Consider the following 72,089-nt stretch of genomic DNA (forward strand, 5'->3'; position numbering starts at 1 on the left):
TTGTGTAAGAAAACTGCAAGCTCAATTTTCCCATCATTTCCTTTACACTGCCTAGTGACACAAGACACAAAAATCATTTGATGATTATTGAGTAACTGGTAACATAAAACATTTTCTACATCCATGAGTGAAAACATGTCAGCACCCTTAGCTACTTCTCATAATATTATTTTAAAAAACGGTTTATTAACACAGATTTTGGACATTTTTGAGAGATTGAGAGGGAGATGAAAGTAAAGGTAAGTGTAAGTTACGGGACAGGGAGAAAAGAGAGAGAGGGGGTAAGTCCAGGATAAGATGAGGATGACTTACTAAGGGTAACTCGCACTCAAACACACTCCCCACTCCCCAGGTAATTGGCGTCATGAAAACCTGCTTGCCAGTCTGACACAATGACCCTGCACCATAGTCCATCAGCCCCACGCGCTCCAGCTCATCCCTTAGGGGCAACACTGCTACACTTTTGGAGCTTGGACCCTCAACCCTTACACTGAACAACTGTGAGTAAGCAGTAATTATTGGATGAAGAAATCCTAAAAGAAAGAGAGGATTTTATATATAGTCCAAATAAAAACTTAAAAACCCAACTATTATTGCCATTCCTTTGAAGAATACCAGATAAAACATTCACTCACAGTCACTTAACTTGGTACATCTGTTCAACTGCTTGTTATGCTCATGCTGCATATCAACACCTAGAAGGTTAATTTGTCTGCAAATATGTTTGTAATATACTTTCTCCCACCATTGCCCAACTGTTAATTTTACCACCTCATAAAGTTGTTCATTAGCCAACATGTTTGTGATTAGCTTGTTTTATTGGTTTTGGATTTTTTTCCAAGACTGGTAAGATAAATTGAATCAGAAAGTTATGGCTCCTGAATTTATTGGATTGCCAGTAAACATCTTTCCTCTCCACAGGTGCTGCCCCCTAACTGTGTTAACGTAACACCGTGTAACTGTGTAAACATTCTTGGTTCTCTCAGATGTGTTTTCTGCTAAGGTGGTGGTGCAAATCACTCATTGCTGCAATTATTACCACAGTTATGTCTTCAGCTAAGCCCTTAGCATGTGTGACCCTAACCCACGTTTCCTTTACGGAAATTTTAAATCATAAAATAGTATTATAATATATATATAATAACTCGATAGAACGCTTATTTCCACATCATCAGCTAACCAGGCCATCATATGCATCAAATCAAATAAATGCATAGGTATGTAGACATGTTGGAGATGACCTGCTGAATTAGAATCAAGCTTCAAAAGGGGAATGAAAAGGTTATTTAAGTGACTTTGAACGTGGCATGGTTGTTGGTGCTCGATGGACAGGACTTAGGATTTCAGAAAATGCTGATCTACAGGGATAACGTTTAAAATGGTCCACTTAAGTCTCTCAAACACATACGCTTTCCCTTCTCAGTCCAAGAGAGTCCTAATAGGGCTGGCCATGACTCATGCCACATAACAACAATTAACAGAGCATTTCATTTGTCTGCATTAATGCCTGTAATGCCCAGCCAGCAATTTGATTTCAATAATAAGGCAATAGCAATTGTATTACCTTAATTTATTGGTAGAATTAAATTCGGAAACACAAACCAATGTGAAATATAAACATAGAAACTTTATGGTGCTATGTTTATAAGGTTACTGTGAAAGACAGAAGCATGATTCCCGTGTGTGAACTCTATAGATGAAACCATATGACGAAAGGTCAGCAGACTCTCAGATGTGCATTCCTACTCAAGAGAGTTAAAGGTAAACTCTACAGTGCCCACAACAAAAAGCCTGCTGTGCACTTTTAAAATAGCAAAGAGATGCCTGTTGTCTTGGCAACAAAGTAATGCTTCATGAAGGAACCACCATGAGTCCGCCATAAAAGGATACCGCAAACAATACTGCTTTGGTTCTGGCCAAGAGTCAACATTGAAAAAGCAATTAGGCAAATCCATCGAATTTCCCTGCTCGTGACTGCATTAATGTCACAATTACAAACAGTTGGTCTTAGATTTTATTCATCTTCATGTCCATTAGTAGTGTATCCTTACAATAAGTAGCCTGAATATATTCTCTCCCTCCATTGGCGAACTAATCTGATCAACTATTCGCTGAATATTTTCTCTACAGAGCAGGGTCTCCCTAAAATAGGCACTGATTGGACAAAGCAACACCACCACAAATTGTGTAAAAAGTCCCTCACTTGAACAACAAATATAGAGCAAATACATGCAAATAACAATGTTATTCAGTGTTTGTTTCCACATCATGGTCTAGAGCAGTGATTATTGAGCCCATTGACCTACAGTGAAGTTGCCAGAGTAGCTCCATGAATTATCGAGTGGTGCAAAACTAAATGTTTTTAAAAAGTACAGGTACAGTTCCAATACTTCCATCTTACCCATGTGTGCCCTCTCCATAGGTTGAAAAACAGTAGAAATGTCATTATTTTTAAAAGCATTTACTTACAGTGAAATTCCAGAGAGTAGAAAATACGGTGGCAGTACAGTTTCCACAGATATCCCTTTTGGTGCTGATGATAGTTGTAGTGGGAAGAGTGTCCTGTCTGAGACTAAAGCTATATATAACCTAAACAGCTTGTAGCAGTAGCAGACAGCGAGCCGGATCTGGCTTTTCCATGTCGCATTGACAGATTTGCCATAAGAAATCTCATTCTGGATGGCTGTAAAGCTTCACAGCACAGGAAAGTACAAGAACAAGAAGCCTCACTCTAGGGCTCTGTCCCTAGAACAAATGAAGGGGAGGGGGTGAGCAGCGAGGGAAAGATGGAGGAAGTGAGAGAGGGAGGCAAGGAGGGAGCAAGGTGGTGTCCTGTGCATACTACATAGGACCTGCTAGCATCAAGTCATCAAGCCAGGATACATGAGGGGGTTACATCAGTGTAAAAATCTAGAGTTTTCAACAGCCACATAAACTAAGGAAATATAAAGTGTAAGCTAATTGTGAGAGAACAGCCTAATAACCAAGCTGAAAATAAGGTAACGTATGCTAGATTATTAGAATATAGCAATGTACTTTCATAATGAAACATTCCTCTAATAAGTCAAATAAAGGTTTATTTCTTTTACTTCAGTTAGATTTTTTCTCTAAAGATTATAATGAATCACTCTCAGTGGCAGGGAAAGAATTTTGCTCTCTGAATAAAGCTGCTGTAGGTTGAGCCACAAGGAAAATTAAAACTTGTTGGACAATTCCCCAGGAACAACTGAGTGTGCATGGATATGCAGGAGTGTCTTGTTGTGTCGCTTGTGCACTGCACTCTATTGTTAGTAATCTTGACAACACACACACACACACATACAGTACATGCAACAGAAAAGGATGATACACAAGGAAGTGGCGGTCTTCCCATGCCCTCCTGCCCTTTTTGCTAGATTTGGAAATCTCCCACAGACCGAGCTGTAAATAGACAATACCCACAAACCACACACACACAGAGTGTATCCAGTGGCTGGAGAGGACATTACATTTACATTTCCAAGACACTTTAACCTTCACCAAAACTACTACTATATTGAACCTAACGTTAAAACCTGTCTTCCTAACACCTGATAGGACATTAAGGGGCACTGAAGAAATCTCTACTACTACTAAGAAGTCTCTACTCTACTTGTACGTATGTTACAGTAAACATCTGCCATAAAGATGATATAGAGACACACCTCAATAGAGAGCTCAGTTAAAATATTTAGAAAAATACTTTAAATTCTTATATACAACTGGGAGAGAATACACAGGCTTATTTCTACAGTGTGTGCTATATTATTTGTGAGGAACATCATTGATAGCTAATTGATTAAGAGTGGTGCAAACAAGGGAAAAAACAACAGAAATGGAGAATAAAGACTCAAGGGAAGTGTGATTTAATGTTTGATTCGCAACTCCCTTTCACCCAGCATGCTTTTTTTGCAAAAGATTTTCTTTTTTTTAAAAGCTACAAAACAGAATGTTAAAATGTAATGGCTTCATGCTGTGTGCTTAAGAACAGCTCAGTTTGAGCAACAAAAGATACAAAACAACTCCAATGCCACAACTATTCCATAAAATAACAAATGACTGTGGCCAGCTGAATGGCCAGGCTGTTGTATTTTACTGTGAAAGCCAATGCACACCCATATACTACAACGTTGTTTCAATCTAGATTCTTTACCTCTGCAAGAGATCAAGGTTCTTCATACCTCCATTTCGACTTAATGGGCTTGATGGTAACCCCATGACCTGCAGTGGGACACTGACCTAAAGCCATTTCATATCCTACTGTATATATCTTTATGACCCACATGTATCAGTCAAAGGCACATAAAAATCCAACCCAGTCCACATTGGAGACATAAATGACCTCAGCATCTAGCTACCAGAGAACAACATAACCAGCCCTTGATAACATGAGCCTTAGGTGAAGATTAATTACTTTTATATATAACATACTGCACAACAGACACCAAACCCTGTCTGTTGTCCACACATTTATAACATTAAAAATGTTGATTTTTCTTTTGCACCTAGCATTGCGTTCCATCCTACAACCACAAATAATCAAAAAATGTTAAAGGACAGGAGTCATATCATATCATTCCTTATTTCAGTGGTTTCTTTTTCATAAAAATAACCAAAAAAGTCTCAACCTTACTATGTAAAGTGCCTTGAGATAACGCAAGTTGTGATTTGCAATATAAATGTATTTGATTTGTAGATGCTCTAAATTCAGCTATTCAATTTGTTTCTATCATGGACAATTTATCAATTAGCTTTCCTTTTCACAAACCACACGTTCAGTCCCAACATACATCTTGAAAAAAACTCCCTCACTCCCTTGTCTAAAGCCACACAACCACGCACAGTGTAACATGAACAGTAAGTCAGCAGGAAAGAACTTAGGTGACCACTCAGGGGGCACCTGCTGTGCCTCATAGGTGACAGGAATTTTAAGCCTTAGAGGTTGAATTATGAAAGTAAAAATGTCCAAAAACAATGAATGTATAAAATATACACAGAAGGGTCCTTTAGGTCTGCTTACATGGAAACACTCGTTTTTCCCCCTAAAAATACCCTGTGATTTTGATGTTTCCAACTGTAAATGCAGCAATTTCACTGCCCATATCCTGCCATGGGTACGACAGATGCTCCATCTAACACACCAAATCAAAGGCAACCCACACAGAGAAGTTCCTCGACTATTTTGTACAGTAATGATGGTGTTGGCTTGGAAATAATAACCTTGGACTTTTTTTTTTCTTAAACATCTATTTAAATTCATATATGCAGGGTTTGTTGGTTGCTGTTCAGTAATAGAGAAATCTTTTCAACATCATCAGCACAGGAGAACACATCATCACAGGCAAGGAGGCATGATTGCATGTTAAATGTAACTGTGAGCAACAAGCCAGTTGCAGATTTACATATTAACAGGTGTGTGTCATGGTGCTTATCTCGTGTGTTGATGCTCACAGGTTTTGGCTCTTGGCTTGGCATGCTTGACATAATTTGGCCCTTGGGGGAAACTAAATGAGGACTCCTGATATAAACTTCATGTTAAGCTGCATTCTCGCCACAAGTAGGGGAAACTTTAAGTACCACTAACCCTTTTTAAGAAACTGAGACCCAATCCAGATTATCCACTTTTGCTCTGCTCTACTCTGTAGAGAAAGCCTGCACAGCTTTATAATGGTGTAAATGGTATTTTGTAACGACACAACAGACATAAACACCTAACACACGTTGAGATCAGATCTATCTGCATTAGACAAACTCATCAAAAAACATTATTTTGCTAGCAAAGACCAGTGAAGATTTACAGGCAGCAATGCAAGTTTTTCACTTACACTGTTGTAATGAATAATTCCTCAAAATATAAATAGGTTTGACCTGAATGCTCCACATACAAACAGCCCACTGAAGTTTTAGATTATTTAACTATAAGTGCTGGAAGTCCAATTTTGCCAAGACTCACAAGTCAGGCAGGTTGGCACAGCGTAGCTTACAACAACATAATAAACCTTTGCTGCTTTTTTTTAAGGGTAAAGTGCAATCTGGGAGCTACGTTTGGCACACTTAGACACAAGGCATCTATATATTAAGAGGGCACTACTGGCAAGCTGTAGCTACCACCTGTGCCCATGGCTATTGCTGTTATCGGCAGTATAACAGCAATATATATATGCTGTCTACAGACGGCTATTGCAAAACAACAGATGGGCAGCCAAATGTTGTGCAGCAACACAATAATACAGTAATACTGTTAAAATTACTAACTAAAATTATTAACTAGTGAAACAAACATATAACAGGTGTTTCAATTTGGGTGTGTTGTTCATTACATTACATTTTTGCCCACATTTATCAGTTTGTCAGTGAGCAAGATACGTGTAGGCAATAAAACCTAATTATTGTAAGCTTATTTTGCCTTAGTATGTGTTGGTGATGACTAATTGATCTAAATTGATTAAATTTTCCCTCTTCCTTTCATTTCGCCTCACTTTATTTTAGAATCGTGCCACAATATCAACACACATCCAACAGAGAAAAGAAATGCACATTTTACTCAGCGCCCACTTTTATGAAACTGGAAAACACAAATTACTCTGAGCTCAAATTTTGATTAGCACATTTTGACAGCCAAGACCACCCATCACTTTTATCACTGTGAGATTACACCATGGACAACTTTGCGTTTGATCAAGCTGCCGAGTGAGACAGGCCGAGGGGAGGGAAGAGATGAGAGAACAGAGAGACACTGACAAGAAACATAATAAGAGACTAGTTTTTATCCATCTGTCCAAACATTCTGAGAGGACCATGCTGCCTATTGCCCACAATAGTATTTCAGATTGCTGCAGTGAGAATTAGACATGGTTAAATTAATTCTAAAGGACTCAATGTGCAGCAGTAATTAACAGTCTAAAAGCTCATTAAAATTCATTTCATTAACTAATAGCACATTCTTTGTGCAGATGCTTGTGTAAACAACAAACATAATGGTATATTTTCTTTTAGGGTTTTGCCAAGAAACTGAATTGATTGTATTTTCTGTTCACGCTGTTTTGCTTTAATCCCTCAACCAGCATTCGTTCACTACACTACCTCTCAGACTTTACACGGTAGCCAATGCCCAGCATGACCTGATCTCCAATACCACACACTGACATGTTATACAGCAAACATGTCAGCTGCTAGATGTACTGAAAAAGAACCAATGTAATTATGTATGCATTATTCAGTGTCAGAGGAGCAGTAATAAACAAGCTACTGTTTGTGAGGAAGACTAATGATGAAAGCAATCTGCCATATCAAACTTTGATTTTTATTTATGTACCATTCACACAATAGAGGGCCATTAATGTAACTAACAGGGGCTTTTATTTATATCTATTGGTCATTATTGTCCAGGGTGTACCCCGCCTATTGTAGATGATGGATGGATGGATGGATGGATGGTGATTATATAACTTTACTGAGACAGAAAAGGAAACACTGGTATTCCACAGGTTTATAAGTGCAGTCCAAAAGGGGAAGGCAAAATATCCAATGAGTTTAAATTCACTGGGCAAAAACACCCTGTTGATAGCAGAGGTCAGAGGATAATAGGGGTGGGTCAAAATATTAATTTGGTGATATATCATCGTCCTTCCTCATGCAATACAATAATGGATAAGCCAAGGCAAATATCGATATTTCATGTCTCCTCGACGGCGGCGCAACAGTTACCTGGCCGAATAAGAGGGAGTTTACAGCGGTATAATGGCGAGGAAAGCTACATTAAGAGATGACCTTTCCATGTTCAACACATAGACTTTATGAACTTTGTTCTCTACGTTGTGAATAAATAGAAAAACCCTACACTTTCACAGATGTTTTGTTTCCTTCAGTTATACAGATATTGTGATGTATGATTACCTTGCAGTATATCGATTATCACATAATCGATGCATGGGATATTATTGTGAGGTACCTTGCGATTCCCACCTCCAGAGGGGTAGGACAGACTGGACTGAGCTGATAGACACACAACAGTAATTCACAGAACCACTTCTTACAACCAAGGCATGCAAAAGACCATCACCTAGAGCGTTACAGTAAATGGGCAAAAGCAGCAGAAGACCATATCAGGTGCCACTCCTGCCACTTTATTATGTGTCCTGGGTAGCTCATAAAGTGGCCAGTGAGTGCATATCATCAGTGAGTCACGATGTCTTTAAACTGTGCAATATAAATAACGAATGTGCAGCATACATAATCAAAAAATAGAAGTGGAAAAGATACTAATTTGTTGCATCCACCCCCTCTGTTGTACAGCACCTGCGGCAGATTGCACGTCTCTGTGGCAACGACAGCAGACTGAATGGGTAGCAACAGTGTCATTCTGTCGACGCATCTCACTACGGATGCCACAGTATCTCTCCCCTTATCACTCAGCCCACGGTGACAGCGCTCTCCCAACAACCGCGACACACACAGACACGCAAAATCGACACTAAAATCACGATTATTCCACTTCCATTCCCCACACTAACAATCAACGTGTTGAGTTGTTGGGTGTTTTTATTTTTTCAAATCGGATGATTGTCTTACCTGTTTCTGCTGATCCTGGAGGGAGTGGACGGGGGTGAGGGTAATGAAGAGGAGGCAGGCGCATCAGGATGAAGATAGATGCTGCTCTGTGGCTCAGTCACGACGCAGTCCCAAATGCGTTCATCCACTTTGCGCTGTGTGGTGGTGCAGTTAATTCGGCCACAGCTTCCTTTAACTACAGGCGAATAAGGAGCTCAATTGTTGCGTAACATTTAACAGAATCTACGGTTTAGTGTACCATGTATTTATTTGGCTGTGTAGAGAAGTCAATTAAAGCAGGCGTTTAACGTGAGGTTGAAGCGACGTAAACTTAGACTGGCAATCAATTTACCCTCAATCATTAACGAGTGTGAAAGGAAGAAAACCTTCACACATGACTATTTCTAATAAACAATGTATTATTAATAATGATAATAATGTGCTGTACAAATATAGATGTAAGGACATCAATGCCTTTTCTTTTGTATCCGTATTGTACGTTTTAAATACAGTTAGACGCTAAGAGGCTAAGCTAAAATAGAAGCTAGGAAAGGTTTCCCCAACAAAAAACACATTCTTGTCATTTCACACAGTTTCCATGACAGTAACAGCTTACCTTTCCCATTAGTTTTTCTTATAGGTGACCTTCACTGCCTTAGCTTTCGCCCAAAATGTAACTCTAATTTCAACACCCGTTTACCCGCTGCACCTGTGGGCTACATGCTGCGTTTAAATGGCTATTTTACGTTCACAAATTCAAACTCGGACATTTCAGGAACGTTTGACCGAAACGACTACACAAATGACCATAAAATGTTAACATGTTCGTAGAGAGCCACCAATAACCTTGGAAATGTGAGAAAGTTGTCGCCAAGTCGAAATATTACACGATTTCTCCCGTTATTTACTGCGCGTGCTTACTGCTAATGACGCAGTTAAATGGCTGTTTTACGTTCACAAATTCAAACTCGGACGTTTGACCGAAACGACTATAGAAATGACAATAAAATGTTAACACGTTCGTAGAGAGCCACCAATAACTTTGGAAATGTGAGAAAGTTGTCGCTAAGTCGAAATATTACACGATTTCTCCCGTTATTTACTGCGCATACTTACTGCTAATGACGCAGTTAGCCTAAGCTAGCTTGGAGTCCCATTAATGGCCGACCTTCAAAAACAGAGTCCTTTTGTAAGACAGTTTGAAAGTGTATATTCACCGACTCTAGTGAAATTAGAGTATTATTCCCTCAAACGAAATTCAGAGTGATTAAAGTATCCACGACACATATTAAATCTATTTTCCCTCCACAAAATCCCTTCCCTTCATTAGTTTTTGAGCAATTATAATGTTCATGTACTTCAAATCTAACTATATAAAAGTATAATGTGTACATAGTGGCTTCACAAGCTGAGGGAAATGACATTTTTCAAAGATTGTTGACTTGGGTGTTCAAACAGGAGCTGCAAAAATATTCATTTTGATTCAAAATAGAGATGGTATGACACATATCAGGGTAATGGAAGCATTAATGAACGTTATATTTATATACATACCAATACTTATTATTCATCCAGTTGATGGACCACCACACTGGCTGGTCGGTCCTTTTCATCCATGTAGTCTTGAAAACGCACTTCTTTGTCTCCATTAATGACGTCACTGCAGCACAACATCATGAGACTTCTTGAACATCAACTGACCTGGTGCTTCATTTGTAAAACTGTGTGTAATTACGTGTGAAAACATGATAGTTGTACAAAACACAAAGTGCTTCGGCACATAAATGTTCAGATTTATAAAACCATAAGAGAAACCTTATATGGTTCCACTTAGCACTTTTATTTCTAAGAGTGTACAGTTCCCTCCAAACACATGCAGAGGTGAAAAATGGTCTTTTGGGATGTGGCAGATGCTGCGAATGCAGCTGCTTCATTAGGCCAAAAGTGAGCTCCACAACAGCACACAGTAGAGTTTCCGCTCCTCTGCGCACAGTGGGATGATGGGGGGGGGGGGGGGGGAGGCACTGCTTAAGTCAACATCCATGGTTGCCTGCAAGGTTAAAGAATGAGTTAGTGTAAGGGGATTGTTAGTAAAAAAAATAGGATTTGTACGTACAGTAATCGCCGTACCTAGAAGCCCTGGATCCAGTGTGGCACAGAGATCCAACAAGACAGCGCGTGGATGTTGGAACCGACTCACAATCCATTCATTCATCTCTCTCTGAAGCTTTCATTTCCCTCATCCTCTAGCAGTGCCAAATAAGCCATTTTGCACCAGCGCACATTCTGTTTACATTTCTTTTAATTCCCTGTTAAGTACTACTCACAGTTTGAGGTGGTACTTTTAAGTGCCATATTGGTTCAGTGGGAAATAAAGTGCTCAAGTAAGTATTCAGCAAAGTGTGCAAATCTTTAAAAAGGAGTTATTTTGGCTCAGTGATGGTACTTTTAAAAGTTTGTCTTCTTTTTCAACTCAGAGAGCTTCAGAGTTTTTAGGGTAGAGGCATTTCAATATACTGTGTTAATAATGTAGTAGTCTGCAAAGAGCAAATGTTTATGAACACAACTATTTTAAGTCCAACAATATGTCAAAAGGGGAAAAAAAAAGAAACCGAGGGTTTGCTCAACTGCTAATTAACAGTTTTTCACTAACACCATGCCTGTGGATGTCAGTATAAACCCGGAAATTCAAATCACCTTAAAACACAATTTTAATGATCAATGTAATGTGTGGTTTACAGTGTAATGTTCAACATCAAGTCTTAAACAACCATTGTGCTTCAATGTTTCCAACAAGATAACACATGGATTGGCCATCAGAGTCCAGACCTTGCATCCAACTGAGAATCTTTGGTTCTGTGCTGGAGAAGACATAAGATAGTATAACACATTGCATCATATATACAAGATCATACAAAGATAGTGCAACCATGTATTGAAATTGTGTTGACATTACATAAGCTTATCAAAGGGATGTGGTGCCATGGCGAATGTACTGTCATTTGTTCTGAGTTTTTTTTCCCCCCTCCACATTAGTTTCAGACTTCTATAAAGTGAAGCATTAAGAATTTAACAAAAGGCATTTCTTGACCTTTGAATTTTTCAGTTGTAAAAAAAAAAAAAAAAGGTCATATTGACCTTGGGCAGTGACCACCAAACTATCATCAGAGAGTCTCGAGTCAGAGTGAATGTTTGTAACAAATGTACATGACATTCACAAGAATGAGACAACGGACAGACAAAGAATAACCTGAAAACTTCACTCTGGCCATGACTGCTGCTGGTGCGATGGCATAGAAACTAGGACGTTCTCGTAACAATGAAGCTCATGGAATGACCTAGTGGAGGATTAATGGATATTTCCATGATATGACAGCTAGTTACTGGGTCATCTGTAATCAGGACAAATGAGATACAATATTCTCACCGATAGTATAATTTGTGAAAATAGTACCATTGTATTGTAAAACTAGAAAGCCACCAGGTGTGTTCAGATTATATCGTTTCTGTGTAAAGATAAGCAGTCCCTAGTTGCAGCAACTGAACAGATATCAGGGTATCAATATTCATGCTAATTAAAGGGATAGTTATGTTTTGTACAGAATAGCACTCACCGAATCAAATCTACAGTACACCTGCGACATTTTAAGATAACTTCACCAACAGACAGACTTTTCATACAGGAAACTGAAGTTTGCCTCTAAATCTCAGAGAAAAATTGTTTGTGCTTGCAGAAGCATGAGAGCTGTTGGTCTATTGTTGCCTCATTTGGTAAGCTCGTCTCCCTTTGGAAAATAGAAAATGTTACGTTTCAAGCAAATATACAATATTTGATACAGATTGTGTTGCTCTATCTTCAACTTTCTTTCTTGGTTTTCCAATGTGTGCAGGATCTCAAAAAAAACCATCAATTTTGAATCTCAGTCACCTTTTATTTACTCCATTAGTCACCCAAAATAGTACATTGTCCGTTTTGTTGCCATTTGTTTCATTACAGATTGCCTTTATCCCAAAGGCACAGCAGCCTGAAAGTCCATTTCATTATTTGAAAGCCTTTTCATTTGTCAAAGGATTCATATGTAACAGAAGAATGAGTTTGTGTGTGAAATTAAAAATGGTTAGACACACACCAATTAGAAAAACCGAGCGCATGAGCAGTGGGCAGTACTTATCTGCACCATGGGGGAAATGGGGGGGGGGGGGTGGGTGTTATTTGGGCGGCTTGTTCAGGAGCCCTTGAATAATCCCTGGATTTGAATCGACAACCCTCCAGTTACAAGCACAATTCCATTCCTCTTGGCCACGGCCTGCCCCAAGGACAATACGCTAAATTGGGACCCATTCATGAGCCACAGCAATAATTACTCTGGACCAGTGATCCCCCAAACTGGAGTACTTGTACCACCAGGGGTACGTGCAGTGACGTACGTGGGACGGAAAGACAAAAAACATGATTTGCAAACAGCCTGATTACATTTTTGAAAGTGGCATATAAATAGACAAACAGTGCAGTAGATTTCTTGACGGGAAGTAGTTTGCATAATTCTTCATAACTGCTTCAATAAAAAAAGCATTGGTTGTATTGACAAGATAGACGGTTCCCAGGAATCTTAATTAGCGTCTGATTCATACTCACATTCCTGCATCTGTCCAGTAACTTTGTTCAGATGCTGTGAATAAAAGATATAGAAGTACGGCAACTTTTATGTCCAGGATAAATACAGTCCAATTACACTTTGTGCTGTCTAAGAAGACTGTCACTGACAACTGGTGACAAAAGAAAGGAAATATGAATTTAAGAGAGAGATGATAAGTTATCAGGTCTCATAATAACTGTCATAATTTTATCAACATGTATTCTTATGAGTGGCTGCTGGCATCAGTGGGTAAAAAAACTTAAATGTATGACATTTCTGATGTATCCAAGACAAATGTTGACAGTGAGATCCCAGGATGTTATGGTCTTTTTTTTTTATCGAATTATGCTTCAGCAGTTGTTGGAAGAACTCTCACAAACAAAGTTTTGGTGTCTAGAGATTTTGCTGATGCATCAGCTGGCAGTTCTGAAAAACAGAAGAAGAAGAAGAAGAAAAAAGGGTTGCATTATGCTTGATATTAAGCAATCACAAAATATAAGGGGAAAACAACCTCAACACTAAGGGGATTTCAATTTAAGGCAATGAAAGAAAAATGAGTGGGCAAATCTATTAATGAGTAAATCAAGCAATTAAATAATGAAATATTCCAATTCTTATTTAATTTAATTTACTGGATGATTCAAATGATTGTTTTCAATCATCTAAATTTGCCCAATAATAATCACAATAAGATATTTAATTCATTAACAGCGTAAGTGAGTTAATGTACCAGTGTAATTAAGAATAACAGGTAACCTAAATTGCCCCTCATGGCTTTCTTATTCACACTTTCTCTGAAATGAAAAATGTCTACAGCAAAATCCCTACATACACAGGCTATGATAAGACATTTAAAACATTATAATGCCTTTCTTATCATTTTCTCAAAACTACTTTTGTTATAAGCTGTTGGAGGTAAAATCTATGAGTCTAAATGTGCTGTCACTGTATATGGGTCTAGCATTTTCCAACGTTATATCAGTTAAAAACCTCATTTGGACCTGATTCTCTGGGGCAATCTCATGCCAGGCTAAATCCAGTTTGGAACATGTATTTATATAATTTTTAATTACGATTAAAATGACGTACACTACACGTGAACTTGCTGCTTCTCCATAAATTTAAATCCAACAAAGTAGGTTCTTATTATTTCCTTCTGCAGCCAGGGAATATAAGATAGTCTCCAACTAAATGTCAGTCAAAGCCTCAATGGGTGTTACGTCTACAGCATGGAAGTAAATGAGTAAAAATACCAACTACTCCATCTTACCCTGGGTGAGGTCCTGGTCCAGGTAGAGTTTAAGCCGTCTGCTGCGAAGGCCGAAAACCTTGGCCGTTTCAGATAGAAGAGCTGAGTAGTCGAGCCCATTCTGGCCCACTGGGTTCACCAGGAGAAGGGTGCCAACGTCTCCTGTTTGGCATTCTTAAGGAGATGGATTGAGTATTTAAGACAAGTTTATCAGACATATTTCACATTCTGTATGAAGAAAAAAGGATCAGCTTGTCCTTCGGGTTAGTTCACAAGCCTTGGTATATAAGAGGGGACGACAAGGAGAGAGGATGAGAGACGAGGTCCGGCTGATTAGTGAATGGAGGTAGATCCAAGACGAATATTCAATTCAATCCGACTCACAAGAAAAAAGTATATAGACAAGAATGAATCGGTTGTGAATGAAAAGGACATTTTCTTTACTCCACTCCGATAGTGCAGAGTCATTCTGTTGATAACATTGATTCATTTTTAATTTAACCTTAGAAAGCACTGACGGAGTGAGCAGTGCACTCCAATGAAACTGCCACAGCTTTTACTCAGAAAGCAACTCGACTAGAGTCAAGTGTGCTACTAACACCTAATGCAGCATCAAGTTGACGGCCTTAATCAGAGCCGAGGAGCGGCAAACGAGATCTGACAAGCTCACTTCTTCTCAACTACTGCTGATTTTGTGCCTTCAGGGGATCATCGTTGATGATAAAAATATGATCAAGTAAGGTCAGTTTGATCGATAAAAGTGAGAGAAACAACTTATTAGTTGTGATATACTGTATGTGCGTGTGTGTGTTTCTCACCAGCTGGCCGTGCGTCGCAGAGCAGCAGGTTCACATATGGACACAGGAGGGCGTCGGAGGAGGAGGGGACAGGGCCAGGGGGCGTGGAGCCTGAAGTCACCGACAACATCTTACCACTCAGAGCCTGGAGGTCCATCTTACTGGTCAATTCTGTGATTTGTAAACACACAAAGGCATACATCAATGGAAAACAGACTAAATCATCAGATGAGGTTGTTGAAATAGTCAAAATATACGTAAAAATAATTAAAATGAAAATAAAAACTGAAACAAGTTTTTCTTCCCAGTTAAGAATGATGGCCAGTCCAACTACAAACACACATACACAGGCAGATCAGTTCTCACCAGTTCCTCCACTGAAGAATCTGAGCTGCTGGGTGTTATTTGTTCCAAAGATGCTGCTGCACACTCTCTTCAGCTTGTCCACATTGAGCCTGTTATCTCCTTTGGGGTTTTCCAGCAGCACCACACCATCTGACCAAGAGATCATTCAGAGAGAAATGCCAATGTAGTCAAACGTTGACAGCATGTATATTTTTCTTCAGAATTATACAGTATACACTTCGGGCTGGAAAAAACAGGTTTTCCCCTTTCCCCTGCTTCATGTGATACCTTGTTCTTTGTTGTTGACCTTCACCCTAAGGTTCACGTAGTTGCAAGCCGGTCCATTCAGAGAGACCCGAGAACCTGAGGATCCCTTTACAATGATAAACTCCAAGTCTGAGCCCTTCAGCTGCAACAAAGAAAAACAAAAACAGCATGAACAATGTTTACATTTAACTACTATTTCATTTAATGAAGTGAGGACCCTTGTCCTTGTCTTCACTCTTAATAAATATTATGTGTATCATGTAGAGGACACAATATTCCTGGATGCCTGTTGGAATCTACTCATACCTGAGTCTTTTCCTGTATGATAACACTGGCAGTTTTGGGGACAGGGAAGGGCAGCAGTGGAGCCTTGATGGTCGCGAGGATGAAGTCTGTGTGAGCCTGGATGACAGAGTGCAAGTACTCCCTCTCTGGCTGGCAGTGGTAGTACACTGTTATCTCATCTGATGGCACCAAGTGGGCCTAAGGGAAAAGATGTAGAGATAAGAATATTTATTTTCAGAAACTGGGGGGGAAGGTCATTTTTCTCTTGTATTTTGCAATTTCTGTGTAGGGAAAAAAATTAGACATGAGTCAAAAGCGAATTAATATTCTAAAAGTACATCTTAAATAACTTTTTTAATTGCAATCCTTTTTTTTCTTTTTAACCAAACTTGTAATCTGATTAAAACTAATGATGGCATGTCACAATGTAGGAATTCTCTTGAAAGCTTCTTTCACCTTTCTGAGAACTTGAAATCTGGAAGTAATGATTACTGGAAAGGAAGGAGGCAAGGCGGTATGGGATAAATAAAATGGAAGGACAAACAAATCAAATGATGGCAGAAATAAAAAAAAAAAAACGGAAAAGTACAGGAACAAATAAAGGATAAATGGAACGGAGCAATTTTTTCATTGGCTGAAAGTCCATTTATTTTGGCAACTGCCAGCATCCTCTAACCTTGACACATTCAAACACATTGATCTCATCCTAATCTGCAGTCGTGCACATGTGCACAGTCACGCATATTTTCACTGTACAGCGCACACGGATTGTGGTATGTGGCTCAGTGGCACAAGAACAGTTAGCTAGATACACAGGAGCAGTCAATCAATGGAAGGTTTATAGGCTTTTCCTGCCAAGTCAAGGTACTGACCCTGCGTGTGTGTGTGTGTGTGTGTGTGTGTGTGTGTGTGTGTGTGTGTGTGTGTGTGTGTGTGTGTGTGTGTGTGTGTGTGTGTGTGTGTGTGTCACTTCAAACACAGCTACAGAAAACTCTAGATAGTGAGGAACCCATTAAAAAAAAGCAAACGCTGACCCCCATTTCTCAACAGTGCTTATGCTAAAAAAACAAAACAATAAACACTGGTAAATATATATAAGCACACCCACAAACTACTACCAAACACGTCAAAGAATTGTTAAAAATTAATTCCCATGCCCAGGGTGGAAAATTCCTAACAGATCTCAGTTTGAAATAACTAGAGGAATTTAGTTTGGCCAGGAGCCAGTACACACCACTGCTATAGGGGGATGGAAAAAACTGTTTGTTGCTTGTGAAAACAAGGGGCTGCTGGCTAATCCGTCTTTACTCCATAGACCACTTCAAAAGGTCCAACATTAGAATCTGAAAGGGGCCAGACTGTAATTAAGCTTCCATTAAGCCTGCCTTATGATGGAGAAACTTCTAACTGTGACGCTGCAGTGGAAAAGATTTAAAAACTGCCTCAACAAAATTAGCAAGGGACATAAAGGGGTAAAACAAGCGAGAGAGTCAAATACAGTTTCTCCAGTTTATTGTGCAAGTCTTTACGATTAGTTAGATTAGCAATGCTATAATGACCAGAAAGGAAATTATTTATTATTTATTATGAAGACATCGAGACGAGCAACACATATGCAGTAAAAATTAGTTAGGCTAGTTAGTTACCTAGCTGGGCACGTTAACGGCAGCAATGTTAACGCCTGACGCGTTTCCATGACGACTGACCAGAAAAAGATGTGCGGAACGTCATGTTTACATGACTCCCGATTGTTAAAATGAGTCTCTAAAGTAACGCTAAACTCTAAAAACAGAGGCACACATACGCAGTACACCGGTACACTGGTTATTTGTAGTGCTGCTCTTTTCGTTTAATAAACCGGCCGCTCCAGTTCGACTGTTGGTGTGCTAACTGCGCTAAAGGAGCTAATGCAGCTAGCAGAGCTAACTGGTAAATGGAGCCTGGACTCTGGTGGCGCGGCACGTAAACATGATGTCATGTGTGTCTTTCTCCGGTCAGTTATCATGGAAACGTGACATGCGTTGACGTGCGTCAGCGTTATGCGTGTGCCCAGCACTAGTAAAAATACAAAATTAAAACAAACAAGTTTCTACAGGTTAAAATATCAAGTGTTTAGTGTGACCTATGTTTACAATTGAATAGCACAACTCTCTTAAACTTGGAGTGGAATTTACAAAATTATTAGTAAAACCTGCGTTTTTCTCCTGCTATTGCTAAAAATAGCTGCTGTTGAAAAGGTGTATTGCCAGGTTTATTCAATTTAGTACATTCACCTGTGGCACCCTGAGACAACGCAAATTCTTTAAGAAATACAAATATGATAAAACATGAGATTTTTTAGACGAGTATTAAAATGTCCTGAACAGACCTGATGTTAATAATATTGCTAGTTAGATGAGTGAAAATGTGGTGTAAACAAAAGATTAATACGCTCAGTGCAATAGCAATCATAATTGACATTTTACTAAATAAATGGCTTCAGTACATATTGAGTTGGTGAGAAATCAACTTTCAGTGCTTCTATTTATAACACCATAAAGACTAAAGAGGCAGTTATTGTGCCTGCACTGGCAGGATGAGGGCGTTTAAGGCAGAAAAAACTGGCTTCAAATGTAGTGGTTTATTTGTTTTTTTTACAGATGCCAAACAAGGGAAACCTTGTATTTTGTAGTGGGTCTTTTATTTTTTTATTTTTTAAATAGATGCAATGTAGAACAAACCTGCCAACAGTGGATGTGCAGATTGCTGTCAATGTTATAAATACCACACACAGACATTGGGTTATTTTCTTTAGTTTCTTATTTTCTCATCCACTGCCTTTCTTCTGCTTAATTGTCATATTATATAATTGTATCTTCAAGTCAAGCATCCTTCCCCACTTGCTCAGTGGCATGTTTTGCTCGCTGTGGCGCCGCCCAGATTACATATATTGACAAACTGTTTCAAATATGTCAGATTGTATTCATTACACACTGGATTGTAGAATTCAGTGGTGGCCTGTTATATGTCACTCTCGCCCAGAGCTAATATTGCTCCTGAAATACTTTCCTCACCTTCTTGCGTAGTTTCTGAATGCGGTTGATGACTTCTCGGGCAACACCTTCATCCATCATGGACTGGTCTGGGGAGACGTCCAACAGCACCAAGACCTAGAGATGAGGAAGTCAGAGATTTAAGAATAATATGATTGGATAATATGCTACTGTTCAGATATGAATAATAAAAAAAACACAAAAGATTGTCTCATATTACAACCCTTAGCTTAAAAACAACTATACATACCGTCTACACATACTATAATGCAGTACATGCCAATCAGCCTCTTGTTTACTAGCTATGGGAGCCTCACTTGGAGTATCGATTCAATACCGACCCAAATCACCGCACTGAATGCTGGAAAATGGATATATCTGTTCAACCCTAAATATGATGAAAATGCATAACTCCGCACAGATAAATAACTAAGAGAGGTGTCCACCATCATCTTCATGTGACCAGGAAGCGAGTAAGGGCTGCACATAGATAGATTATATAGACAGACGGATAGATTTTGACCAACGGTTCACCATACACATACACCAATAATACTTCAATAATAACCCATGATGATCAGGGGATAATTAGAAACCTAATAACTAAAAACAACGTGGTATATGATGCTTTTGCTTGTCTCCTTGTTTCCCGTTATTAAGAACAAACACCTCATTGATACATTTTCATCGTGTCCCCACACATTTGTCACATAAAAAAAAAAAAAAACAACAACTAAGCAACAATAATGATAATATTGTAAAATGAATGTGGTGTCGTACAGGGCAGAGCTGCTGGAAGACGGGTATGAGGTGACAGGATAACAGAGAGCACACACACACACACACCAGTGATACAGAGAAAAAGAAGAGAACAGTGAGAACAGAGAGAACAGACAGATGGGAGCTACAGAGTCTGTGCACGAGCACAGTGAAAGTAACAGAATTAAAAAGCCAACTCAGTAAACTGGTATTAAGGTGCAGCCATGTGTTGTAAGAGCACTGATTAGAATGAGGTCTACGGGGAAATGCATGCAAGTTGGATTCCACTTAGACGTGAAATCATTCCATACATCACACTCACAGTTAAGACACGCATTCTTTTGCAGTATATGGCAGCTAAATTCTACTGTCCATAATATAATGTATGTGTCTGATGGGAAAACACCTGTGTACCTGTGCATCAGAGTGCGCTTCGTACTGTGCAGCCGAGTCCGAGCTCTGGTTGAAGGTGTACATCAGCCTCAGGTCCTCCTCGTGGAGCTCATGGCCATCTACCGTGATGGATCCTGAAAATTATTCACAGTAATAATAAAACATTAATACCCACAGTTCCAGCCATCAACATGTTAAACAAGAGTCATTTACAAGGGAAAAAAAAAATACATTTTTAAATATGAATATGCACCTGATGCACAGTTAAAGACTGCAATGCAGCGCCAACATTAACCTTTGAATAATCCACACATTTTGTGCCGTTTAATCATTGACTCCGTTAATTTGCAGAGGACTTAATTTGTCAACTAAAGATATTTGCATTCCAGTTAAAATCATGCTTCTTGGAAAAGAGAGATGTCTAAATCTGGGTAAATATTAAAGGCCATATTTCTAAAAACAAGGAAAAGTACAGGAGATGCTTTCTGATGGCCATTAAGATCAAACCAGTGGTGACTAAACAATTTTACCTCCTCCTAATTTAATCTGAATAAATAGATTGAGTAGGTTCCATCATTTGGATGCAGAGTGAGGCTTTGCCTTGAATTATCTGTGGTCTCGACTCATATTTACGGGCATTTAAAGATTCCTTACATCGCAGTCTTTCCAGTCTCATCCACAGATATCCAAGCTTTTAAACAATAAAGCAAACTAAATCTGGTCAGGTTTTTCCATTTTGCCGGTGGCGGCAATTACCCATGTCTGTGTTCTGACTTAAAACCCATGACAAAGTTCTGCTCCTCCTCCACTCCACACCCAGAGGCTGAGTCAAACAGTCACTTCTATTCCCTTTCAAACCAGATTTCCACGCTTTGATTTCCTGTGTTTCTCTGCTCATGTCCATCTCCTCTCTTTTACTCCATCAGAAGGATGGAAACAAAGATACAGGTATGGAATAAATGAGTAATAAAAACCAATAGCCAGCTAGCCATCTTGTCATCCTTCTAGTATAAACTGGAACAAGGACTCTGCAGCGGATATTTGTTCAAAAAGATGCTCTGCTAGCTTTTGTGGACATAATATTTCACTCACACTACTTCATAACAAGTCAGTAGCTTACAATAAGTGATCACCATCAGTTACCAGATGTCGAGGCCCCACAACAATGGATCTTGTGCACTTAGTTTTCAATTTCAATTGAAATACCAGGACCCTGGTACTGCTGTGCACATTTGTATCCCCCCCCCCCCCATGTATAACTTTTCCACCATCCTCTACCACATCTGTCCCATCACCCAACCTTTGGTTATTTCCTTCCAATTGGCAGGACTTCAAACATCCAAGTGATTGAAAATGTTAGGTTCCCACAGCCTCGCTGACCTTCACTGCTCCCTTCCCCAGAGACTCTGGGAGCTCTCCGAGTCTGTCTATAATTGGAGAGACAAGATACCTTGTAATGCTTTGATCGGTACTCAAGCTCTAACTCGGTTTCAGACGGGTCAGAGTGTGTATTGTGAAGATAAACTGGCTCTCTGTGTCTAGCAGGTTGAGTTAGATGAATCCATGAGTTAAAAGAATTTGACTTTTTCACAACACACAGCAACATTATCTACAAATGTGATTTTTAATTTCTGGCTATATACACTACTGTTCAAAAGTGTGGGGTCACTTAGAAATGTCCTTATTTGTTCAGGAAAAGAACTTTGTTTTCAATTAATCTAACACTAAATTAATCAAAAATACACCCTATACATTGTTAATGTGGTAAACGACTATTCTAGCTGCAAACGTCTGGTTTTTAATGGAATATGTACATAGGTGTATAGAGGCCCATTTCCAGTGTTCTAATGGTACATTGTGTTTGCTAATGGCGTTAGAAGACTATTGGATGATTAGAAAACCCTTGAAAACCCTTGTGCAATGATGTTAGCACAGCTGAAAACAGTTTTTGCTGGTTCTTTGACGAAAGGGCAAAATTATTCTTTTGAATTAAAAAAAAATCATTATTTCTTATCTTGTCAATGTCTTGACTATATTTTCTATTAATTTTGCAACTCTTTTTATGAATAAAAGTGTGACTTTTAATGGAAAACACACACAAAAATGTATCGGTGACACCAAACATTTGAACGGTAGTGTAAATGTGCTAATTTTCCCCACAGAACCATACCTGTCTTCTGAAAGGCCTCGAGCTGCTCGTTGGTGAGTTCCTTGATAGAAGCAGTGATCGCTTTGAAGGCTCCCTTTAGCCTCTTGCCCAAAACCATGTGATCAGGTTCAGCGCGTAGACTGATTCCATACTTGTCCTTGTCCGTTGACAGGGTTAACTGTCGCACGTTCAGCTCCTGCAGAATGGAAAATAGACAGTCTTGAAAAAGATAAAGTTACCAGCTTGTCATTTTAAGTGTACATAAAATTAGTGATTCTGACTAAAAGTCAAAAGTTAATTGCAGGCGGAGCACATGGATATAATCCCCATAAATACACCCTTTAAATTTAAATGCTCTCCTGTAACTATATAATATAATACTGAAACTCAAATTGAAAATTTAATACCAACCTAAAACTGGGAAAAAAAATAAAACTTTAATGACCACAGAGAGTTCCCATAAAAGGGAAAATCAAAAATTGATCACAGAATCAATCCTTGAAAGAGCAATGCAGTCAGCCATGAAATCAACCAGTCAGTAAGCCTATCATGCTTTAAATCTCCAATAAGCCATGGATCCTTCAGTTTCAGTACAAAGAACCCACTGAAAGAATGTTTCATTCCGGATTGAGAGAGAAATCCATGATTCAGTCCGTGTTAAAACAACAGAGAGAGGCTTCTTTCAGTCAATCACACTCAAGTCGAGGCTTGTGATTGAGAGTGAACTCCACTGCAGCATTATTGGCTCGGCCAGAGAAAGCATCAATGTGCTACTCCAGACAAGTGGGTAACAAAACTAAGGGCAGGGAAGGGATGAAAATAGCAGCTTTTTGGAGAGGAGCGTGGTTAATTTAGGTACCTGGATTGCTCTTGCCTTTAATTTGTAATAAACCTGTTTTGTGAAGTTAAACATTCTGCTATGGAACAGGGTTTTTGTCTGCATCTACACAGTTATATGTAACATAGAATACTTACTGTCTAGTTTGGCACAATAATACATGGCTGTTATTCCAGAAGCATATTCTACTACATCTACAGATAAGAATTATTGTATGAGTCGAGAGATGTGATACATTTTCGTACATATTTTTCCAGCTACTGCATTTCGGCTCATAGAAGTTTATGACCCGCTCTTGCAAAGGTGACAATGTTCTTGTTTAAAGCCTCAGCAAACCCGAAATCGACCCACACAAGTGTTTATTGATTAGGCCCGAGATCGCAACACCAACTGCGTGTGCCAAATAAGGAGGAATGGATGCGAGACAGAGAGAAAGATCAGCGCTTAATCAGATTTCAGTGTGGACACTGGGAACACATTAACGCTCGGTGGTAATCACTTGAAACCATATCAAGACACATTCTGACAAGTGGAGTCATTTTGAAAGCTCTAGTATTGCAACATCAATGTTCACTAACAGATTAGCAGGAGTAACTTGTTTCCTGTTGCCTTTCTGTCGTGTTTCCAGTTCTCTCCTCGTGTTGTTGATCCACACACCAGTTGGAGCCGCAGTTACACTGGTGCGTTCAGGGTCTTTTTCTAGCATGGGAATTTACATACACGTGCGCGGCGCATTCATCGTTTTTCCTTCGATTTTTTTATGATCGCGAGAAGCCAAAATTGTGGTCACTCTATGCATTACAGTGAAACGCAGTAACAACGGGTGCGGGGGTTGTGACGACGGTGCATGACAATAGGTGATAAGTGGCAACACTCCCCTGGAAGCAGTGGATGTGTGTTTACCTGGGTCCCATTCACATGTAAATGACCAGACACAAAACCGAGTGTTCTGAAAAAGGCTGTTTTGGCAGAGTTATTGAACTGCTTTTGTGCTTCATCCTTATGATTTTTTTGTCTAAAGCATGACACAGACATGTTTATTAGGGCACCAGGACCTAGTATAACTTGGGTTAATAGGGTATAATATGGGACCTTTAAAAATAATATCATGCACTCACCTGGTATCAAACCCATGAATGTGTAAAAAGACAAATTCACAACCGAGGGCAATTGTAGATATTAACAAATTACTGATTCACTAATAATAATAACGAAACAAACAACCAAATTACAACATAATAGTTGACTTACTTCCAGGATGTATTTCTGCAGGGCCTGGATGTTTTTCAGAGCCTCTGGATCCTGGTGAATAACTACAACCTCCTTCAGTGGGTACTAGAATACAGTATACATACATAGACACATTAATATGGCTGAATAAAATATAATTTATACACAAAACATATTTTTTATTTTTTTTAAATAAAAAATAAATATTGTGTCCTATTATTTTATGAGATGAAAATTAAAGTTAACAGTGCATAAGTGAATTAAGTGTGGTTACCTTGACAGGCAGGGTCTTCCGGTCTCTGATCACTCGGCCCAGTTCAATCACAGACTGCATCTGAGAGACAGCGCTCTCAATGCTCTTGTCAATTAAACTCTCCCTGAAAAGCAAAACAAAAAGGAATAAGAAAAAGAGAATCTCAGAATCACCACACCATAATCGGTGGTACTTTATTGACTACATCATTACAACATGACTACTCGTCTTTTTGGGATAATTGTGTGAAATTCTGCACATTTCCAATGCCACGGCTGAGGGTTGCAGGTGCATTTCACAGCAACTCAGATTTCACCACTCAACCAAAAGGATAATTATAGTATATAACATGTTTACCATCAAAAATCTGAATGGAGACTCAGTTCAGAACATCAGCACTAACTCTGAAACAATCAATAATAAAGGCACAGGGAGACTCCCACCTCTCAATTCAAATTAGAGTTACACCGCTACTGATAATCATCCATAGTGTGTGCTTAACACGGGTGCATATACACAATTTGTGTATGTTTATTGTGCATACATAATTGCACTAAAATGACAGAGAAGAGAACCTGAGGGACAGCCAATCATTTAATGAGCTGATTGAGGAGCAGCTGTTCCCCACTGCCACACTGGTGTCTGACCTTTGGGAGGAGAGTGAAGTCATCCCATTTGACAACAGAGGGTAGAAGCAGCTAATAACGGAGGCGACTTTGAGTGCAGCTCAAGTGACAGAAGAGATTATATGAACCATTAAAAACAACAACAAACTATTATCTCTCTGCTAAATCAAATGTGTATTTAATTATGCCATAACTTTTTCTTTTGGCATTACAGATGATGCAATTAAAAAAAGAAATTCTCCCAGGCGTCGGCAGCAGTGATTAGCCACCAAGGCACACGTTTGACTGCAGTAATTGAAGTGAAGGGGATGAAACGATCGTATTTTATGAGCGGCATCAATTTTCAAGGCTGACAATCAAGGCGAGGAGTATTTCTAGGTCGCTGGTAGAAGCAGAAACACACTGAGCTGTTTAGAAAAGTAAGATATTCTTTTTGTTAAAATATGCACAAGATTTGGTCGATTTTTTTAATATAAATATATATTTCTGGAAAAGATAGCAGCGAACTTGGAACAAGGATTTCTAACCCTTTCTCCATTTAAGATGACCTTGATTAGAAGTGACTTTGTGCCTGGGTGGAAAATGCATTATCTTCATTTTACCATGCACAATCAATGAGTTGTGAGCTGAATTTGACAGATCAATAGAGAGAGAAAAAATCCTGCTAAGAAACTCCTCACACCCAAGCTTTTATCTGGAGAATCCAGTCAATCTATTAAATTAACACATACTAATTATGTAAACCATCACCTTAACAATGAATCACAGTGGTTATTACATAACTAGGATCAGAGTGAGAGAAAAAAAAAGACAAGGAGGATGAGATGAAGCCAAGGAACAGCAGGAATGAAGAGAAGACACTGAATAAAAGCACACAGCACAGCTGCTGTAAAGCCTGACATGTCTAAAAACTACTGTGGACTCTCAAGCTTCAAAGGCATCTAACTCTGTGGAGTTCACAGTGTGACATAATTGGGGTAAAGTAAGGCCACACTCTGGGTGAACCTGATTATGCTCTGGATCAGTAATGGCTATTGTCTTAGTCATCCTGCAGCAGCAAAACCTAATTCTTCTATGAGGTAACAATGGCAGTTCTAGAAGCAAATGACCAATGCTATGTTTAAAATCCTCAGTAAGAACAAATCTCATTCTGCTCAAGCTCACTTTAATCTCATCCTACTACATCTAGGTCAAAAATGTCTTTCAATGTGTTAATGGGGGTTAAAATTACTGCTTATACAACCTCTGCTGCATAAAATACAAACCAATTTCCTGCCAAACTGTAGCATTACATTTAATTTTGTTGTACATTTACTCATCAGTGATTCCCATACATTGATTTATTTTATAATAGCCACTGTCTATAGTTTTTCTATGTTTTTGGAACATTTCATTGTAAAGCTTGCCCAACTCAACCAAATACGATAGCATATATGTGTCATAAAGTACTTTGGAATTAAATTATCTGCAGTCAAACCTCCAACTAATACAACAGTGCACCAGTGTCTTATTATTATTATATTATTCATATCGTACACGAGAAAATACAATGAAAAAGTAGAGCAGTATGGTGAGCGGGGGCTAGGTCAGGGCAGTGAAACAGTCCTTGGCTCTCATATTAAAGCATTAATGAAGAGGTTTTTTTTCTCAACCTGACTTGGGGCAGCATGAGATAGTGGATGCTGCTGGTGTCCTTGTCGTCAAAAGAGGTGGGGTCAATGAGGTGACTCAGATTTTGGTACATCATCTCTGTAATGAAGGGTGTGAATGGAGCCTGGAGTAAAGGAGGGAAGATTATTAGAAGCTCTGTTTTGTGGCTAATTTACATTTGCTGACATACAGGTCTTAAAGGTCAGGAGCCACAATACAATCAGAATAAAGAACACAAGCTTTCTCTTTCTCAGATGATGCAAAAGTTCAACCTTAATCATGCCACAGTGTGGTTTCTTTTAATGCAATACTGTGCTGTTTCAACCACTCGTACAGCTTACTGCTGATCTGTATTGATCTGGGTTACACTAACTGCCTCCAAGCATGCTTTGCGCCTCACATGCAAACATCTTTAATGTATTATAAATAAAAACTCCTACTGCTCATGCAATATTCATCACCATGCCAGCACACACATTTCCTCAGCTATTCTTCTTAGGACACTGTACTGACTTCCATTCATTTGGACAGCCTAAACAAAGCATTATGCCTAATGTTAATCATAACCAGTTAATGCCTAACCCTAACATTAACACAAATCAAATATTTTCCGAAGAAATTAGATTCTGCCTCTTTACGACCAGGTTTTGATCTCTTTGAGGACGACTGGTCCTGACAAGGTCAGTGTTTATACCAGCAAACGTCCTAAAGTACACACACATACAGATATAATTCATCTTGCACACACAAAAGCAAAACTGGCACCACAAGACATCTTTTCATGCTATCAATTTTCCCTCACTCACTCACACATACACAGGGACTCGCACACACAATATGACTCACCATCAGCCTGCACATGGAAAACAGAACGCTGAAGAGGGTTTCCAGCGCCCACAGGCAGTCCTCTGTGCCATTCTCTCCCTGCAAAGTTCACACACAAACATCAAAATATTCAGTCCTCTCAGAGGTGTCAAATGATGAGAACACTCAAGCAGAGGGCGGTGCATGGATCCCGAAACCATATCAGTCATGTGTTGACCAGGAGGGCCACAAACAGATTATCATTATTAGTACTGCTTTCATTAAATGTGGGAATTTATGAGCTGAACAAACACTGCTGAGAAACTCTGAGCGGCACAAATAAAGCACAAGCGTTATCTCACCTTCAGACGGCGCCTGTTGGTTCTCACGTACCAGTTGGTGAGCATGTCCACAAACTTGACCAGGCGAGGCACGACAGTGTAAAGCCGGTAAGCTGTGAAAACAAAATGAAACGTAAGAGTATATATACAGTACATGCCTGATGATCTAATCTACAACATTAAAATGTTGCCAGAGAGGATGAATTTTAAGATATTTGTCATGTTCTTGGTCTCAATCCTTAACAATCAGGGTTCCTGGAATAAAAGTGTGTGTGTGTTTGTATTTGTTACCACTTTACGACCAGTAGTCCAGATCTAGAAGACTAAAACCTGGTTGTAATGAAGTAGATCCTAATTTCTCAGGAGCAGGTTTAAGGCTAATAATTGAATTGTGATTAAGTTGAGGTCAGGTTTTGGACTGGTTGTGATTAACATTAGTGTTAATGCTTTATTGAGGTTGTCCAAGTGAATAGAACTCAATGCAGTGTCCTAAGAGGAGCAGTCCTAGGTGTATGTGTCGTACCATCCATCTCAGCCTTGAAGAACTGAATGAGGGACTGTGTGAAGGACTGAATCCATTTGTCCATGATGTTGTCGCTCTGCTTTGCCGTGCTCTCATTGTACAGAAACTGAATATCATCCTCCTGATCAAAGAAAAAAAAATACAAAACAATAAAAAACAGTTGGAGAAGGATGCAAAATGCCATGAATCTGGAACAATCCGCTCTTAAGAACACAAAACATTTACTAGTAATTTCCTACTTTGACATTTTTGCCACCTTGGGGATGAATGTGAGTTTTACTGAGCTGAAATTAGTTTTAATTATATATCTGTTTTTCTTATCATTAGCATAGTTCAGCTTAAACAGGTGATCATTTAACAGGCCCATTTATATGATGATCAATGGTCATATAGGAAATAAAAATGATAAGCTTGTTAACTATACACTACTATACAAGTTGAACTATAACTAAACTCGTTATACTCCAAGACTGAAAGGTGCAAATATTTCAAAACTGCAGCAGAAGCAGAAGTTTTTTGTCACTTCTCTATAGGTGGCATTTTCTTTTTGAGTGGAAGAATACATAAGGAGCAAATGCCTCCTCACTTCAAAAGACTGATGTCAAGAGCAAACCACTATAAAAATGAATGACTGTGTTAACAAATTACCTTCTGCAATCTCTGTACGTTCTGCACCAGAAAGCGATAGGCGTTATACCACGGCAGGAAGACGTCTTTCAACACATCGCGCACCCCGTCCTCTTTGAAACGCAGATTCTCTGCCCTCACTACAGGAGAGTTGATGAGGTAGAGTCTACAGAGACAAAGACAGTGGTGGAGTTTGTAAGTAATAAGCATGCAGTGGGAAGGATTATGAATGACAGCATACAGTGTGTGCACAGGTAAAAAGGGGTCCTGGTGTATGAGTGATGCTCAAGTAAAAGTGTTGTGCATACGTGTATATAAATGTTGAATTATTCCAGTCACACATTCATATCCCCAGTTACTGTAGATGTGTTTTATATGAATGTTCATTAACAGAGAGGACAGTAAAGTCGGTTTCACAGTTTGTTAAAACACCAAACAAGCATAACTCATTTTAGAAGATACATAACACTTAAATATTAGCAAACTGTTTTCCATAGTAGGACAAACACAAGTTTTACTCGTAAAAAGTACATTAATTAGGTTTCCACTTCAGGTTTAAGAGAGCTAGGGTCATGCTACTGTTCAAATGTCAGTCACACTAAATACTTGACACTTAACATGTAGAAGCTGTTTTTGTTTGCTGAAATATCTGTTCTTTTAAAAGCGCATTCATTCCCCCATATTTGACCTCCACCAAGAGGTATATGTTTTCGCTGGTGTTTTGATAACTCAAAAAGTCGAGGACGGATTTGGCTGAAAATTTCAGAAAATGTCCGCAATGGGACCCGAAACCAGTGATTACATTTTGGGCGTGATCTGTAGACACGATCACTATTTTTAATCACTATTTTGTGGGAGGCTGAGCTGCCCTGGCGGAGGTCTGCGCTCCCTGAGTGCGTCTAGTTTCTGGATGTGTTCCAACAAAGTGATGCTGCTAAAATCTAATGGGACTTTACTGTACATGGTGACTGTTTCATGTTAAGGCTGAAGAGTGGAAGGCAGTGAGAGATTAAGGCAAAGCAGTGGATCAATAAACTGTACAATTTGGTGTCACTGGTTGTTTTTATCTCTTTATCTCATTCTCAGCCAATAAACAAGATTGATATGCAGACAACTAAAGTGGATTAGAAGCTGTTGTAATGTACAAAGATAAACATACAAACCCCGATACCTTTTAATTTTATAAAATGTAACCGACCTGTGGTAAAAGGTACATCACTGTCAAAAATGCTCCACTAACCTCAGTTAAAAACAAACTATTTCCTTACAAAGTGTTTCAAGCAGCAGGCAAACCATGCAGAGTACTGCGAGTGAAACGTTGATTAAAAATGTATGTAGCCTCTCACTGGGTGCGGCTGTTTGAGATATTTCATCAGGGGAAAAAGGCAAGAAGAACTGCTTTGGGTAAAAATACTCTTTGCAACTATCTGACCAATGTTTTAGAGATGCAACATGCTTTGCTGTTGTAAAGCTTCTCTTGGATTTCTGTGATTTGTCGGTATACACAATGGAATGGAATGTCGAAAAAACATCAGACAAAACTCACCTCCTATATGGAAACTAAGACAGCACTATAAGAAAACTGCACTTCCCTGATGCAAAGCGATGGAGCCGTCAATCATACCTCAATTTGACAAGTTTTAAATGTAGGTTAAATGTCCTGCTATTTTGGGCCAAAGGGAAATTTTACAAACAGAAAGCTTTTTAGTGAAAATGAATCTCTTCTCTCCAATAAAAATAAACTGGATAATCAATATCACTTCAACGGTTAGTGGAAGGCATCCACACTGGGATGGACTGGAGGTTAGAAAAGGTTTGCTGTTTTTGGAGGCAAACAGACGTGATGCAACACACTGCAATAAGTGCATGAGTGATTAAATAGCAGCAAAATCAGAGTTAGATTTTTCATAAAATATAATACAGACGGTATCATCTACTGTAGAATGCATCTAACCTGCCCCTGGATGGTTGTCTTTGCAAATATCCAGGTTTGACAGAAAATAACTCTGTCTACCATTTGTTTTGTATTGTTTTCAAATAAATACATAAATTGAGTTCATGCTGTATAAAAAAATGATAAAGGATAAAAATGATAGTAGAGTACATGATAGCATAATACGTTTCAAGACTACAGAAAGAAAAGAGGGAGAGAGTCGATGAAGCTTTTTCCTCCTCTCTAAATCGTATCTTTCTCGGCGTATATGTGAGCATATGGTACAACTGCAGAGTGCTTTATTCATTAGGCCATATGGCTCGAGCACCCTTGCTGCTCAGGGCAAAAGGAAGAACGAAGAAAATGTGTGATATATATATAGATATATCTATGTAGATAGAGATAGATATATTTGTGTGTGTGTGTTAAGTTCCGAGTAAGGTGTAGATGGTGGTTCAAACCTTTTATAACTATGCCTACTATTAACATAAGGCAGTTTAACACACACACCCCTGCCACACACCCACCCACACACACACACACACACAGATTCAGAAGCACACATTTTGCTCACATCCAAGCACACAGCTGACCTGAGGGCATCAGCTCCATAGCTCTGCACGATCAGTCCTGGATCTGGGTAGTTCTTCTTACGCTTGCTCATCTTCTGTCCATCGCTGCAGGAAGGAGACAGGCAAAGACATTTTATGCACAGGCACACTCGTGCATGCACAAAACTGCATGTTAGAAGCCATGCACTTGGTATTCAAATACGTCCTTCCAGGTCAGCAGGCCTGTGAGTAAAGTGCTGCTTTTAGACCCCGGGGCTGAGGACAAGTAGCCACTGCTGTAAAACCTCTCTCAAAGTGTGGAATGTTACAACCATGTGTATAAACATTATATAAACAATGCAGTCTTCTGATTTAAGCCCAGTAAGTAGGAAAGAAGTAGCAATTAACCACCAGGTGGCGACTTCACTGGTGTGTTTGTAAAAAAAAAAAAAAAAAAAAAGGGTTAAATTTGAATGGAACCCTATGGGAAAATGAGCTGAGTTCTCACTTGTTTTACAATGTCAGTAAACGTATTCTTGAAGCTTTAATGGTCTCAATCACTAGTTTCAGGTGTGTAAATTATGTTCCCATTTAAAAGAAAATAGACGAGAAAGCTAGGCACATGAGTGGACACTTGACAGTAGAAAGTAGTAGAAAAAGTATATGGATAGGCAGAGGAATAACAACAGGGATTAATGAAAAATGGCTGTTGAAAGAAGGGGAAAAGACTTGAAGAGAGGAAGGGCCAGTCACTGTGTACAGATTTTTTTTCTTACCGCTACAATTTGTCAAACCAGTCATATTGCAGCGATATTAAAACATGCCACACAGTTGAGAAAAGCCGCACTTATATCATTGATATTCTGGTACTTCTCATGTGCAGTGTTAATGATAAATAATTAAATAAATAAACAAACACATAAAAAAGCCCAGTCTAAGTGACAGTACAAAACATAATCATTTCAACATAAGCTACATATCCTTCTGTAATCAGAGGTCTTATACACCTTATGGTTGCAGTGCAGAGAGACAGAAAACACATAAAACAAAGCAGGTAGGTTGCAAAAGGGCTGGCAATATTCTATTCATCCGTTATTATTTTAAGGCCACAACCAACAATAAACCTTTAAGCAAAATATGACTGAATGAATGAATGAATGAATGAATGAATGAATTAATATTTATTTGGACATGGACCATTAATACAGTATTAACAGCCACACTGTGAGCCATGGTTTTGTACTGTTGTACTTAATCATCAATACCAGTACTGCTACACCAGTATTTTTGAGCATATGCATGCGAATAGTATCCTTCTGGGTTCAATGGTCACAAACAACCAGCAGCAAAACATACAATTCCCTTGAGTTTGAGTAATGATTGCTGCTTTGAGAAGTTATATAAAAATAAATTTCTGATCTGACCATTTAACAAATCTATCATAGAAAATCCGTGGGTGTGAGCCTCATAAATTTAGGAAAGCTGGTAAATACAGCGAGAGATACAAACATGATGCTAACATTTGCCTTTGTTGCAACTGCAAGATCAAGAAAAAAATACACATTTTAAGAAGTCAGTGAACTGACCTGGCAAGGACCAAACCATTAACGATGACATTCTTGAAGGGTGGTTTGCCAAACAAGGCTGTGGAGAGCACCAACAAAGTGTAGAACCTGCAGGAGACAAAATACAGCAAGTGTGATGGAATATAATAATTACTTAATTTGAGGAAAGATTGAGAAAAAACAAAGTAATGTACCAAAATATTTTTTTTCAGACTTAATTTAGCTGTTCTGCATCATTTGATACGAATCCATCACATGAAGAGTCATGTGCTTGTTTTCTCTGTGTTTATCCACTCATTCACTCTGCTCTCATCACTTCCCCCATTGAACTCAGCAGGGAAAGTGTGTCTTCTGCTTCTCATCCGTCACCCTCTTCCCACAAATCACTCCATTAATTTCCTCCACCCTAGCTATCCATTAATCCACAGCTCACCATCCCCTTGTCTGGTCGATGCCTTCAGCGATGAAGTCTGCAGGGAAAGTGTCCTCAAAGTCCTTCCTGTTCTCAAAAGGGTAGTGGACCTGGGCGTACGGCATGCTGCCGCTCTCAAACCAGCAGTCAAACACCTCCGTGATCCTCCGCAGTGTGCCCTTACCGCACCGGGATGGGATTGTCAGACCGTCGATGCTGGGCAGCAAAAGTGTAGGAAAGAGAAAGGGAAAGAAAGTGCAATTGTTGAGAGAGATGGAGGCAATAACACTTTGACCAGTTATGTTCAAGTTTTATGAGTGCCATGGGGAACCATTTACACATCTGTACAGCATATAGATCAGCAGGCCTACAGTCGTACTGGCAGCAGTCCAGATCAACAATTTTATAGTCTTTCACAACTGGGAATGAGGTTTAAAAACAGAGGTGCTCGTGTTGCACTGAAACCCAACAAAATAAGGTCAGTTATTTCTTTGGGTCGTGTTTTTCAGACACAAGGATGTGGATTAATTTTCTCCAAACTTGCAGAAGGTTCAGGTTCAGTGTGGACAATTGTTTCTTCAAACAAATGACAAAAAAAGGAAATATAGATCAGCCTAGGTTTTGCAGTAATTAAAGATGTCAGTTTGTGTGAAATACTGGTTAAATGTGGGTCAAATGTGTATTCTGAACAAATAAATGTACTTTTTCCCCCTTATGCTCCAACCAACTACACATTCAAAGAACCGTAGGCACCCTGGTTTATAAACTGCAGATTACACCTTTGGTGATCTATAAGCCACTAAAGCTGCTTCATTTCAGAACTTTACCACTAAGAGCTCAGCAGCTGGGCCGATAGAGGTAAATGAAGAGTATCAAGCAGTGATTATTCAGAATGAAGGGCACTACTGAGTATATTTGGAGTAGTATAATGTGGTATTTTTAAATGTTCTAGATCTTAAAATGCATGCAGAGCTATTCATTTTAGTCGCTGGCCTCTTCACGTACAGTAATTATAAACAGGATTGATTGTAAACTATCCATTAAATCACATTAAACCAACCATGGTACTGTAAACACATTCAGCGATAATCTTAGTGGTTGATTAGTGACTTACTTCTCTCGATGAAGATCAGTTACTTTGACCCCAGTCAGTTCCTCCAGTTCAGCCATAGAGCCAACACACACCACCTGATGAATTCACACACACATGCAAACAGTAATTACAACACAAATATAGTAATCAATGTGACCAATCCAAGGAGCAAATAAGACAAAGAAAATACAAAACATATAATGCGCCTAAACATTCTGCATTTTCAGTTTCCAGCTGAGACTTTGCTTCTCATCTCAGAGGAATATTTTGGGATTTTTAACTCATGGTTGGGCGAAATTCTACTACAGTCCAGTTAACTGTAAAATTAAGAAAAAAAAGACAATGTAATTTGTATTATGCTGTGTTAGCAGGCTTTTCCATTCTACTGGACAAAAGCAATTTTCTTTGTGTCAGTGTAAAAATGGGAAAATCACTCCTCTCATTTATTTAAATAAAAAGCTTGACATTTTCCCCATTGTTTAATTAAAAGACACCCATTAACAAGTTGCTTTTTACATTTTCTATATTAAATAGTTGAGATTTAACATGTTATTAAATGAGCTATAGAGGTGCTGATGGGCAAATTGGCAGCCTTTTAGACAAAGACCTTCCAGACTGTGGAGTCTTTATCTTACAACCAATTCATTTATAAACATGTTTAATGAACTACAAAAGCAAAACACCTAAAAGTAGGCCTACTTCAACAAACTTCATGAGTAACTTTACCTTCGAAATTAGGGTAAAGTATGTTATCTGGCATCCTCAGAGAATTACCCTGTGTCTCTGCTCTAGTTTTACCACAGCAGCAGGTATAATGGCCCAGATACAGTGTGACACGTCACTACCAGACACACACACACACACAAAAAAGACAAAAGGAAAAGAACCCCAAAAAGACAGGGCAATGAGAGAGAGAGTGTGAGCAACAAGGAAATATAGTGAGAGAAGGAAATCAATCACACACACAAACTTCAGTATCACCACTCAGGGCTGTGTAAGGGAGACACCAGGGAGCACAAGTGTTCTGGAAACAGTCAGAAACGCTATTTCCAGCAAGCAGGTCACTCGTTGACCCCCTTTCTGCCAGGGGAGCAACACTTTTTTTGAAATGTGTTAAACAACCTAATTCAGATCAGTCAGCTTCACGTCGTAATCTAGATTTGACAACAACTACACATTCCAAGACACGTTTACAGTTTGGCTCTTTTCTACACAGCCTCTCTTTTCATTTTCCAATGATTTTCACTTAGCGCATTACTCCCTTTCTTATCTCATCATCGGCTAATTCATTCAACACCTCCTTCTCCTCCACACCCGTTTTATTCCCCATGTCTACTTTCCTCTTTCTCACCAATTGCTGTTTGTCTTCAGGAGCTTTGAAGTGAGACTGAATTGGCGTGAAGAGAACCAAACACATTTTGGTTCGTGTTTATCTGCTGTTTACATTAATTATTCATTCATGCGATGAGTTTATGGAAGCACTCGGTAATTGAGCCCGAGGCAAGCTGACTCCGACTGCAGTAAGGAGTCACGCTATACTGTCTTAGCTTGACACCATGGTCACCTCGTTCAACAAGGAAAGCCAGAACTTCTCCTACACAAGCCTCCACAAACAGAAAACAGCATGGTACATGCATAAATTATGCAATTGTCCAAAAACACCCTGCCAGTTTATGAGAAGAGCTGGATTTTGGTACCATCACAGCAGAGCAACCATCCTTTGGAGACACAAGACCTTCTCCACAAACTCACTTCTAATGTAAATAAAACAGAGAGTTACAGAGTTCAAATTTTCAATTACGCCAACTCACGCTTTGCCCACATTAATCTGCCAACACTGTGATTTGCTTCCTTAGATAAAGAACAACTATCTTGGTATTTGGACAGGACATAGACAAATGTGGGATCTCTCTATAGAGGATTAAAAATGGCCTATTTTGTGTTTTTTTCCCTGACCTCCTCTAAATCATCGCTGACCCACAGCGGGATTGGGGTCCCCCAGTAACGGTTCCTTGAAATCGCCCAGTCACGTGCGTCTCTCAGCCAATTCCCGAAACGCCTCTCACGAACAAACTCTGGAACCCTAAAGAAACAAGAGACATCATCACAAGTGTTAAGCTTTTAATTACTCCAAATATGAAAACACGCAGGGAACCATCAAGTCTGCATAAAGTACTCCCCTGAAAAGAAAACGACAGTTACATCGCTGTCATAGAACAGCAATTATATTAAATGTTGAATCGGCATCTGTCTATTATATTCAATTAGCTTCAAAGCTACAGTTTCCAACTATAGTCACAAAGTATGAGTATGATTAGACTGCTTTTGCTTTATTAAGTGGGCATTATTTTCCTTTTATTCACGTTAAGTCCTAAAAATAAACTGCACTACACTCTTTATGAAGCAGCACAAATGCAAAGGTATTCTGTGCACCTCTTTTCTGCTCTCTATCCCATTTTTCCAGCTTTAATCCACCATCTCTTCATCTTATCCCATTTCTCACTTTTTTCCCTCTCCCGCTTCTCTTGCTGAGCCAGGTTGCGTTGCTCAGATGAACTCAGGGGGAGTGGGAGGGTGGGGATAAATCGCTGTCAGGATCCACACGCCAAGCAACAAGTTCATCAATTCACATTTGTAGGAGGCATTTCTATTTAGGACCCTAATATATCAATTTAATGATTTTTTTTTCTTTTACTGCTGCACTCCAGCACCATCCGGGCCACTTCTCCAAGACATAGACATAGGCTCCCTTTACACCTGGCATTTTGTGATTCTATTGCAACCGGAAAGCGCCTGAAAACTCGTAAGTGCAGGTGTAAATACACCAGAGACGCATTGAGGACGGATTGTTATCCGATCTGTCAAATCACTTTGGGAGGTTGTCAGAGACACATTGTGAGTCTGAACTCCCTCAGTAGAGAGTCTGCTTTACCAGCTGTGTAGATAAAGATCACTAAGCATATGATTAGCAGAACTTTGCTTTTTGAGGGGGGCGTTTGAAAGCCTCTAATTGGCTAAATGAACTACATACAAAAGGTAGAGAATTCTGCAAGGATTTCACCGCTTTACAACAATGCTGATTAGTAAACAACTCTAACGACATATCATTTCCCTAGGACTAGAATAGAAGTATGAGAGTGGTTTTTAATCAAAAAGACAAACGTAAATAAGTAAATATTTTGACTACAATGTGGCAATGTGTGCATACATGTAATTCTTTAAGCAAAATGAAAGTGTGACAGCTAAGTTTTCAAACATTACAGTGAATATGTCGTCGTCGTAAAGGGAACAGAGGCACCAATTCTGCTCTGGATAATCTTGTCATTTACACTATTCTGAGGAAACTGAGAAGCTTAGAAACAATGATGCAGTTACTCAGGTTCATTTCCTGACTGGCTTAACATCCACAACTCAACTATCAGCTCTGAACCAAACACTCTATTAAATAATTGCAGTTTCACCTTGTTTTAAAACGATTCTACTTGTCACCTTTGTTGTTTCTCATTAGTAATGCTCTCTGATACTGGGCATCAAACTTCCTATTACATCTGCATGCACATTTTTCTGAATGTGTCATTTCATACCTTTGGTGTCAAAATCTTATTTAATACATGGTTGACCACACATAAATCATTAATAATAAACCTGAACAAAACCTAAAAGGTAGTTAATAGAGTATTGTACTGCATTATGTGAAGCTACGTGCTCTAAGACTGCTACCATTTATATAAGGAATTTAGCCTTTAAAGTAGTGTGTGTGCCTTTGGATTCTATGCAAGAGTGTGCGTCTTCACCTTCCTAGCGGCTAGTCATTCATCTCAGGTTGACAGTCCCATTACAAGAGGCAACTACTGTGGCTCAGAAAAGTGCACTGGGAGCACCAAGGGTAATACCACTTAGCAAAGCCATCATACTGATGGTTTCTTTTGCCCCATTCTTCCATTAGAATTAGCATCAGACTAATGTTTCCTATAAAAATGCCAGTACCGTGTGCATTACAATCATGCAGAGCTTAATAAAAAATTAAGAGGCCTTTGCAGCAACCTTTATTTTAAATGCAATAACTTCCCATTTCAAATGATTATACCCAGTATTGAGGGCCCTGCAGAGACTGCAGATCCATGACTTGATATAGTGGTGCACACCGAGGTCTATAACTGCACTGGGAATGTGACTTGTGTCTGTATTCACTTGACGTAATTCACAGCACAGAAAGTAGCTCATGCATCCACACAGGGTATCATGTATTATTGTCATCATCAAAAAAAATGGGTTACCAGTAGCATTGTCCATTGTTTTCCAGCAGTTTGTCCACCATGTGCTCCACTCTGACAAACCAGCTTGGGACAGCTTTGTAGATCAGGGGTGTGTCGGACCTGGAAGTATTTAAAACACATTTAATGAGATGTAAAGATGCAACAAATTCGGGGGAAAAAGAAGAAAATCTACACTCTGCTAATTGCATTTGTCACTGAATTTAAATAACTAACTATTAATTTTTGTCAAGGTACTTCATTACATCGGAATACTGGAGATGACAGAAAATGCACCTTAAGAAATACATTTAAGAGAAAAATCTGTTTTCATGTTCACTTGCATGATGACAACCCATCTATGACTTAGATTGTATACAAATGTTTCCCTCTAATCTACACATTGTGTTTTAAAGCTCCTAGAAAAACGATTTTTGTTAATCTGCCTCCTTCAAGGTTCATAGCACACAAGGTCCTACCTGCAGCTTTAATAATCTCATCTGACATGTCTGTGCTTGTGTCTCTGGGAGGTAGGGATTTATACTCTATGTTACAGAGATGTTGTGGTCACAAATTCAAGGTACTGATGCCGATTGAACTGTGAACACTACCCTACCTTAACATCAAGGGTTTTCTTAGGTATTCTTATTCTTAGAGTAAACACCCATATAATCCAAATGATGAGCTTTTTTTACCTGTTACACTCAATGGATTTTTAGTAATTTTATCATAATTTGCAGCATATGAAAAAGTGAAATGAAGAGGTCTTAATCATGTGTGAATGCACCGGGGTCTTGTAGTGGCTCAGAGAGCAAATCTCTGCATATTTACTGAGGTTAATTAATCCTTCTCAGGTCAGGCTGCAGCTGCTCCGAGAGAGAGTGGCACAGTCGACTGAATATGAGCGTGCGAAAATAGGTCTGCATGTCCTTGGGAGATGTATTTCAATAATGTGGTACCTTCAAACAAACCAAAATAATAATAACATTAACATAAAAGTTCATGATTAAAAGCAGACCTTGTTTGACCAGGTTTGTAATGACAATGTAGGCCAGATGCCACCATAACAGTGACGCTACAATTAAAATCTCAGCAAGCCAATTACCTGAAAGAAGCAAACCAATAACAACAATGGATATTACCATCTGGGACCACCAGGTCTGTTCATGTGCTAAGATATACGTTGATATTATTGGCCCAGTAATTTTGGCAGAAATGTTGCAATGTCAATTTATTTATTTATCTCTGATATACAGCACTTTGTTTCAGCTGTTGTTGTTTTTAAAGTGCTTTATAAATTAAGTTGGATTGGATTGGAAGGCTCATCTGGACCTGGATAAGGATGAGGATTATTTCCTTAATAACAAAAACTAATCAGCTGGAAGGCATATAAATGAAATACTACGGGGTACTACGAACATTTAGATGGGCATATGAGAAGATACCTTTATAACTACATCTGTGAGATCCAGCTCAAAGTAAAGGGAGATGGAGAAAACTTTTCAGCAAGTGTTGGGGGGGGTTTTGTAGGGCAGGTTAACCCAAATAATTTAACTAGAAAGATTCCTAAATTAAATAAGATTAGCAATCTAATATTTAATCCTCACCTACTGCATGTGAAGTTATCCTATGCTAATTTTGTAAGAATAAAGGGGCAGTTAAAATTGGACAGAGGTAAAACTATTCAGAATAAATTATGTATTTATCTCACCTCCAGCAGAAGGGGTAACTATGTTTGAAACTGCTGGCATTGACAAGACGGCCCTTCTCCTTTAGCCATTTGATGATGTTCTTGTCAGCGTCCTATAAAAACAAAGAAACAAATCACAAGATGCTGAAACTGCATTTAAAGTGTTGATGACAAATATCTTTGATGGTCAACCCACAGAAAAATGTGACACAAACCACCTTACCAAATTTCAAAGATTAAAATGCATGCATGCACCGGAGCCATATGCTAACTAAGGCTCCAGTGTGTCATCAAGCCATAATTTAGACGCTTTAAAAAAAGATCCTGAACGAAAGACTGGGGAGAAACTGAACACGCAAATTGCAGCTAAAACACAGAACAACCAAACAAGTCAGAATATTCCGTAAAATCATTGAAAAGCAGTCTTAAAAAGTGAGTTTTAAAGGGAGCTTTAATGACAACAGAACTTGAAGCTCTCATCTCCTTAGACAGGCTGCTCCACAGTCTCGGAGCCCTGGTTCAAAATCCTGTCAGCTACATATGGGAACAACCAGTATAGTTGCACTTGAGGATCACAGTGTACATGGATCATACTTTGCCATGTGGCCAAAATGAGGGTTACTCAATGTCACTAAATTCTCACACATTGTTGTGAATATTTTAGAATCTCTGCAATGAAGCATCATTTATCAGCAGAGTTATTGTTTCCACAACAGCAAATTTACTGTTATGTTAAATAGTGTAAATTACCCAAGCTGAAGAAAAGAAACTTGGAAAAGAAAATATGAAAAGAATTGGAAATTATTTAATGCTTTCCTGCACGAGGGCACAATATAGTTTAAGACGGATAGAAAAATAGTCAACAAGAAAGAGACGTAATAGAGACAAATAAGAAAAAAGAAACCTCAAGAAAGACAAGTCAGACAACCAAAAAAGAAAAAACATCACTGCATTATGTTGAATGCACTCACTTCAATCTTTATTAAGCACCAGTTGATCAACATTAGTGTGTATGGTCAATAGTTGCATGTTTTCAAAACATCTGGAATACAAATTGTTAAGTGTGAAGACCAGTCATAATATGATGATGGCAATTAGTTCTGCTCTGTTTGGGCTGAGATATGACACATCAAGGCAGAATAATGCTATTTTATTGTGATGGTGTTGGGATTCAAACATTTTATTATGTGGAGAAGCAGTAAAGGCAAAAGGGTGAACAACAGTGGCAAAGGGAGTTGATAGAGGTATAGGGGGGTAGTGTAGGAGCAGGAGTTAAGAAATGGAACAAAGACAGAGGTCGAAAACTGAAAGGGGTTACTGAATGTACTGAAAAGGAAATGGAAATGATGTAAAGTAAAAGGTCTGTAACACAAGCAAAGGCATATATTCTTAAGAATAATGGGGACAGGGTGTGACATGGTTACATTTAGGGCTAGGTAGTGAATCTTAACATAATTCTGTTAAAACTGTGCACAAAGCTGGCATCAAATGGGTGGTTGTTTCATCAGGTTACATTTAGGGCTAGGTAGTGAATCTTAACATAATTCTGTTAAAACTGTGCACAAAGCTGGCATCAAATGGGTGGTTGTTTCATCAGCTTTTTTTTGTTCTTTTGCATTTACCGTCTTTTGTCTACCTCTTTTTCCTGATTTAAATAAACATATTGGGGAAATCACAGACATAAATATTTCTTTGGTTTGTACAGGGTAAAGATGTCAGTTTTAGACTGCTGTGACTGAAAAGTACAGTATTTGTGTCATATGGAAAATTCTGAATAATACCCAACCATTGCTGTTGGGAGGGCAAATGACAGGGAATAATCTACAGTCTTTAACTTGACTGAGCTAGTCTCTTCACTCCACGATGCTGGGCTGCTGCTGCTGCTTAAGACCTCCTGCTCCTCTCACCCAGGATATTTAGGCATCTTTCGCAATTCCAAGCCTGTGCTCTTCTCCTTCCAGCAGCTTCCTGTATGTGGCAATCTCCGCATCCAGCTTGAGCTTAATGTGCAGCAGTTCCTGATAGTCTTGGAGATATTTGGTCATCTCCAGTTTGGTTTCGCAGAGCTGGGCTTCTAATTGAGCAATGACACCCTCTAGACCCCCCACCTTGTCAATGTGGGCCATCTCCATGTCCTCCAGCTGCTGCTCCAGGGCAGCGTTGCGTGCCCTCAGCCCATCAATCTGGTTCTGCAGGTCTGTCACCTGGTTATGGAAAGTAGAGATCTCGTCTTTCATGGTCTTCATATGTTCTTCATGTTTGCCAGCATGCTCCTTGAGTGTATCAAACTTGGTCTTGTACCACTTCTCAGCTTCCTGGACATTGCGGGCAGCAACGGCCTCTATCTCTGCGCGCATGTTGCGCAGGTAGGCAGCCAGATCAGGACGATCACCATCAAGTTCGGCAGTAACCTTTGAGTCCTCAATTTGCTTCATGATGTCAGCCACCTCTTCGTCATGCAGCTTCTTGAGAAACTCGATCTCAGCCACCAGTTGCTCAATGCGCTTCTCGAGCTCAGCCTTCTGCAGTGTTGCATTGTCAACATCTTGGCGAAACTCCCTCAGGATCATTTCTGCCTCCTCTTTAAGTGCCAGCTCCTCTTCCAGCTTTAGTCTCCACACTTCAACCTCCTCCTCAAGGTAGCCCCTTTCAATGTCAGCCGCTCCCTTCTCATTAGTCAGGGTCTCGATCAGCTCTCGCACCTCTTTGAACTTGAGCTCATACTCTTCACTGATGCCTGTTGGGCCACCCTTGTAGCGGCTCTGAAGAGACGCAAGCTCAGCTTGAAGAGCAGCATTCCTCTGCTCTAGCGCTTGAACCTTCTCAATGTATCCTGCGAACTTGACATTGAGTTCCTGCATTTCCTCTTTCTCGTTGGCATGGTGCTGATGTATCTCTGTGCCCAACTCAACGGCAGTGCCACGATAACCCGAACGTCCACGATTGTCGTACGAGGATCCACGGCACCGGGAAGGCGACGGGCTCTGAACCCTTACTCTGCTGCCAGAGCTGCTAACTTGCAAGCTCTTCTGAGTGTAAGATCCGGCTCTCATGTTGGGTAAGTACTCTTTCGTTGTTAAACTAAGGGAGAAACAACTGCTGTTTCAGCTTTTCGAAATGTAGCTCACGTCGCCTCTGATGCTCCCCGAGATCACTGCTGAGTTTTTATGCGGCAATTAGGAATGTCTCAGAGAGCCTTGAAATTCACACTTGGTTTTCACATATTTCAAAAGTGGATTATGACAATCTATCAGTGAGCTGTGGCCACAAACTTTTTATTAGCTAATGCTGTACTGTTAGTTGTCAGGCAGGTCAAGTCCACTCCCTTGCCTTTGTACTAGAATGTGAAATAGTGATCAGATAATGTATTGTTGCTATGTTTCACTCTATCTGTGGTGAGTGAAATTACAATGGTAATGAATTTGGGTGTGACACGGGGTAGAGCAGTAAACAGCAATGTGCTTTGGAAGCAAGTTTTCCTTTACAACGTAGTGAAGCAGCTCCGACTCGCGTTCCCTGAACTCCACACCACCAGGTCATGCAGTTAATAAATCATTCCATATTATATTTGAAAAATCATGATGAATATTGTGTAGTTAACTTCACTTAAAGCATAAAGAAAGGGTAGCTTGGAGAGAACAGAAACAGAGTAAATGGAGGGGAAACAGGAGAGCAAGTACCATGAATGTGCCAATTTAAATGATGAATTAAACTAGCAATCAAACCAGTATATCATACCAGAGGCTCCTAACATGGGTGGAATGCCTGGAAATACCAACTAACCTAATATATAATATGTAAATGTCATTTGTGTCACTCACTTTGACATACTGTCCAGCAAAGTCAGTGACCTCCGATGTGAAGCAGCCTGAGGCATCCACGGGGCAGATAGGGGCCTGGTCCCTCTGGATGATGTTGTATTCAGTGCAAACCCTGTGATCATCCTTAGAAAACAATACACAGTTTAGACACAGTTCTGATCATGTTTCTTGTACAAAGCCATGTGGCATGCTGTAACCTACTGCTCTAGTGTGTGTGTGTCTAATTTTGGTAACAGTGACCCGGTACATTTTGAGATTATTTCATTAATTTCAGTTATAAATTTGTGACGGTATATAGGCAAGCTGAACAAGTATTCAACACCGCTGAGAGTGACTCAATTAAAAATAGTTCATGACTTCATAGTGAATTCCCTCTTGAGCTGGACACTTTTTGCAATGTTGAACATGCGCCACTGGTATGTGACAGCTACGCATGAAAGACCAGAGTACTGTCCAGCTGTAAATTCATGTGGTAGTTAAGCAACCTGTCAAGGTCAAAAAATTAATGGCTCACAGGGTGTTACAGATGTTTTTTGTCAACAAGTAATATGAATGTGATCAATAAATAATAAAAAAACAAAAAAAACAAAAGGGAGTGGGCTGCAGTCACATTAAGACGTTATGCAGGCAAAAACTGAGAGAAAGGCTGTGTATCCACAACCGGCTGCAGCCACAGGGGTATTCACTTGCCCACGTCAAGGACATCTAAACCATCAGCAATTGCCTGATACCGCTGGTTTCACTTCTGTGCTCATACTGCACTGTATTACTAAATACAAATGTAATAAAATACTCATCAGTAAGCATAGATGAGTGCTATGTTTTTTACTCACTTCATATCCACATTTAAGGTTTTAAGAATAATATCTTGTCATATAGGAGAAATGGTACAGTTATTGAAAACAATGTGCCACCAAACAGAGTGGCATGTGCACTCATTATTAGTCATCGTGGAATAATGAGCATCCACCTCCTCTAGTTATCTTGTTTACAGCCAGGTTAAGTGCTACTGCAAACCCTCTTGTTAAAAAGATAATAAGTATTATAATAAGTCATTTGATATGTAATCAAATGTCAAATGTGTGTGTTTGTTAACAGGAGCTACATCTGCAATGGCTACAGGTTTCTAAAACATAGCAACAACTGAAAATTCAAGCAAATCAAGAACACACATTTACCAACATAACAAAAAAGTTTGCAAATAATCAAATGCGGCTAAAAAAAACAGAAGCTAAACATGGTAATGTGAAGTCAAAGCTTCCACTGTGACAGTGACTCGACACTTCTGGATGCAGGAGCAGGGATGGCAGGGAAGCTATCCACACACTTATACTAGACAAAGGTGACCTTGTTTTCCCCCAGAGTGACCTCCATACGGGGAACTGCAGGGCTGGAGAAATGAGCTTAGCGGCAGCACGGTTTCTCAAGTATCAAGTATTAGTAGTTCTTAGCCTCTCATTATCCATTAGGCACAGAGCGTGAGCGTTGCAACAAATGGCATAGATCAATAGAAAAACATGTAAATAGTGAAGAGGCTTAATGTTAAGTGTGTACTCCTTTAGTCTTTACCTCTCAATATTGTTTTGGTGTTTATAGGTCTTGAGCTTTTTTGGAAGTCCTGATTACTAGGCTAATACCCAAAACTCTGAGTATCTGAGAGAGCTTACAAAAACAAATATTTGTCGAGGAGTTTACATATGGAGGGGCATTACGTGCTAATCACTGCTTCTGTTAGGATTTTTCCTAACATTCTATTATTGTGCGGATTTATCATTTCAGTCAGATAAAAAGCAAATAAAGGGCAACGCATTTCTTGATTTACGACTGTGCTGTATTGTAAATTTCATACGTTTCCTTTGGTCCACCTTGAAAACTAGGCTATTTTCCATGACCTTTATAAACAAGCATCAGATGAATGCATTTATCAACAAGTAACATTTATTTCATACAGGTGTTTTAAACGAAAACACTTACAGCTCCAAAGTAAGGTGCCTGGTGGACCACTCCTGTGCCCTCCTCCTCCTTGACATAGTTATCCGTCACCACCTGGAATGCTCCTTTCTCTCCACACTGCAGTGAAACGAGTGCAAGGAGAATGAGTCGAGGATAGCACAAAAAATATGAATGGTCACAGATTGTGAGGGAAATATTTCGTAAACTATGTTGTTCATTTCTGGTCAGGAAATCAAACTAAGATATACTGCAGGTATGTAGGCTCCGTTTGATTAACATGATTAACAGGAGAGTTATAAAACAAAAATAAAACTGTGCCCCAGAAACAAATAAGAACACAGACTCTACAAACCTCTGCAAAGTATTCGAAGAGAGGCACGTATTTCTTCCCTTTCAGCACCTTACCAGGAAATCTATAGACACAAAACACATCGACAATCCTTATTTCAATATTCATTTTTCCACATTCTATGAAAAAAAAAAAGACCAGTATATGTACAACAATGACACAAATTATGGGCCAGCTCTCCACTCAGAAAATCACTTTTGTATTAAGTCTGCCATTAAGCCCAATTATTTAAATTTAAGACATCAATCAGTTTGCCATTCTGCTTTTAAGTAGCTAAAGGGTTTTTATCTACTCACTTGTCCAACACTGTGTACTCGCTCTCTGACTTAAACAGAGCTCCGAGCCTGGCCTCCATCATGATGTAGGTCTTGTCAGTGGTGTTATCTGCACGTTTGAGAGAAGAAAATGTATTTAATATAGAGTAAAAGTTTAATACATTTTCAGTTATAAAACACTGAGACATTGAACACATCATAGCTTTATCATTAAGGTTAGTTAAAAGTACAGACGCTAAACAACTATTAATTTTTATAAAACAATATGTTAAGCAACATGAACAAATACAAAAAAGAGGCCTAAGAGACATCCAGGTAACTTATATATAGAATTTACTAAGCAGTCCGAGGTGATAAGCTCCAAAAAAGGGAGAATTACTGGACGTATGCCAACATATATATGGCATAGATAATAAATTGAACTTGAAATATAACATTTTATGAAGATTGAGATTACTGCAAGTAAATTAGTTTTTCTCCCTTTTTGTGGTAGGCTACAGCTTTCAAACCTCACATTCATTATATTTTAGTCAGGATGAATATAGTGATGTTTCATGCGACATAAATAGTCAGTTATTTGCAGGGTGATTTTTTTTCTTTTGACTATAATTTAATATATGATAAAGAGGAATTCACACCGGTGAAACCGTACAGCATTTCAACATCCAGTACTGCTATACCTGAATGTCTTCCTTCATAATAATACAACCGACCATAAACTCAAGGTCAGGTAAGTCACACATCATGCACTACAACTACTCAGCTGAATCTGAGCTGAATAATTTCCATGTCGTTAAAAAGGTGCCACCTCATGTCGGATAACTGTCAAACTGAATTCCTCTGAGAACCAGATACAATTAAAGAGGTCAAAAACAGAAGAAACAACAGTTGTGATGGAGAGATGGAGGCAGCTTCAGTAGAACATGGTTTTCCCCTTCACTGTTTAACAAATGACTGCACAGCTAAGACATGCTGCTGCTGACGGTCCTAAACTCAAAACAGTGACAAAGGCAGCAAAGGAAAGACAGAGAGGCACAAAAGACAAACAGACAGACAGCCAGAGAGAGAGAGAGACTAAGCACAACAAAGGACAAAAAAGGTGAATGTAGAAGCAAAACACTTGGATAGATTTGGGAATTTGGATGAAGATGGGGAGAGAAAGGACAGGAGATAAAAAAAAAAAAAAGACTGACATGATACAAAAAATTCATTGGTATTCCAAGGCAGTCTTCCATGCAGCACAGAGCAGAATGTGGATTTGCAGAGACAAGCTGTGCTTCAACAGTGCCCCCTGCAGGATTGAAGATGCTATGACACACTTCTATGAATCTAGGGCATTCTTTTCAAAAAACCACCAGTTTCTCTAATAGGGAACCAAAAACTACAGGAGGAGAATGGCTGAAAAACAAAAGCTCTCCAGAGTATTTTTTTTTTTCATATTTGAACAAGGACATCAAGTTTTTAAGTGACCTGATTTGAGGTTCATCCACATTTCTCTGGTCTGAACAGCACCCAACAGCACATGTAAAGAGGCCACAGACATCTTTCGTGTCCCTGGCATAAATTATGCACTGATGTAAAGATACAGCAGTAAAAAGATATAGATAAAAGCCGTTGTTTTGTATTAAAATAACAGTGACAAATAATGAGTGAATGTCATTTGTGATCCTGGAAGTAAAGAGAATAATAGTGGAAAAAACTAGGTTTATGTGAGACAAGATCAAGAAAATAGGTAACGTTGATTAGATAATTAGAAAACACAGATTTCCACCTAGGCTGCTCAGTTTCTAAAAGTGTCAATCTACTCTATCATATATACAAGTTACAAATTGTAATATCCTAAATCTGGATCCAGGTCAACACTTCATTCATCATTTCCTATTTGGGCCAAAAGCTACATCCCCAGAAAAAGTAATCAAAATACAACCTGTAGTTTTTGAGTTGATCAGATCACAGACAAATAAAAACCCAGCCTCATTGGCAGAGCTAATCAATAGTTCAGTAACTGCAAGTGTCAGAGTGAGAAAAATATAGATAATATATCTATATAGATAATAATGATGAAATAAGAATTGCTTGTCTTTTATCTGCACAAATGGCTTGAAGCTAAAAAGTCCACCAACATATGGTAGAGAAACTCTTCCATCTGTGGACAGTTTCCCGAGAGACTGGTCCTTTGCCGTTAAGACGTTTGTTGGAATAAAATCACCCATGAGCCGATACCGTGGTCAACAAGATTAAACCCACAGGGATAAAAACAGGCAGAAGACTTTGGCCACAGGCTAGAACATTTAAGCAATACCATTTTTAAAACTACCGACCCTGGGGATTCAATTAATCCTCAAGACAAACAATGTTTTCCAGCAGTATACGGCAGCAACACCCTTGGACACAGTCTAAAAAAATCCTAGCTATAAGCTTGATGAGCTGAGGATGCATCTGTGACAGTGATTTATCAAGAACCTAAGATTTGTCCCAGTTTCATCTCACACAAGTTTTAAGCATAGTTTAAAAAGAAATAAAAGGACAAAAACAAATACACCTCAATCAATGAGTGCTACAAAAACACAGAACACACTAAAAAACAAAATTAGCTAAATGTTAAGTTTCAACTTACAGCCACATGTAAGAAGTCACAGGAACGTATAATACAGATGACACTAATGCTTACTAAAGCACAAAAATAATAGCCCTATCCTGTTTGAGCACAGTATACTGTGGCAACATGTATTTGTATGCATTAACTTGTATTTGTATAGCGCCAAATCACAACATACATTATCTCAAGGCACTGTATTGAATTCATGATTCAATACAATCCCAGTTTGAGTATCATAATGTTAAAGCATCCTCTATCTAACTGGTCACAATGGATGTTGATATATGTAATGTTACTTGAGGATGGACAGACTAGGCTAAATGTTATAATATCTTGCCAGAGTTCTGTATGTGGCTCTCTCCATGTAAACACAGCTGTAACACATACAGTATTTAGACTAAGGCGAGGACTAAACAAACCGATGCTGCTCTCTTTCTCTCTCCTCATTGAGCCATGGTTGTGTAAGGTCGCAGTTTATGCTCGTTAGAAAATTGTGTTTTGACACGTACTGAAATTATGTTGAAAGGAGGAGGTGCCACATAATTTATCACAGGTGGTGCCTCACAGTAAAACCTGAGGCACCACCTCCAGCTGTCTAAGGAGAGGACCGATGAGCTATCGAACACATCAATACATTGGGTCTTGTCTATTGATTTCTTGTAAAGAAACTATGAATAACAGTATCAAGTAACGAGGTACAATATTTTATACACCTAGTGTACCGTTCAAATACTGAGACACAGCATGTGTTTGTGTCAAGTTGTGTCTCTCACCTTTGACTTTGACATACAAGAACTCTGGGTTGACACAGAGAGCCAGGTTGCTTGGTAGAGTCCAGGGTGTGGTCGTCCATGCGATCAAAGCAATCTCTTGATTCTCAACCAGTGGAAAATTAACGATCACAGAGGGATCCTGGACGTCCTGCAAATAAAAAGGAAATAGATACGGTCAATTTAAGTTGCTGGGTCGCTGGATGCATAAAGGAATTGCAAGGATATATCATGCTGGATATTCTTTAACAGTTGTGTTTAGGAAACTATCGATATATTTTTGATTATCTATCTGCTTTCCTTGAAATTATTCTCTTCTTAGAATGATATACAATGATACAATTTCTGCCAACCTTGTAGTTCTGGTTGGACTCAAAGTTGGAGAGAGGGGTGCTGCAGGCAGTGGAGAAGGGCATCACTTTGACACCTCGGTACACCAGACCCTTGTCATACAGCTGTCTGAACACCCACCTGAATGAAGGAAAAGAAAAAAATAAGAGAGTAAGATAACAGGACAGCTTTTACACATAGATTGAAGTTTTTGGTTTTATCCTTCCCTTTTTATACTTTAATTGGATAAAGTTATTATTTAGGTATGAAGTATTATATCCTGAGGATAAAGCTAGCAAATGTATACCTGTACAGTTGTGAAAGCATATACATTTGTAGATTCATTTGCAGATTGGTCAATTATGAAGTGGTTTCGTTACCTTTTTGGATCATATCATAATCATAAAACAGTTACATAACCCTGTGTTGCAATGATAATGGTGTGTTCCCTCATCCAGTTCATCTACTCCTACATATAAAATACATAAAATGGCATGCATACCAGACAGTCTCCATGAACCACGGGTACAGAGTCTTGTAGTCATGTTTGAAGTCAATCCACCTGCCCATTCGCGTCACTGAAATCTGAGAACAAAAAGTAGGAAAAAAACATTAAAGATGGCCAAACTAATAGATGTTAAGGTAATAAAACACAGCACACTCTTTTTTGTTTTACAATGAGTCATTTGAGTTAAAGATCAAAAGATTAATATTAGATAAGACACCAGTTTCAGATTAAATTTTTGTCTCTTTTTGAAGGACGAGTTTAAGTCATTAAACTACGGTTGAATGCATGTTGCAATTTTACAAGCACATGGCAACAAAACTGGTCTCACAAGATTGGTTACAAAGTTGTCTCGCATCCACTAAACCCTCCCTGTACACTCACCTCCCACTCATTGGAGTATCTCATGACAATGTTTCTGCACTGCTTGTTGTACTCAGCGATGCCCATCTTGGCCACATCGTCAGGCCCTTTGATACCCAAGGACTTATCGATCTCATACTCCTACAAAAACACACAAGACATAAGACACATAAATACACCCCAAAAATAAATCTGTAAATCATTGGAAAACTTACAAAAAAAAACAGATTTTGAAGAAAGAAACTCTTACCACAGGCAGTCCATGGCAATCCCAGCCAAACCGTCGGTCAACATGGAAGCCGCTCTGATGGGCAAAGCGGGTAACAATGTCCTTGATGGTGCCAGCAAGAATGTGACCATAATGGGGTAGACCTGTGGCAAAGGGAGGTCCATCATAGAAGGTGTACCTGTTTTGAAAAATAAATACATTTTAGCACTTAAGGGTATCTTGCAAAAATTTGGATGTGGTTTTTTTTTGGGGGGGGGGGGGGTTGTAAGACAATATTAATCATCATATAAAAGTATATTCATAGTTCATACAGAAAGACAGTAGATATATTGCTTTGTCACGCTGAACAGATAATTGCATGCACTCCATCGAGATGATTGTTTCTCTTTTTTTACGTGTGAATAACAGGACAACAGATCCTTGTTGATTAGATTTTCAATTTTGTCTAGAATGCATTTTCATGAGCTGGGTGAGCATTAACACATGCAAGGATTTATTTAAATCAAGCATGCACTCGAGTTCAAGAACAACTGGTTAGCCAGGAAAGGCAACTTGAAAACAGCTGAAATGGCATTTGCTGTCAACAATCATGAACCTCTGTTAGAACATTAAAATCATGCCATTTTAAATCTACTAGTATAAATGAATCCATAATCTCTAACCTAAAAGAGTTGAAGATGAGATTTATTACAAGTCATATCTTATGCTTCTGCTTCAATAGCTTCGCAATTAAGTATATTCTGGTTTGTAAATTCATAATTATGAACCAAAACATATATATTTACCTGGGCCTGTTCTTGGACTGTTTGAGGCATTCCTGAAAACAGTTCTTCTCTTGCCAAAATTGCAAGACCTTCTCCTCCTGAGAGGGAAAGTTGATGGTCTCAGGGACTGGCTCCACCATGGTGTTCGTCTAAACAAAGAGGAAGGAACACACAAAGTAACTACAGTAAATAAGTGTGAAGCAGGAAAAGGGAAATAAATCACTTTTAGCTCACACACACACACACACACACACACACACACACACACACACACACACACACACACACACACACACACACACACCCACTACGCTGCATCAGGAAGGGCATTGACAGGGGACTGAATACTTGAACCAATCCACAGATTGTAGGTTGATGATATCCGAATCTATGTGTTTTTTCCCTGCTTACACGTCATGGGTCATATTGTTTTGTGTTACACAGGAGGAAAATTGCACCATGGAGTGTGATTGCAGCCATAGTGACAGGAAACAATTGGTTACTCATTTTCAGAGTTTGGTTAGGGCATTAATGGCAGAGGGTATAAAGCTTTGGCTGTATTTTCCCTTTGTTCATATAACTTATGCTTTTCTCTATATTGCTCTGTCTGAGGCCGATACAGAATGTTATATAGCTGTAAACTCCTGCTGCTTAAATGCATCTCCACTTTCATTAATACTGTAAACTTTAAGTTACGTTCTAAACTGTGTATCTAATGTGTTGGTTGACTTGTGATCCTTTCAGAAACAAGCATAAAAATATATATACGAGTGTCATCTAAAGAAATCAAATCTGTATGGTATGTGCCCACCCTTCACATCCTATTTTCATCTCATTTAACAACCAACCTTGTCACCACTAGTAGTCAAGAGTGACAGCACAATATGCTGTCGCCAGTAACATTATGGACATTTAAGTCAAACTTGAACAATATATTATTTTCAGTCCAATCTAAAACAAGCAAAAACTTTACCCGAACCACTTAATTTAGTCCAATGAATCACTTTTCATTAAGTTCACCGAGATGACGCCTCCTTGTTGTTAGCTAGCAGGCTAAACTAGCCGTTCAACGTGAGTTAAATTAGCTTGTAGCTAAATGGCCTGTAATATACATAAAGGAGGGTTTAAAACATTTCGGAAAGAGCACAAATAAGCAGTGACTGTGGCTTTTAACCTTCGGTACAAGAGCGAAGCCGTGACTATTCAGCGTGAGTGCGGATACTCACATGTTGTCTGCCGCTACCGGCTGCCGAGAAAGACGTGAAATGATGCAAGCTTCAGCAGGAGCGGAAGTGACGACATCACGCAAACTTAGTAGTTTCTTATAAAATAAATTAAAACGTAAATAATAAAGTAATGAAAAATAGTTCAACTAAGTGGGTTTTATCTCTCCAGGTTCTCTCTTTGTTTTTTTTTCTCCATTTAAACTACTACGGAAACTCTATAGACCTTAGATCTTTAGTTTAAGTTATTCGTTTTTATCCACAATTTTAATTCTCACTTCCTCGTAAAAAATTAAAATTCAAGTTTTGTCAAGACAATCTGATACAAATGGTGCTCTTGAAAATAGAAAATCTGTTGCACATGACAAGAAGAATCATATCTATTTTTTTTCTTTTAGATTTGGGTTATATATAATTTGAATATCTTTAACCATATTCTGATGAACAAACCTTTATGGAATTTCTGTCTTTCTGTTCTTGTTAAATTTAGTTGAATGTTAGTTCTCACTCACAACTTCCAGTACAAGTGCCAATATGTACTGTTCTTTGCAAACAGGCTGTATTTCATAACTTACAAAACCAAGATGATGCTTTTTTTGAACCAGTTCTCATCATTCCGTCTGGAGTCATTACTTGGAAAACTCTCATTCTCAATTTGACAGCCAGTCAACACAAATTCTTACCTTCTCTCCTGATTAGGACAACTACTAACAAATATTTTTCATAATTTCATCAGTCATTTTCTCAATTAATCCATTAGTTGTTTGGTCCAAAACGGAAATCTGTCACCAAAATCTCAATTCGTTTTATTTTTGTCCACACATTTTAAGTTTGTCCATTACTTTTTTGCAACACAGAGCAAAGAAACCAGAATATATTCAGATTTCTGCTTAACATATGCAAGCCAGAAATGTACAGCCTCAAGGTGTAAAACAAAATATTAACAGCTTTGTTCTGGCAGGCATTCCATTAAGTGACTTAACTTATTATTCATTATTATGTTTTTATTATTGCCATAAGTATTTCTACTAGTATTGGTCAAGTGGTTGTTAGACCAGTCTTAATACTGCTAACCAAATGTACCCATGAGTAAAATAGTGGCTTGACCAACAGAGGCCATCGTGATAGCCTAGTAGTGCAATGACTGGATGTGTACAATTAGCAGTAGAGGTACCACATATTTTCCCAAGCAGGGTAGGTTGCCAATACAAATCCTAAAAAGTGAGTTACATTCAGACAGACAGAGATGGGAACAGAGACTAATGTACATCTGATGGTTTGTTAACAAAGCATAGCTTTATTGAGAAGATGGAAAGGTGGCAGCCTATTTCGTGGCTGGGGCTGGGGCTGGTGCTGCTACTGCTGCTGCTGCTGCTTGTGCGGCTGCCTTTCGCGCTGCCTTCATGCCTTTGTTGTTGTGCTTCTTGGCAAAGCGCATGTTCCTCAAGAATTTAGGGTCCACCTGCAATAAATAGAACATTAATTAGTGAACAGTACTGGTGAGCTGGAAGGTCATGATGCGATTGTGGCGTGTTATGTCAAGGTTTCTATTTTTTTTTTTTTTCGAAAAAGAATCCGATCCAATAGAATTTAACAAGACAAATAAGGTTGAAGTGAAATAAGACACTTGGGGTTCTGGTTTAATACTAGAAAAAACAACATTCACCATATCACCTGGCCAATAGAACCTCAAACTATAATATGCTTTCACCCACAATCTCAGCAGATTGCCTCCAGCCAAAATCTGGTCCCAACAGCAACAACTATGATCATATTAATATTTTCCAGACACTTGTTTTAAAAGTGGAGAATGTAATATTGTTTGAATGATAAATGAATGCTAGTTTAAAACAACCCAATTGGCAAGTTGCAAATGCAGGAATTTAATTTAAATCTTTTTATTCCATCTTTACAAATTAGAAAAATGTAACTCATGCATGTTAGAAACAGTTTAGATCTTTGAGTTGTCATTCTTGCAATAGAATATAGAGAAGCATTTTAAAATCGACAAATACTGAACCTCAACTTAAATATACACATAGCAAATCAAAGCACAACAATCAATCAGAAGCAAACAAAAATTATTCACATTGTTCAGCCCTACTTCAAACAAGATTACCTTCCTGCAAGGATCTGAATATTTTATGAAGAATGTTGAGACAACAGGCCTAGTTTAATATGTGTGAATCATTTTGCATATCAGCTTAGAAAAACTGCATATGAATGAGTTTCAGCAACCAGCTGCAACCACTTTTTATATACCCTAATTATAAAGGATGGCCTTAAAAATTTGATGATTACTATTAAACCTTTTCATGCATCAACAGCCAAAACAGTTTTAGAGCTATACATACCCCCTTCAATGACTCATAGCGATTAGTTCTGGGCTTCTTGATGCCATTCCTGTGAGCCTTACGAGCTGCGCAGACAAGAGAGGAAACCATTACAACCTTTACTAATAAAAGCAACCAGAACAAAGGATATTTACCTGGACATGATGAGAATGTGCATACAAAATTAAAAGCAGAAACTTATTTGACCTCACGCTACGCTCAAAAAATACTCCAACAGGTTGAAAATCTGACTGTTGCACAACTATTGTGCTACTGAAGTGATACTAGTAAGGGTAGGAACGCAACGGAATTGTAAGTGTCATGTTCTCGTTGCACAAGCGGTATCACAGGTAAATACTGTTTATTTCAGCTGTTGTAAAGTAAAGCAGAGCAATGTGAGAACTGCAGCAATAATGATGCAGCTGGTGGCTCCAAGCACAGTGAATGTGAAAGTGCCATAAGTCCATACAACACTGCAACTTCACATGTGGCTAATGTGTTGATATGGAGCCACACAGGATGCGATGCTGTAGTCTGTTGGTGAAAATATTTGCAGGAGAGGGGGAGATCGTCTGACCATGATCAGATAGCAATGTGGACACTGTAGACGCACGTCAATACAATGTGTAAAGAGGACATTTAAGAGCAGTGACACAAGTGGAAGACCAGATTAATTTGAGCAACATTGTGCACCACTTAGAGCTGAAACAATTAATTGATGAATCGATTATTAATCGATTACTAAATTACTCGCCAACTATTTTGATAATCGTTAAATTGTTTGAAGCTTTTTTCATTATTAAAACAAGATTTCTGATTGTTTCAGCTTCTTAAATGTGAATATTTTTTTAAGTCTTTGCTCCACATGACAAAGTAATTATTAAAACTGAATCATTTTGGTTTGTGGACAAATCAAGACATTCAAGAACATCGTCATTTCCAGGTTTGACAAACACTGATCTATGTTTTTTTAACATTTTCTGACATTTTATGGACCAACCGATTCATCGATTACGAAAATAATCGTTAGTTGCAGCTCTAGCACCACTGCTCAATACAGTTCAACTTACTTAACTTTTTTTCCTACCATGGCTAGCAAACCATTAAGCATACACTCATATTTATTAACTGGTCACCCCTGGGCACACCACACTGACTACTATACAGCAGGAAAAATTCCTTCACTGTGCCACCTGTAGAACAGATCAGAGGTTCATTTCAAGGAAGGTAACCTACAAGGCAGATTACTGCAAGGTCCGATTCATTTTCGTTGTTACTTGATTTAAGAAAAGGAAATTACTGAATGTTTGTCAGCGTAAACATACTATGCACTATGGAACTATCATAGCAAAGTTAACTCAAGCATATAAAGGCCACTGCAGTTGTACTTACACTGGTTGTGAGTTGTGTGGTTCTTAGACTTCGCCATTTCGACACAGATGTATCTGATAACAAAGAGGGGAAAAAAGAGGCATTTCACGTTATTCTGAATGAAGCATCACCGGTGTTTCCATGTTAGCCAGCGTTAGCTTCTTCTTGCAATACGAACAAGTTAAAAATGCTATAGACAACATCAACAACGCTACTTTCAGCTCGCAAAATATTCAACATTAAGATACAACTGTCAGTGGACGACGTGTATGTGCATTTTAGACTAAACACAGACTTTTTAGTGCGAGGTCCCCAAAGCCCGGTAAGCAAGCCACTGTGAAGCAGCCGCTAAGCTACTTTAGCACCACTAAAAATTCAATTTTATCTTCATGTAAGGGTTTCATTGAAACAAAACTGATATGGACGTGCAGTCATTGAACAGCTTCATCAAACTCTGTGAATGTTTTTATGTGAAGACTTAAAATACAAGAGGATTAATTGAGATTCTAAAACCATACAAACAGAGTAAAATACTAACCTGACACACGAACAGACGTCAACCGGAAGAGAGAGAAAATTACGTCCGCAGAAGAAGAAGAAGGCGAAGAACGGCTGTATTTCATGACTCTGCCCCCTGTCTGTTGTTTCTGAAATGACACGTGGAATAATAGTCCACATTAGGGCCACTCGGTGGCGCGCTCTGTTCGTGTAATAACGCATGGAAAAGGAGGAAATGGAAGAACTCAGCAGCGCCACAATAATCACTCAAGGGCAAATTTGTGTTGGCTGCGTCAGTTTTAACAAGGAACCTTTAGACAGTAACCGCAGAAACAAAAGGCATGTTCATTTTCTCTGTCTTTCTGTGTGAAATGACCTCGTCTATCTGGAAGGACAGAGTCTGGTGTGATTTTTATTTTTATTTTCTCCTCCTTTTACCTTTCTATTTGTCTTAGCAGGTGGGAATAAAGTTGTTATATGTAACCAAAAACTGTAATTATTATGTTTATTACAATTGTTTGATGAGGCTTAGTCTCAACCCAGCAGTTTATAGCAAAGCTTCCCAAAGATGATTGAGGTCTCTAATCACGTCCATGGCCCATGGCCAGATTTGAACATTAGTGAGAATAATCAATATATAAATAATCAAACTCAATAGTGATTGCCTTCTTGGCCATAACGGCAAAGTCCTACGCTGTGTTCACATACAAACCCAACTCTAATTACATATCATATATCATTAAAATGTGAATAAGAAAGTGAAGCATCACATTTTATTAGACATGTTTTAATGTCAATGTGTAGGATCTCTCACCTCATCTGTCTGTATGTAGGTGAACCTTCATTCATCATTATCCATTAAAACATGGTGGTGTAAATATAAAGCACATTTGTAGAATATAAGTAGAAATAATTTCACCAGGGGTGTCAAACATACAGCCCGTGGGCCAGAACCGGCCCACCCAGGTGTCCGATCCGGGCCTGCAGAATCGAATCATAATGTGATACACTATATTTATCAGTTCCAGATACCTGAGACTACATGTTAAGTGCCTTTGTATAGATCTGTAAGTTGTTATGCACATGTGTAAATGGTAAAATTAGGCTTGATATCGTTGAAATTGCACTTATTTTACTCAAGGAACTTCCAGTTGTCCATCATATGTTTCGTAAAAAGATACTAAACATTAAATATAAAACAAAGGGAAACATTTGGAGATCTTGTTGATTATGGGTTAATATGCTATTATTTTTTACTGCTTTATTGAGCTGTATTTGGCACCTGAACTAAAATGACCTTAACAACCCTGCTCTTGACCTTTAAGGGATAAAATCCCTCCAAATTTAAATAGATAATCTAACAAGTGTAAGAAAATATCCTGTCTGATGCCAGTACAACACCAATCCCACCAAACCATTATTATTAATTTGTTCACCAGAATTACCTTTTTTTTATCTTCTTTTGATGATGAGGCTCCTCAAGTGGAGGTTTACAAGCCAAACAGTCTGGGAGCCATTAAATCTAAATCTATAAATGTCGTTATTTCTTCCATAAATAACACATGGATCCAAATACAATGTCACTCCCAAACTGTGATCCATTTGAGCAACTTACATTCAGCAATACTGACCGTGTTTACGAGCTTAAAAGGCTTTTGTTTCTGTACAAATGTGACAAGCCATCGATTTGCGACAGTATACTTGAATGTCTCACGAAAACCTGTTTATCGGGCTTTAATCCAGTTCAGAACCCCAGAACATGTCTTCACTACCAAAGTGTCTCCCCGGGACAATAAAGACTTGACATTTGAGTGAAGTGCGAGGTTTGGGTAATTACAAGTGGGCTGATTTCATTATGTGCCGAGAAGAAAAATGTGCATCAGCAGTGGGGCCACCTACAGTTACTGCAGCTGCTCAACCTCCACCATTAACTCACTATAATGAAACAGGATCGCCGTATAGCTGTTGGTGTAGGCACCTTTTAATGATATATAAAGTACATTTACACGTTAAAAACGTGCTGACGTGTGCTAAATCACAAATAATAGACACAGGAAAAAAGGTCACATTTACAACAGAGAGTGAAAGTTAATATGAGCTACAACAGACACCTGATTTGAATGTTAAAATGTCATCGTCTCTTTCCTTTTACGTTGAAATTCTATTCAAGAATTAGAGAATCGAAGAGACATTTTCAGTTTTTCTTGAACGTTGGATAGATTTAAATATCTGTTTGGCAAAAACCTCTTCTCAGTTGCCAACACGTGAGTGATGTAAATGGCTCATATATACAATTAAAATTCAGCAGCAGGTTCATTTGGAGGTGATGCGAAGTAAAGCTGTCAAAGATAAGGATTAAGTGGCATTCATGACGGCTTTTAACGGATGGACTTCTACTCTTTTCCGCCGAGACAACAACAGTGTAAACTGCACCGAGAGATGACGGACAGATTGTAACACAACCAGCATCTATGTACAGATTTGTTGTGATGGATGGGAATGGATGGAGGGCCACGTGACTGAGCTTACTAAAGAAACTAAGGTACATTTCTTTTTTTTTTTCCTACTCCTGGTCTCCTCCCTCCATACTTGCCTCCCCCTTCTCCTCACATTCTCAGCGGAGGTTGGGTGAATCCCTGCTCAAGCAGAAGAAAATGCAGTAGCATCCTATATTTAGATCATGTTTGATCATATGAGCCTCTCCACTCACACTCTGCAGCACTTGGTTATGCTCAGTCAATTACAGGACGCATGTGTTGTTATTACATAATTTCTCCTTCACTTGATCGACAAGACGGATTCACAGTGGCTGTCACATCTGCCATGCATGAGAGTCTCTGTGCGGCGTGGGAGTGTGAATTTACCCGGTAAAATAAACATAACACACAAATATTTAGTAATGAGGTGAGACAATTCCACTTTCAGATTCATTGAAACACACAAGTATCTTACTGTATGATCTATCTATCTATCTATCTATCTATCTATCTATCTATCTATCTATCTATCTATCTATCTATCTATCTATCTATCTATCTATCTATCTATCTATCTATCTATCTATCTATCTATCTATCTATCTATCTATCTATCTATCTATCTATCTATCTATCTGAGGTGGAGTACTGAAATATTCAAGTAAACGTACCACTATTGTTAAGGAAATAGTTTGAGTTACACATTAATTATTTTTAATTAAAGGCAAACTTTTGCTAATTAAAGTGTTAACAAAATAAAATATGTAAACATATAATGTATCAGTCAAAATGGGTTAACGCTTTAATTTTATCACAAACTCAGGGACCTAAATTAGGACAAATTTACCTGTCCTCAATTCACCTGTCCTCATCGCTCACCTGTCCTCATCTTCACCTGTCCTCATCTTCACCTGTCCTCATCATTCACCTGTTCTCATCATTCACCTGTCCTCATCATTCACCTGTCCTCATCATTCACCTGTCCTCATCATTCACCTGTCCTTGTCATCACTCACCTGTCCCCATCATCATTCACCTGTCCTTGTCATCACTCACCTGTCCCCATCATCATTCACCTGTCCTCGTCATCACTCACCTGTCCTCGTCATCATTCACCTGTTCTCATCGTTCACCTGTCCTCATCATTCACCTGTCCTCGTCATCACTCACCTGTCCCCATCATCATTCATATGTCCTAGTCATCACTCACCTGTCCTCATCACTCACCTGTCCTCATCACTCACCTGTCCTCATCATTCACCTGTCCTCATCATTCACCTGTCATCATCATCATTCACCTGTCCCCATCATCATTCATCTGTCCTCGTCACCTTTCCTCATCATCATTCACCTGTCCCCATCATCATTCCCCTGTCCTCATCATTCACCTGTCCTCATCATCATTCACCTGTCCTCATCATCATTCACCTGTCCTCATCATTCACCTGTCATCTATCTATCTATCTATCTATCTATCTATCTATCTATCTATCTATCTATCTATCTATCTATCTATCTATCTATCTATCTATCTATCTATCTATCTATCTATCTATCTATCTATCAATCTATCTATCTATCTATCTATCTATCTATCTATCTATCTATCTATCTATCTATCTATCTATCTATCTAGCTCCACCTGTCCTCATCGCTCACCTGTCCTCATCATTCACCTGTCCTCGTCATCATTCACCTGTTCTCATCGTTCACCTGTCCTCATCATTCTCCTGTCCTTGTCATCACTCACCTGTCCCCATCATCATTCACCTGTCCTCTTCATCACTCACCTGTCCTCATCATTCACCTGTCCTCATCATTCACCTGTCCCCATCATCATTCACCTGTCCTCGTCATCATTCACCTGTTCTCATTGTTCACCTGTCCTCATCATTCACCTGTCCTCGTCATCACTCACCTGTCCCCATCATCATTCACCTGTCCTCGTCATCACTCACCTGTCCTCATCACTCACCTGTCCTCATCATTCACCTGTCCTCATCATTCACCTGTTCTCGTCATCACTCACCTGTCCCCATCATCATTCACCTGTCCTCGTCATCACTCACCTGTCCTCATCACTCACCTGTCCTCATCATTCACCTGTCCTCATCATTCACCTGTTCTCATCATTCACCTGTCATCATTATTCACCTGTCCTCATCATTCACCTGTCCTCATCATTCACCTGTCATCATCATCATTCACCTGTCCCCATCATCATTCACCTGTCCTCGTCACCTGTCCCCATCATCATTCACCTGTCTTCATCATTCACCTGTCCTCATCATCATTCACCTGTCCCCATCATCATTCACCTGTGTTCATCATTCACCTGTCCTCATCATCATTCACCTGTCCTCATTATTCACCTTTCCTCATCATCATTCACCTGTTCTCATCATTCACCTGTTCTCATCGTTCACCTGTCCTCATCGTTCACCTGTCCTCGTCATCACTCACCTGTCCTCATCACTCACCTGTCCTCATCATTCATCTGTCCTCATCATTCACCTGTCATCATCATCATTCACCTGTCCTCATCATTCACCTGTCCTCATCATCATTCACCTGTCCCCATCATCATTCACCTGTCCTCATTATTCACCTTTTCTCATCATCATTCACCTGTCCTCATCATTCACCTGTCATCTATCTATCTATCTATCTATCTATCTATCTATCTATCTATCTATCTATCTATCTATCTATCTATCTATCTATCTATCTATCTATCTATCTATCTATCTATCTATCTATCTATCTATCTATCTATCTATCTATCTATCTATCTATCTATCTATCTAGCTCCACCTGTCCTCATCGCTCACCTGTCCTCATCATTCACCTGTCCTCGTCATCATTCACCTGTTCTCATCGTTCACCTGTCCTCATCATTCTCCTGTCCTTGTCATCACTCACCTGTCCCCATCATCATTCACCTGTCCTCTTCATCACTCACCTGTCCTCATCATTCACCTGTCCTCATCATTCACCTGTCCCCATCATCATTCACCTGTCCTCGTCATCATTCACCTGTTCTCATTGTTCACCTGTCCTCATCATTCACCTGTCCTCGTCATCACTCACCTGTCCCCATCATCATTCACCTGTCCTCGTCATCACTCACCTGTCCTCATCACTCACCTGTCCTCATCATTCACCTGTCCTCATCATTCACCTGTTCTCATCATTCACCTGTCATCATTATTCACCTGTCCTCATCATTCACCTGTCCTCATCATTCACCTGTCATCATCATCATTCACCTGTCCCCATCATCATTCACCTGTCCTCGTCACCTGTCCCCATCATCATTCACCTGTCTTCATCATTCACCTGTCCTCATCATCATTCACCTGTCCCCATCATCATTCACCTGTGTTCATCATTCACCTGTCCTCATCATCATTCACCTGTCCTCATTATTCACCTTTCCTCATCATCATTCACCTGTTCTCATCATTCACCTGTTCTCATCGTTCACCTGTCCTCATCGTTCACCTGTCCTCGTCATCACTCACCTGTCCTCATCACTCACCTGTCCTCATCATTCATCTGTCCTCATCATTCACCTGTCCTCATCATCATTCACCTGTCCTCATCATCATTCACCTGTCCCCATCATGATTCACCTGTCCTCATTATTCACCTTTCCTCATCATTCACCTGTTCTCATCATTCACCTGTCCTCTATCTATCTATCTATCTATCTATCTATCTATCTATCTATCTATCTATCTATCTATCTATCTATCTATCTATCTATCTATCTATCTATCTATCTATCTATCTATCTATCTATCTATCTATCTATCTATCTATCTATCTATCTATCTATCTATCTATCTATCTATCTATCTATCTATCTATCATAATGCATGCTCACTTTCACAGTTTTAGTTTCCAGTGTATGAACATCTTGTAACCTGATTTTCGGGATGCGAGTCTTTCATTATGCTGTATGTCTCCCCTGACATTGCGTTTTCCCGTCTCATATCACAGAAAAATGAAAATCACTGTCGCTTCTTCATTTCCGACTTCATTTCATAATCAGTTTGTTGTTATTGCCACCTTTAATTTCTCAGAGTTTAAAAGTTTAAAGGCCTCTCAATATGATGTCACGTCGCAGTGTGTTATTTTGACATTTTCTACCACGCCACACACACAGACACAGGGACCAGAAGAGAGGACATGGTGTTTCTGCTGCCGCTGCACTCTCTGCTTCTTCTTTGTATCTGTTTGATCATTAAACTGCTTCTTATTGGGGTTTTTTTCTCCCCCATTTCACAGTATTACTTATGTGTGTGTGTGCTGCTGTGCTGCGAGAGGCTCCATTAACAGGTTACCACAGATAATGTCATGCCAGTCCTTACAACACACTTTAGTGTTTTAGAGACACTCTATTCCAAATCAGAAATGTCAAAGTCAATACATCTGCAGGGGACGTTTCACCTGGTATTCTCTATACCTCACAAACCCCTCTCTCGTTCTTTTACTCCAGCTCAATCATTTGTTCTTCCCCTGAGTTTTTACCACGGGACTCTTCCTTTCTTCCTTTCCGAGCACAATTCCCCCACCCAATTTCATTTCCTCTTCAGTTGTATGAGGAAATCTTGCCTTCAAAGCAGTTAGTGAATTCCCTGAATTCACCTCAAAATAATTTACTTTTGTTTGTGGATTGCTGAAACTCAGGCAGCACGATGTTTGTATAGGTATTCCTTACTGATTAATACATTAAATTAAATTAGTTTTGTATTTCTTTACACACTAGGGTTTCCTCTGCAATTCATTTCACATTTTCACCAAAATATTCACTGCCACAGAATTACTGTTGAGTTTACACATGATTCATTTTTGTATTGGGAGCTTACTCACAGGGAAAACAAAGAACTGCGTAATCCTCATAAATTGATAAATTCAATTTGCATTTGAAATCAGATGTGCTCATTTTGGCCTGAAGTAAACTGATCTAGAATATGCAATTTTCGTTGGATAAAGGGTCTCTGGTTTCCTCCCACAGTGCAAAAACTAAAAAAAAAAACCCCACTCTAAATTCACCACAGGTGTGATTGTGTGAGTGGGTGGTTGTTTGTCTCTAGACGTTTCCCTGTGGTGGACTGGCGAACTGTCCAGGGTGTGACCCCCACCTCTCATCCTATGTCCACTGGGATTGGAGGATAAAGTGGTAGTAGATGGATGGATGGATAGATGGATGGATGGGTGGCGTTAAATTGCAAATGTATTTTAAAATAGCAGAAGGTACACTAACGCAGCAGTGCTTTTGAGCAAAAATCACTGGCTGCTATTTCGGCCTTTTATGGCATAAACACTGACCTTGGCAAGACCAGTAGTCCTCATGGAGACCAAAACTTGGTCCTAACGAGGCAAAACCCTAATTTCTGAGGAAGTGGTTAAGGTTACGGCAGATTTGAATGAATGGAATTCAATATAGGACATTCTCTCTCCCACTTTCCTTCCTTGCCAGCTGCCGCCATTGTTGTGGCTTTTTTTTTGCGTTTGCAGGGTAAACTAGACTCACTGACTGTCCTAAATCAAAGAAACTCACTTTTACAAAGTCTCTCTCTACCTTGTTGAAGTCTAGCGCTTGAGGTTCCTGTTCTTCTGATGTGCCGAGTATTTATAAACGGAACATAATCGCTCTCAGCTGCTGTTTATCCGTCCTCCTCTCTATGCTGCTCGTACCTCGCTGTACAAGCTTTGATGCTCTGCATTCATTCAGTGTGGTTGAAGGACGTTATAGAAGAATGAAAGGCAGTATGAATGAATGAGTGAGTGAGTGAATGAAGCAGGGTTTGCGTGTGTTTAGATAGAGAAAGGACCAAGCTTTCCTTACTGGTTCATGTGAGTGGATGAATGAATGGATGCTGGTTTGAAGGAAGTCCAGGTGCCACCAACCATTACTGCGAGAAGAACTAGAACTTTTTATCTTTTGTCTTCTTATCTTTTATCTGATTCTATCTTATTTTATTTTGCACTATTTTATTGTTTTTATTGTTTTTAATTACTTTTATGTGTTTCCTCTTTATTTATTTATTTCTTGTAAAGCACTTTGGATCACCGAAAGGATTGTTGTAAAGGGCTGTATAAATAAAGTACATTTACATTTACATTTAGTGGGAAGACAGTGGCGAGAGAAAGGAGGCAGGCGTATGTATGAGTCATTCTCTTTGTTCGTCTTTTCGTTTGTTTCCGTTCCCTTCATCCTTCAAATTGCCGTGGCTCAGCTGGCAAACACACATCGGCAAATGCCGTAACACAGACGACTGCAGACGAGGCAAAAGCGAGACGTTATAATGCGACGTTTTCAATATCATGTCCAAAAAAAAAATGACAGGAAAGCCATTTTGAAACAGCCACACTGAAGACATGTGTAGACCTGAGAGGGTCACTGTGTTGTCAGCATGAGGTTTGAATTTGTGGTTTATCTTAACTATGACTGGATGAAGCCCCCCCCCCCCATTTCTTCAATGTTTAAAGGCGCCATATGTAAGAATGTGGCCAAAAACAGTTACTACACTCAAATTCAAAATACCGAGGTCTTTTAGGTTTAGTTTTCTCCGCCATTGTAGCTCAGACGTAAACTGGTTGCTAGGCAGCTGAGACTCTACTGACTGCAATGATGGGTAGACGGCGGTAGGTGGCACCACATGCCAAAACATGATTTTAAAACATAAACATGATTTGCAGTCTGCAAAAGATTTTTTTAATGCGAATATTTTGTCTGAACTCTTGTTGTTTGTGAGTTCAGTTTGTTGTATGAACATTATTCCTGTGTCTCTGTGACATATTAGGAGGATTTTATGGCCAGTTGCTTTAGATTTATTACATAATGCACCTTTAAACCAGGGCTGCGAGAGAGCATACACTCTTAGAAACAAAGGTGCTTAGTAGAACCATATAAGGTTCTTCAGCTTGTCCTCATAGGAGAACCCTTTTTGGCTCCAGGTAGAGCCAAAAAGGGTTAAAGTTAAAAGTAAGGGATACTTGAGTAAAAAGTACAAGCATCTTAGTCACTTTTTAATAATATTACTTAAAGTATAGGACATTTACTGTACTTAAGTATCAAAAGTAATTTTCTGATATAAAATGTACTTATTAAGTTTTTGAAGTAAAATTAAAAGCGAGGAGTAAGGATTGAGCAATGGTTGAAAGATTCAGTTCCTTGTTTGTGATTCCTGGCCCTGCTAGTCTATATTACAGTATGGAGTAAACGTTGCTAGAAATAATAAGTACAGATACATGAACTTTGTAAATACAGACCTAAAAATGATACTTTAAGACACTGCACAGCTATAGAGCTGAACATATTCCATATATCCAACTTTTTCTTTGAAAACAATGCGATATCTAACACATCCTGTTTTCTCAGAACAACGGGCAAAACACGTCGTCTTGCCTGTCAAAATGTCCGCGGAGAGAAAAAAAACCAAACAAGACATGCTGTTATTTCTTCCAGTATTAATTACTGTAATGTACTCCTCTCAGGCGTACCCGCTTTGCTCTCGTCCACGCTAATTAAGAACTCAGCAGCGAGGAAATTAATGCGAGCCAGTAAATATGATTACATTACATCGGTCTCCTTTCATTCACTCATGGTAAATGCACATATTGATTATGAACTTCTGCTTCTGGCAAAGCAGAGCAGAAACATTTTCATTCCCATCTTTATTCAAGAGCATGGTCTTTTATTCTGACAAGCATCATCGTGTCTTCAGTCTGCATTCCCTCGTGCCTCTGATCTCGCTCTCCAACAGTCTCTGCTAATATGTAAAATTTGTTCTGCTCCTGCTCATGTCAAGTCAATTTTTATTTATAAAGCCAAACATAAGACCAAAAAACTGCTGCTTTTCTCACAGAGTTATGCCATTGTTCAGCTTAACTGTGTACACTCGCACATAAGCTGTACTTTAATGCAACTTCTGAAAGTTGTGCTCCAAGGACGTTTCGTAACACTGGAGATAAAATAGTTCTGTAGCCGTTCTCACACGAGTCAGAATGGGCTTGAAAACAACAACTCCAACAGCTAAAGGCTCCCAGAACTGCAGCTTTATGACAAAATCTCTGTTTATTTGTAAATCACGGAGAAAACCTTGAGTTCATGACAGGACGAGCATAAAACTGCAGTTCTAAAAAAAATGCTTCACCTATGGGCAAAACACAGCAATATGAAATATGTCAACATGTCGTTTTGTGGCTCTGAGGTGATTAATATCAAGTCATTGACTGTCAAACAACACAAATAAAACAGAGGGAAATAAGGTGTATTAATCATGACTCGCTCACATCACAGGAACACAGTGTGCACACACACACACACACACACACACGCACATACTGTTCAGTACATACATAAATGATGTACCTTCACAACACACCTACACACACACTTGGACACAGTGCTGTTCAGCATTGGTATTTTTGAACGCAGTGCTGTCAAGTGCAGTGTGTGTGTGTGTGTGTGTGTGTGTGTGTGTGTGTGTGTGTGGTCTCAGGGACAGCCAGTCTCACTCTGCTGTTTCCTCACAAACAGGCACGACTTAATACTCCCCAAGAGGAGAGAGAGAGAGGGAGAGGGAGAGGGAGACGGGGGGAGAAGGAGGAGAGAGATGAACTAGATCAGGTGTCCTTTCTTTACACCTCTCACAAGGTGACACCAAGGACAAACTCAAGTGTCTTTGTTCATTTTGGATTGATTATGTTGACATTTTCCCAACCAGCGCCTCTGTTTCTTTTATAAATAACAATATGCACTATCATGGTGCTGGTGGAAAGGGAATTTGTGTTGCAACTGTTGGGTTGAGGGTTCAAATCCTGACGGATCAAGAATCCCCTTTGCTCCCCACTGATAGGGTTAATTGGACGTTTTAATTTGCGTCTTGGCGGTGTAGAAGCTCCAAAAACGAAGTCGCTGTCTAAACGAAAGGTACTTCCAATAAAATATTTTGACGTTTTTACGTTTAAGAAAACAAACAGAACCCCCATAATTATAAAGAAATACAAATAAAACAGCATTAGGACCCACCTGAGTGCCTATGGAGTTGTTAAAATGAGGTGTGATCAGATCCATTTGGTGCAATGGCATCATTATGCAGTGGAAAGTGACCGACTCCTCCTCCTCCTCCAAAACAGCCAATCAGCAGTTGATCCTCAGTGCAAGTGAACCTGGATTTAAAAGGAATGGGACACAAGGGCTGATGATCAACACACATACAGTGAAGCTCACATAATGTGATGTCCAGTATCTTGGAATTACACATTGTTACTGGCATGATTTGATATGCCATTTTTAATTATTGTTCGTAAAATAACTCTTTTACTCTGTTCTGTCGTGATGGACAGAAGGACAGAAGGACAGATGGACAGAAGGACAGATGGAATGGCTGAATGGTATTTTGGCACTAGTCGACAGCCAACACCGAGCGTATCGTAATTTACATTACCGTAAATGCGTGAGGGTTTTTTGCTATCTGAAAAATTCCAATGGTTTCTGAAAGCTGAGAAGTTGCACGCCAAAGTCAACATATGGTTATTACGGTAATTTCACTCACGCCATTGCAGGAAGACTGCGAATCAGTGTCTTTGTCACCAGAGAGGAAAAAAACGCCTCCATTTTTTAGGACAAAAACTCAAGCAAATGTCATTTTAAATATGTTTTATACTGTGCAAAATCATCATGTGCAACGACAATGTTTTTTTCTTCATTCCAAATTGATAATACACAATGCAGTAAATTGTAAATAACTGCCAGATATTGAAAGTTATTCTGGTCATGGTTAAAATAAGCAAAAAGACGGACATTTTGCTTCGGTGTTAAAGGGTTAAAAAGAGAATAATAAATGACATAAACACATAGACACACATCTTCTTTGTGACATTGTGAATTCCTAAAATCACAACAGCTAATTGGATAAATGAAGTCAGTTATTTGCTGGATCTGACGAGAGCCTCCTCCCTGAAGGCAGGAGTTAAAACCTCTGGGTGAAGACGGCGTTGAGATTCCGCCAGAGCAGCCTTTGCTCTCTTAGTGGCTCCAACTTAGTAAACATGGCCAAGGTTATTCAAGTCGTGCCAGTGGTTTTCTGGCAGAGTTTAACAAGCTTCCTTAGCCTGTTCCTGTTACCCACAGAGAGGCTGCCAAACCAACCAAGTCTTAGCATAAGCTAAAACAGACCCGGCTAAAGATAAATGACTCACTTTTTCAACAGCTATGACTTGTTTGCGATGAAAGTCTGGAGATTAAAGCCTCGACTCGAGCGTACAATACTTTGTACAGTGTAAACACTCGTGAACCACAGGCACTGAAACAGTGTATGTTGTAGCGGTAAAGACGTCTGTTTGTCTTTTTCGCCCTTTTGTGAGGTTAGAACAGTCAAAAATAAATGACCCGTGGTGATTCGGTAACAAGAATGATGACCTTAATTACTCCTGAAGTTGTGTCCTACATCTCTGAATTAAAATATAATGAAGGTGTTATGTGGAACTATTATCCAAAAGTCCATTGATGATGATGATGATGATGATGATGATGCATATTCTTTGAAATACAGTACAGTACAGTAATTAACATATTGTCTCTAACAAGACCAGGCTCCTGGGACAGTTGAGTCACGTCTGTTGAAGGGGTTTGTTTGGCTCCAGGTTTGCTGTGATTAGCTTTTTGGTTTCAGTCTTATTCTGCTGTCTGCCCTATAAACCGCTCTCTCTCTGTGGACGCATACCATTTTGCAATTAATTAGTTTAAACCACTTACATTATCTTTATTACTGTGTACTTTAAAGTAGTTAAGTAGCTCAGTACCCTATTTTAGAGCCAATAAATGTTACTTAATGCATGTTTTTTTTGCATTATTAATGAAATAAGTTTTGCATTAATGGGGGAAAAAAACATTATTTTGCCATGGAAATAAATATTCTGTTACTATGTAGACTGTAGGCAGTATAGAAACATTTCACTTCAATTGTATTTGTATAGTGCCGAAACACAACATAGATTATCTCAAGGCACTGTGCATAGACAACATTATCGAGAGCAGAGAAACCCAACAATTCACACGATGAGAGAAAAAAAACTCCCTTTTAACAGGAAGAAATCTGTGACAGAACCAGACTCAAAGATGTACAGCCATGTGCCTAGACCGGTTGGGGTGAAAGGAAACATAAGGGACAGAAAGGATAAGAGGGAGGTGAGGTAGAGAAAGAAGAGAGAGACCAGGAGCAGATAGGTTTAGACAAGTTAGACAAGACTGTTCTGAATCATAGAACTACAATGTCATCTATACATTTAAATTATACTGATATCAGCTTTAATTATAGCATATAGGTGATGATAGAACAGC

The 72,089-nt window shown here is 39.1% G+C and overlaps 3 protein-coding genes across 3 annotated transcripts; all 3 read right to left on the reverse strand.

The window, feature by feature from the left end:
* Window positions 1–12,489: 12,489 nt before the first annotated feature.
* iars1 (isoleucyl-tRNA synthetase 1) lies at window positions 12,490–54,101 on the reverse strand. The gene is made up of 34 exons (XM_083892062.1): window positions 54,055–54,101; window positions 52,850–52,977; window positions 52,086–52,242; window positions 51,857–51,976; window positions 51,470–51,552; window positions 50,991–51,108; window positions 50,641–50,788; window positions 47,290–47,377; window positions 46,997–47,057; window positions 46,666–46,761; window positions 44,692–44,814; window positions 40,892–40,983; window positions 39,205–39,303; window positions 36,884–37,010; window positions 34,949–35,022; window positions 33,856–34,050; window positions 33,444–33,530; window positions 31,900–31,983; window positions 29,395–29,539; window positions 28,747–28,867; window positions 28,245–28,336; window positions 27,925–28,002; window positions 27,081–27,202; window positions 24,824–24,926; window positions 24,571–24,654; window positions 22,503–22,677; window positions 20,354–20,466; window positions 19,202–19,297; window positions 16,170–16,346; window positions 15,885–16,005; window positions 15,618–15,746; window positions 15,273–15,422; window positions 14,476–14,628; window positions 12,490–13,631 (listed from the first exon to the last, which is right to left on the reverse strand). Exons 2-34 carry the CDS (start codon window positions 52,966–52,968, stop codon window positions 13,549–13,551), a joined length of 3,813 nt encoding a protein of 1,270 aa, XP_083748188.1. The 5' UTR covers window positions 52,969–52,977; window positions 54,055–54,101; the 3' UTR covers window positions 12,490–13,548.
* On the reverse strand, window positions 42,787–43,923 carry LOC310929975 (vimentin; the record flags this gene model as incomplete). Its single annotated transcript, XM_083892855.1, has 1 exon — window positions 42,787–43,923. The coding sequence occupies one exon, from the start codon at window positions 43,921–43,923 to the stop codon at window positions 42,787–42,789; it is 1,137 nt and encodes a 378-aa protein (XP_083748981.1).
* Window positions 54,102–55,327: 1,226 nt separating the features above from the next.
* Window positions 55,328–58,329, reverse strand: rpl29 (ribosomal protein L29). Its single transcript, XM_083892787.1, has 4 exons — window positions 58,294–58,329; window positions 57,777–57,829; window positions 56,406–56,470; window positions 55,328–55,513 (listed from the first exon to the last, which is right to left on the reverse strand). Exons 2-4 carry the CDS (start codon window positions 57,811–57,813, stop codon window positions 55,376–55,378), a joined length of 240 nt encoding a protein of 79 aa, XP_083748913.1. The 5' UTR covers window positions 57,814–57,829; window positions 58,294–58,329; the 3' UTR covers window positions 55,328–55,375.
* Between the last annotated feature and the right edge of the window lie 13,760 nt (window positions 58,330–72,089).

This window comes from Microchirus variegatus (assembly GCF_963457635.1).
Source record: "Microchirus variegatus genome assembly, chromosome: 7".
NCBI lineage: Eukaryota > Metazoa > Chordata > Actinopteri > Pleuronectiformes > Soleidae > Microchirus > Microchirus variegatus.

Bases quoted from the DNA above. Each gene is read 5' to 3' on its own strand.
- rpl29 (XM_083892787.1), bottom strand. From the start codon at position 57,813: ATGGCGAAGTCTAAGAACCACACAACTCACAACCAGT. The intron at 56,471-57,776 runs GTAAGTACAACT...TTGTCTGCGCAG, and splicing joins CCACACAACTCACAACCAGT to CTCGTAAGGCTCACAGGAAT. The intron at 55,514-56,405 runs GTATGTATAGCT...TATTTATTGCAG, and splicing joins GCTATGAGTCATTGAAGGGG to GTGGACCCTAAATTCTTGAG.
- iars1 (XM_083892062.1), bottom strand. From the start codon at position 52,968: ATGGTGGAGCCAGTCCCTGAGACCATCAACTTTCCCTCTCAGGAGGAG. The intron at 51,977-52,085 runs GTAAGAGTTTCT...GTGTTTTTGTAG, and splicing joins ATTGCCATGGACTGCCTGTG to GAGTATGAGATCGATAAGTC. The intron at 16,006-16,169 runs GTATGAGTAGAT...TCTTTGTTGCAG, and splicing joins TCATACAGGAAAAGACTCAG to CTGAAGGGCTCAGACTTGGA.